Source organism: Oreochromis aureus, linkage group 3, assembly GCF_013358895.1.
Source record: "Oreochromis aureus strain Israel breed Guangdong linkage group 3, ZZ_aureus, whole genome shotgun sequence".
Classification (NCBI taxonomy): Eukaryota; Metazoa; Chordata; class Actinopteri; order Cichliformes; family Cichlidae; genus Oreochromis; species Oreochromis aureus.
The window spans coordinates 5,567,669-5,639,757 of record NC_052944.1 but is presented as its reverse complement, the minus strand read 5'-3'; the positions used below and the strand labels follow the sequence as shown (position 1 = coordinate 5,639,757).

At 42.3% G+C, this 72,089-nt stretch overlaps 2 protein-coding genes across 2 annotated transcripts; both read right to left on the bottom strand.

Annotated features, from left to right (window-relative positions):
• Positions 1-19,475: 19,475 nt before the first annotated feature.
• Positions 19,476-26,877, bottom strand: LOC120439351 (ribonuclease inhibitor-like; the record flags this gene model as incomplete). Its single annotated transcript, XM_039610274.1, has 4 exons — positions 19,476-19,647; positions 22,013-22,189; positions 24,396-24,572; positions 26,723-26,877. Coding segments are annotated over 4 exons (681 nt in total), but the record flags the coding sequence as incomplete, so codon positions are not given.
• A 2,399-nt stretch (positions 26,878-29,276) lies between these two features.
• LOC120438924 (ribonuclease inhibitor-like) lies at positions 29,277-36,618 on the bottom strand (the record flags this gene model as incomplete). Its single annotated transcript, XM_039609528.1, has 4 exons — positions 29,277-29,442; positions 31,592-31,768; positions 34,134-34,310; positions 36,467-36,618. Coding segments are annotated over 4 exons (672 nt in total), but the record flags the coding sequence as incomplete, so codon positions are not given.
• Positions 36,619-72,089: the final 35,471 nt, after the last annotated feature.

Genomic DNA, 72,089 nt, shown 5'->3' with positions numbered 1-72,089 from the left:
TCATATCGCACAGCCCTACAGGGAATATAAGAAACTCGCCCCTGAGGTACCGAGCATCTGCAGTAAGAGAGGCTTTGATTGCGAGAGACCACACCAAAGACTCAGTCATAAAGACTGGGGCCCAGTCTTTGTCTGAGGAGGTGGGATCATATCGAATCAGCATTTGTACAGTGGTATGGTATGACATCCTGAATCAAACCCAGCATATGAGCATATCAGTCTCCCAGCATGCATATGGATGTTGCGGTCAGTTTCCAACTACAAGGTACCAGGCTTTGAATCTGCACAAGCGTCAGCCAAGGATATGTGAGGACATGAACAGAGGCTGTTGTGAAACAGAAAAGACTGAGATCTACGAGGCGGCACTTCTCTTACGAATAATTTGATTAGCCATTGAATGATGCCCTAAAGGAGATGGAGGTGACCTTTGTAATGTTGTTGTTGATGCTGCAGTGTCTTCCATCCAAGACAGATTCACCACATTGGAAATTTTGGGAGAGACATTTGGAGTACTGACACATTCTCTCAAATGATGACCTCACTGAACAGTGTAAGGCTCTCAGCAATACTTTGCTTTTTCAGTACCAATCAGAGCTTGCCAGAGAGCTTGCACAGACAAGTAACAATTTGCCTGATTTACCATCAAAATCTATGAGCTCTCTTGAGTTGCTGAACTTTGTGCATGACAGTGAACTTTCAGAAATACACCTGTAACTGTGGCTTCAGCAGAGGAGCTTTTCAAAGCTGAAACTGAGACATATTTGAGGTCCACTCTGTCTCAGGAACGCCTCACTGCCATCACCAGCATCAATCATGCAATTGCTGACCAGATTTCATATGATGACATTATTTATGACTTTGCATCAAAGAAGGTAAGAAAGGTCCTGATTTAGAGGGGGTGGTCGCCCAGGGCACCAAACAAGCTAGGACACTCGCTGGAGTGTAGCCGCTGTAGAAAACAAGGCAGTGTTATGTTTGACCCACAATCAATAAAGGTAAGGATCAATTCAAATAATAAATAATGAAGAGAAGCCAATATGGGAGAAATATGTCTCTTTTTCTAGTCCCTATCAGGACTCTTGCTGTAGCATTTTGGATTAATTGAATGCTTTTCAGGGAGTTTTTAGGACATCCTAATAATAATGAATTGCAGTAGTCCAGTCTAGAATAAATGCATGAACTAGTTTTTCAGCATCACTCTGAGACCGGACATTTCTAATTTTAGAGATGTTGCACAAATGGAAGAAAGCAGTCTTACATATTTGTTTAACATATGGCATTGAAACTGAACATTTAGTTTCCTGAAAACCCTCTGCTGTCTGATCATTTCCTGATAACATTTACAATGATTGATTACACAGCAGTGGAGAGTAGACTTTATCACAGTAGATGTCTTTCTGAAAGCGCTGTAACTAAGTTTAAGAATATAATCCACCCACTGTTATCATCCTCAATGCTCTGTACCAACATTGAGCAGAGCAGCTATCTGAACGCTACTCCAACAGAGGTCGATTATCTTGTTAATAATTTTACCTCCTCACTACGTACGACTCTGGATACTGTAGCTCCTGTGAAAACTAAGGTCTCAAATCCGAAGTACCTGACTCCGTGGTATAATTCTCAAACACGTAGCCTAAAGCAGATAACTCGTAAGCTGGAGAGGAAATGGCATGTCACAAATTTAGAGGATCATCATTTAGCCTGGAGAAATAGTTTGTTGCTTATAAGAAATCCCTCCGCAAAGCCAGAACATCTTACTATTCGTCACCGATTGAAGAAAATAAGAACAACCCCAGGTTTCTCTTCAGCACTGTAGCCAGGCTGACAAAAAGTCAGAGCTCTACTGAGCCAACAATCCCTTTAAACAACTTTTGGTGGAAAAAGTAATCAGCGGAATCACAGTGAAAATAATCAGTGAATGCAGTTGGACACAAAATGTCTGTGTAGGTTCTCAGTCATCCAGGTCCTGGTTATCTAAGGAGGAAGGGAAAGCGACTGGACTTTGTTAAGTTTCCTGAAGAAATGGTGAAGATGTATTTAAATGGAACAACACTGTCATTCTTTATGCAGCAGGTAGAAACTCATCAAACCTCTGCTCATAATGACCCACAGCCTTTTTCACACCTTGGCTCATGTGAGGAGGCACATGACCAGTAGTGAGTCAACACCCTCTTCTGGGGCTCTACCATTTAGTTTTAGAAGTGAAGATGCTTCTGGGATGAGAGGTTGAAGCTTCATGTGACTGGACTTCTTTAGGAAACTTAAACAAGTCCAGTCGCTTTGCTTTCCAAGCTCGTTGGATTGGACACAAAATCCTTAAAAATAAAAGCACCTAAACCAACAGTAAAATCCTGATTTTATATGTTAATGTGTGACTTATTGCAATTTCATGATCTCATGTACAATCAGCTACAGAAGGCAATTTTCTTCATTAGAACCCTACTTTTACTTCTGAATATACATTTTTTAGTGACAATGAGTATCTGAACTTAACTTTAACAAAGACCTTTTAACAGAATACGATGTTAGACAGATATTTTTACTTAAGTCACACAGCTGGTTTATGCACAAGACGGTTTAAAACTGATAATTTGTATAAACAGAAAACAACAAAACAAAATTTGTAAAAATTGCTAAAGTTTCATGCTTTCACACAACTACTGTGAAAAAACAATATAAAACGCATCTGCTAATTTGTAGTGAACAGCAGCATGAGAAGGATCTCACTCATTACCCATTCCGCTCGACCGGTGTAGTATCTCCGTCATATGCCGGTACTGCTGGACGTCAGTGGAAAGCTGTCTCCGGTATTTGTGGCTCCAAGAATCCCGCTCCGACCGGGCTGACATTTCCAAGGCAGCTGCGCAACGTCCTCTGCGACCAGTCAGCAGCACAGCATCACATGCCTGTGCACGATGCACCTGGTAAACTCCCAGTGAGGGACACGGGAGGTCTGGCTCGCTTTCCCTTTTCAAAGTAAAGGTCTTCAAAAGTTTGACTTAGTGAGCCTGTGAGTCAATACGAACGAGTCCGCATTAACATACTACTACTACTAATAATAATAATAAATCCTTCTGATTTTACTGTAGAATTTTGTGCAAATGTTAGGCGTCTTTTGTGTTTGTGTTTGTCGTGTGTGTTATGGGTAATACAATAAACAGCATGTTGACCTTGATGTAAGCAAAGAGGGAGATTTTTGTTTCATTGTTTGCTTGCTTCCCTTTTGTCATATTATTATCATTTACATTTATACATATATCACATATACACATTTAAAATCTTTTTAACTTAATGTCACATATAACCTAATTAACGGTATATTATATTATTACATTTTTCAATCAATATTAAGGTCAACATCTAACAAAGTATACTGATTATACCTAAGCAGCTTTTATTATGAAGTTAAATGTGGATCATTTCCTGTGTTGGTTCGGTGAACTTGACACTGACGGACATAGTAGTGAAACTATCGCTTTATTTCAGTTTTTCTTTTTAATATAAATGTTGTCACTTGTTTATCTGCACACCAATAACCAGAACAATTCAGTTACTTTTCTGTGATTGAACATGGAAAGCTTGTACAGTTTTCCTTCAAATTAAATAGCGTAAACTTCACGTTAACAATCAGAGAGCAGCTGAGTCACATGATATTATTAAAATCACTCTTTGCTTTGTCCCTACCTCTACCCCAAAGGATATGCATTTTTTGCAGATGAACACATTTGTTCCAAACAGTTTCCATCAACTTTTTCTCTCTGTTTGCTTGCACGTGGGTTTGACTTAGTGTGAGTATTTTTCCTCGTTAATATCCCAGGAAAAGACTCAGCACTTCCTTTCCTCCAGTCAGTTCCTCTGTCAGCTCAGAATTGCAGCCAACTAGCAGCAGTGTTGTAGAAACACAAGAACTGTCACAGTCATGAAATCCCGAGACATAAAGTGATACACATTCTGCAAGTCTTGCAAATGTACTGCCATATAATACTTCAGTGCTTTTTATTGTACACACTAGTAGTCAGATAAAGTACTATGTCAGCAACATGCGACCCTTAAATTCTCTTTTATGGCAAACGGACCAGTTTTAACTCTACTCAGGCACTCAAAGCACCTTATGCAGCTAGTTTCATTCACGCACAAGCAAACTGTCAAAGTGCTGTCCAACATTCACACTACAATGAATGGAACACATCTGCAGCAACCTGGGTTGAGGATCTTGCCTGGAACTGACCCACCAACCTTCCAATTAGCAGATCGGCTGCTCTGCCTCCTGAGCCACAGCTACCTCACAGACAGCTGGACAGATGTTGACTGGTATTTCTTTATAAAATGCCAGTTAAAACAAGGATGAGTTAAAATGACAGCAAAATGATACATGAATAAAATGAAAGGTGACCACACAACACGCTTAGTTAAATATGAACTTTTCAGTAAATTGAAACCACAGCTAAAGTGACTCCATAGTGACAAATGAACAAAAATAACTTACAAAAGAGTTTTTTAAAGAACGACAGCAAAAAGACAGCCTGCTACCAATACACAAAGATGAACAAGAACTCACACAAATGATCACTTTTTAAAGACTCAGAATCAGAATACTTTATTAATCTCATAGGAAATGATTTTGTCACAGTTGCTCCAAGACAGCAAGAACAGTAACTAATCAAACTAAATTAAATACAATATATTACAAAGTTACAAAATATAACTAAATTGTTCTAATCAATACAGATAGCTCTAACCATTGTCCCAGTATATTATTCAAATTAAACACACACGACTGACACTGAGGTGCCCTTCTGTTGTTTATCATCTCTGTAGAGGATGTGCAGATAATAACAGTGTGCAGCTATTGCAGTTTGTACTTGTGCTTTGAACGGGAAATTGTTCAGTGAGACAGCCACAGGCAGGAATGACTTCCTGTGTCATTTAGTGGTGCATTAAGGTAATCTCTGTCACAATCAGGTGTGTGGGAACAGACAGAGGACCGAAATGCAAGACTCGGCTGGCTGGCTTGGAACCGATGCGGTCTTTTATTACAGGAACCAAGTGAACTGAACATAAATGATTGAAATAAGCAGGAACGGAGACAAACTGAGCGCTTAAATGGGCAGGACAATGAGAGGATGGGAAACGGGTGGGAAAACAGCTGGAATAAATCTAAGTAATGAAACAGAGGAAGTTAAACTACAGATAATGCACACAGAACAAAAGTCAATCACAAAAAAGCAGGAAACAGACACGGGAAACTAAACAGTGACAAAAAGTCCAAAACCAAAGCACTGGATCAACCACCCAGGTACCACGACAATCTGTCTCACACTGAACCTGCTCCTGTGACTGGCCAGCACCTCATGGAGTGGGTGGAAGGTATTGTCCACCAGTGTCCTGATCTGGACAACATCTGCCTCTCCAACACCACCTGGATCTAACTCTGTTCTCCTTCTCTAATGGAAGCCTTTTTTCCACCCAGACGTGGAACATCCCTGAGACGTCCCCTGTGTTCACCCTTATTCTCTTCCTGCAGTTCAAGCACAATAAAGACTGTTAATCTCTCAGTGACTCTCTTTGTGGATCCAACTTTGCTATGCAGCCACACAGCCATGACACACACATATATGTATCCCTGCTACCATCTTGCACCTGGGGTCAGGCTGGGGTCTTGCCTATTGTGGCAGAGCCCAGCCTCTATGGCGCTTGTGCTTAGAGCTAGTTCCTGTGCTGCCATGATTAGTGAAAAAATGATTATTTCACTTATTCCTATTAATCTTTTCATGTAGTTCTTAGTGCACTGGTGGCAGTAAATCAGTTCTGTTAAACTACAGTACAATAAGTGATAGCATTTCTCCAGTTTTCTTTTAACAAGCACAACTATTATGGCACAATGCAGTCTTTGTACCAGAAGGCTTGTACTTGACACGTGGCAGTCTCCTGGCAGCGGAGCCATTGTGAGTGTGGTGCAGCCTAACAGTGTTAGAGATCTTTTCAGTCACGGGGAGACAGCGAGCTAGATGAGTGGCATTCCAAATCTTTCCATCAGTCAGCAAGAAGGCATTTGAGCCTTTGTTACTGTTACAGGAGGAGTAACTCTGGGGTGTCCTTTAGCAACGTGATGTGGTTTCCCTATCCTCACTCTCTCTCCTGGTAGAAATTTCTGCATGATGATCAGCATAATGCTGCATTTTAAACTGATATTTCTTCACTGAGTGACGTGCAAAGTCATCCAGTGGAGACACAGTAGAAGGCAAAGGGAGGATGTCCAGTTTAGTACACATCTTCCTGCCAGACAGGAGGGAGGACGCGATGAAACCGTTCAATTGCTCAGTTTGCAGCTGGGTAGTAGACAGATGTTCTGCTGATGTTCTGGCTACCAGGTGTTATATTTGACATCCCTGGTCTAAATTTTAGGTGTGGTGTTCAAGCTGGTACAGCTTTAGTTGTATACTGCACATACTGCAAGGTAGGTCTGGGGACCTGTACGTGCTTGACCATGTATCTCACAGCAGAAAACTCATTCTCAATACTCATGTACATTCACTCCTCACTTCAATCTGACAACTCATCAAAGCAGTTTGTATTTTGTCACTCACAGCTCCAGATTGCTCACTTTCCTGAATACTATCCAGCACTGCATTAATCTTTACAATCAAATTACTTCCACATTTTTTAAAGTATGTACGAAAGAGTGAATACAGTAAGTCGCTGTCAGAGGTTTACTTGCAACAAATATAAATACATATTTTCAGTCTTGTGTCACAGCTGCTCATCCAAATTTCCCTTTCAAGTATCCCAGGGACTACTGGAAACAGATCTGGTGACTGAGCAGGCCATTTGAGTACAGTGTTGTCTATTATTGGTGAGTCAGTGCAAAATGTAGCCTTAGTTTCCTGTTGTAGCCGAGCGACATGGCCCCAGTGTTGTCTTCTGTTGGTGCCCATTTGCTTAAAGGTCAAATGTGCTGTGCTTTCATAGATGCTCTTCTGTGTGGTTGTTATTTGTAATGAGTGGTTGTTTGAGTTACTGTTGGCTTTCTATCAGCTCAAAGTAGTCTGGCCATTCTCCTCAAACATCAACACATTTTCAACCAGGAAACTGCTACTCACTGGATATTTTGCCATTTCAGGCCTTTCCTTGTAAACCCTGGGGATGGTTGTTTAGGAAAATCCCAGTACAACAATGTACTTACACGAGCCCGTCTGACATCATGTGATGTGAGAAGCCAATCTCAGGTTAGTAATTCATATAGGCATGTAGACATGGTCAAGACAGCCTATTGAAGTTCAAACAGAGCGTCAGGTAGAAAGGTGAGTGGCATGGTTGTTTGTCTGTGTTTCAGAAACTGCTGATCTACGTTCCCACTCTGTCACAGTCCCTGTTTTGTGTTTTGGGGGATGTTTTCAGTTTTCTTTTGCTTGTATTTTTGATCATTTTTGTTTGCCCACCTGTAGCAACGTGTGGTTTGCAATCTCAGTCTAGGAATATGCTCTAGATGTGCAAAGGTCTGCATGGGCTAGCAACTAGCAGTGAATTCACTGTGTTCTCCAATAGTCCAGAACGCAGCACCTTCATCCTGTATTTGTTCTTATTGCTCCCACTGCAGACACATTTGGACGATGGGTGGACTGAACATTGTCTCATGGTTTGTAGTGATCCATTTTGGTTCACTTGTAGTTCACTTGGGTTTTTCTCTCATTTCAAACTCATCAACTGTTTCAGATCAGAGTAAACAAACTATGTTTTCTGATTTCATACTTTCGTACGTGTAGTATCTTTTGTTTTCAGTCAGGTTTATGAATCTCTGTTTTACCTGCTTTCCTTGTGTTTCTGTTTCTGGTTCAGTCTCATTTCTGTGTTTGTTTACTTTTCTGTCTTCTCAGTCAGTCATGTGTTCACGTTTGTTTATCTCCTGTCACTGTGTCACATGTCCTAGTCCAGGTCTCAGTGTTTGTTACTACTGCGTTTTGTTTAGACGGTCCCTTGTCTCGTGTTTGTTGTGTTTAGTTTTGCTTCCCTTGTCTTGTTATTCTGATTCCATTCAGCTGTGTTCCCGGTGTTTGGGGAGGAACTTTCCTAGTGTGCATTTATTCTACGAGACTCCGTTGAGTCTTTGTTGCATCATCCTGTGTTGTTTTGTCCTCACTTACAGTTTGTGTTCCCTTAAGATTAGTTGAAGTTTGGTTTCCTAGTTTTTTGTGCTGTCTTTTAGTTTGAACTCTTTTTTGAACGTAGATGATATTAAGGGTGTGCAGCTGCTGCATTGCATTTGGGTAATCTCAGTACCTCACTGAACATGCCTCTGTGACTGGCCAGCATGTCATGGAGTGGGTGGGAGGAATCATCTAGCATTGTTCTCGTCTTGGACAACATCCACCTCTCGTAACTGTAACTCTCTCTACTTGGGCCTCCAACACTCTTCCCTTTACCGTCTGCAGTTAGTTCAAATTGCTGCTGCACGCCTTCTAACAGGTACTAGAAAGTATGATCACATCACCCCAGTTCTAGCTAATTTACACTGGCTCCCTGTCAAATACTGTATAGACTCAAAAATTCTCTTGCTTACTTTTAAAATTTTAAACAATTTGGCACCCAGTTATCTGACTGAACTCCTCCTCCGTGTACAACCCCAGGAGAGCACTAAGTTCTTCTTGCCAGATGCTCTTAGAACAACCTAGATCGCGGCTGAAGTCCAGAGGTGATCGGGCTTTTGTAATTGCAGCACCTACACTTATATATAACCTCCCGTAGTTCTGAGTCTATTCATTCCTTTAAATCGTGTCTTTTTTACTTTGGCTTTTGAATCAAATTAGTTTAATCATCCTCAGGCCTGTTTCATGTCTGTCACCTTTGATTTTTGTTGCTGTGTTTGTTTGTTAACTTTTTCCCTGTGCATTGCCTTTTAATGTCACGCTGATTTTTGCTGATTGTTAAGCACTTTGATCAACCCTGTTGTTTTAAAATGTGCTATATAAATAAATAAACATTAAACCTCTCGTACACCACCTTTAGAGAGTGCAGCTCCACCCCCAAAATGTTACTGGCCTTGCAGATCAGTTTATTGAGTCTGTTGGCATCCCAACCCTCAACTACAGCATGCAACACCATAGAGGATGGCACTGGCTGCAACAAATGCATAGAAAATCCTGAGCATTGTCTGACAGATGTTAAAAGATCACAGCTGCCTCAGGAAATAGAGACAGCTCTGACCCTTCCTGTAGTGTGAAGTAGTATTTTTTCTTTTAACCCAGTCCAGTTTATTGTCAGTGTGTACTCGGAGGTATTTATTATCCTTCACTGTGTCCACTTTGACCCCCTGAATTAAAACAGGTGTCACAGGTTTCCTGGTCCTCTTAAGATCCACAATCATTTCCTTGGTGTCTGTCACACTGAGCTGCAGATGATTCTGTGTGCACCACATTATATGACTCCATCTCTTTACCCTGACCGATGCAACTAACCATCACAGAGTCAGCAGGAAACTTCTGAAGATGGCAGGACTCTGTGCAGTGGCTGAAGTCTGTGGTGTAGAAAGTGAATAGGAAAGGGTTGTTCCTTGTGGTGCCCCTGTGTTGCTGATAGTTTTTAAACCAAAGTTTTTCTTTATCTAAATAACGCACTAGCATATCCTGTCCTTTTACCACGTCACTCTAGTTATACTGTCTGTAATGCATTTATTATCAGTTTAACGCTACCTTAACTCTAACTCTTTGCTTCTCTCTCTTACTTCTTTACTGTATTTTAAAACTATCCATTAATCCTTTAGATATTGTTTTTACAGTTAGGTCCACATGTATTTGGACACTCACACAAGTTGTTGTTGTTTTTAAACTGTTTACTGAAACAAATTCCAATTATAGTTAAATAACAGACAACATCTGTAGACTCTCAGGTTTCATTCGAGGGTATCAGTACATTACAATACATACATTCAAATTGGATGAAGGTGTTATGATTCAATGAAATGTTGTGGTTTGTGATCACATGCTGGCTGTTTTGATGTGTGGCTCCTCCCATTGGTGTATGTGTGTTTTTTGAATCTCCTCCCTCCAGGCTGGGCGTGTGGGTGTGTCTGTGGCTGGTGAAACAGGCTAGAGTGCTTATTGGCTGATCCAAACAAGCTCTTGAAGTCCGGATTGGATGATTGAATGGACAGCAGCCTCTTAACCTCCAGCTGACAGCGCCCTCCCTTGTCTCCTCTACACCCAACAAAGAGCCAGCTAGTTGTTTGTAGTTCTGAGCATCTGTGTGAGAAAGTCTTTTCGTACAGTATGCGCTGTTTGTAATTAAGATATCTTTGTGTTGGGCTAACAGCATTTTTGTAAATTCTTATTCATGCATATACACTGAGCACTGCAGCAGTTCATTAGGAGTGAGAAGCCCTTTTCTCTTTTTTTGGTAGGAGCTTAGTTTAGAGAATTGTCTTGTTTGCTTTTACTTTCTGAAACGGAAGATTAGAAAAAATCCAAAACCTTTTTGTTTGTTATTTTGACATTGTTCATATCTGAAGAATATAAACTGCTGATGAGCCCCTTTAGTTAGTGTGTTGCTGGCCTGTCATGGGAGTCATGGGAGTGGGGATCGCTCCTGCATGTTAGGTCCCGGGTACCCCTAGGCCGGGTCGAGGGTCGAGGAGTTTCAGCCCCTTAAAATGTGCAACCCTGTTTTTGAAGGGAGAAAAGTAATTATTTTTTTAATACTCAAATTTCCCATCGAGAGGGCCAATGTGAGTTTATCATTTTCCAGATTGAGTTGATTGGTTCAGCTGCCCGTCATGTGCGAAGGTAACTCTACTTGGACAAACTGCCTGAAATGCGTTGACAGAAACATTTCAGGGATTTTGAGTCATTCTGCACTCCGAATTCCTTAATTGCGTTAAAAATTTTTAATCGCGTTAACCGTGATGGTGGATTAATTTGCGTTAACACGTTATTTTTGACAGCACTACTTTAAACACATCAATCATGTAATCTTTATCTATTTTGGGATTAGGAACTTCTGCATCATCATTTAATATCCACTAATGATATCCAACTCTTGCTTCTTAAAACCACCCTCTCTAGGATGTTTACTGTCGGTTGACTCAGCCAAGTCAGTCAGAAATGGCTCCACATAATCAAAGAATTTTATTTGGAATATTGTTTTAAATGAGGATTTGTTTTTAGTAATTCCTTCCTTGCTTTCCTTTCTTTCCATAGCAAATCATATTCTGTTTTATTTTTGATTGACATACTCTTAATTTACTGGCCCCATAATAAAGTATTATATACAAGCTAAATCTCAATCACTGATCCCGAGTTTCCTCTTCTTCATTTATGGCACCAACTTAATTACTTCGGACATCATGAGTAGGATCAGTATGTTGTTGCATGTCAATGCTGCTTTATTGATCGAGACTCACCAGCCTTTTAATTTGATAAACACTTCTACAAAATAGAAGTATGAGGCTGTATTGCTTCCCGTCTATTGTAATGAGGAACGTTAGGTTGCTAGCAAACAACACAAAGGAGCTAACAGCGATACTGCAGAGTCAGAGGGAATATGGAGACTGCACAGAGACCTGCTATCTTCAGAAGTTTTCTGATGACTCTTGTTGGTTTGATGCATCAGTGAGGGTGATGAGACGGAGAACCCGGCTGTGGTGGACTCCTTTGTCATGAGGTGTGAACAGAAACATCTGGAGATCAATGTGACAAAGATCGAGGAAATGATTGTGGACTTTAGGAGAACCAGGAAACCAGTGACCCCAGTTTCAATGCAGGGGGTCGATGTGAAAATAGTGAAGGACTATAAATATCTCAGAGCACACAGTGACAAGAAAATGAAGCTTATGCGTAATTTCAATAAGGAAGCTCTGTGGTCTCACATCTGTCTGATGTCACTCGTGCTGTATGATTAGTGTGGTATCATACATAATTTTTATAACTTATACAAATCCCGTTTTTTAATTTGAAATCAGAAAAGTCACACTGAGGGTAAACACAAGCAGCTCTGCGCTAACGTAGCAAGGCACACTGGCTGCGATGACGTTATGTTGACCATACAGATGCCCGCGTTAACCTGACCAGCACAGGATAATGTGGGCGTGTTTCCTAAACAAGCAGAGTTTGAAATATTACTTTTTCTGGGTCACAAAATAAACTTTTAAGATATTTTCATGCCAGAATGGTGCTGTGTAAACTTCAAATACCTGCTCGATTCATGAAGACATCACATATTTGCAAAAGTGCTCTAACGTTCTCGGAGATGCCTGTTACCCACCAGCTGACCGGGTGGTCACTCGGGTTAAACGTAAGGCTGAACTGACAAAACAAATCACCAGGTATTATCGGAAAAACCATAAAGCCTTCGAACTAAAACAAACGCTGTTGTGACAGTGATGTACACTCCAGCAAACAGCTGATACTAGAAATTAATATTAAATAAGTTCTAACAACAGCTGATCAAGCTTAAACGTGCTGCTGTTGTTTAGTGCGACCTCCGCTGGTTTCCTCTTTCTGGTGCAAAGTGGGCGATAAACAAACGAGATACGATCAGCTGATCATTGATCAGTTTCATGATTGAAGTAGCAACAGGAGAGGGAGGGGAGAGAATGAGAGAAGAAGAGGCAGCTGCAGCGTAAAGACAGAATAACTCCAGCTTTGTGTCTTTTTCATTCTAGCTGAAGTACGGGACGAATCGCGTTCCTTTCCCCCTCAATACGGATGTATTGTAATTGGTCCAGCCCAGAGTTGATCATGACCAATTGGCTAATCCACCACCTTTCATTGTTTATTCCATTACAAAAACAAACAAACAAACATAAAAATGAAAAATCATTATTGGCTCACCGGGCAAATGCCCGGTATGCCCGATGGCCAGTCCAGCTATGGTCGTGCCATCAGTTAACCCTTCACGTGGCAGCTGTGACACGCGTGCCCAGGGTTGCCGACCCCTGCTCTAAAGCATCTGATTTGGATTCCTGAGATCAAATATATTTTCCTTTGGCTTTGTTTTCTTCCCATTTGTGGCTTTAATGTAGTGTTACATCCTGTTTGTTTGCTTCCATCTGTACACATGTCCAGATTCACTGTTATGTTTCTATTCTTACATTGCTGTGTGATCACTGTTCCCTCTGCTGACTGATGTGACCTTTTGTATCTGATACTTGTCATATTTGTATCTGCGCCTAAAAGATAAAAAGTTTTCCATGCTAAAACACAGCTCCACCTCCTGCAGTTCTCCCTCTGAACCACTAGATGTCTCTGTTATCTAAATGAAGACGTGCAGCACAGCAACCACAGCAGCGCTCAGATCACACGTGTCCTGTTCTTATGTATAAAAGCATGAAACAGGTGAGACAGGTGGGATCAATATTAATGTTGTGGAAATATATGAAAAAGCAACAGAAGAGTGAAAACATTTCGTGTTTCTAGAAAGATCTTTCAGCTCATAGCTGCTCACAGACTGTATTTACAAGTGACAAACTGCAACTCTACAGTACATCTACAGTATATATCAAATATATTCTGTACTCAAATCTATTGAGTGATGTTTGAAAGTCTTTCCAGGTGAGTTTGATCCAGGAGGGTCTGAAGCCAGAGTCAGACAGAGACTGTGCAGAGACTGTAGAAGGACAGAGCAGCAGCAGAGCAGTCCAGATCCACTGATGATCCTCTGTCAGATCCAGAGGGACACACAGGGATGATGCTGGACTCTACATTGTGTCTGACAGTGGAGCTGTTCTCAGAGCAGTTCACTCTGCAGCACTGACAGTCATCTGCACTTCATTCCTCTGTCAGTCACTGCTGGATGAAGCTCTCCTCTCCACCTCCCAGTAACATGGCCCAGTCAGAGCGTCTCTACACACAAGCTGCTGCTGCTTCAACCTCTCTGGATCATCAGGACACAGTTGCTCCTCTCTCAGCACACACACCGTCCTGTTTACCATCATCAGCTCCACCTGCAGAGAGAAGAAGGAAGAGCAGAGGAGATAAACGAGTGTTTCCAGAGACTCTTCATCAGCTGTCAGTCAGTGATGCAGCACATCCAGTATAAAGAGCAGCAGGGACTTCAGTGCTGGGACTGTACTAGGACTCATTGTTGCTTCACTTTTTCTAATCTTTGGATTTTTATTGAAGTTGATGAAAATGTTTTTCCCTCCTAGTTTGAGTTTGGACTTTCATTCATTAGAAGAACCTTGGTGTGTCCACTCTGAGCTCTGTAGGAACCCCAACAACAAGCCCAACAATCCAGATGGACGGTTCCAGCTGTTAACTGGAGGAATTCCATCCAAACATCTGCTCTCACTAAAGTCTTCCTCACCTACAGACTGTGTTCTTCACTGCTTTAAACCTGGAAATGAATGCAGTCATTGGTCTGCGTGCTGCTTTGTTCAGAGAGCTGATTGGCTGTTGACAGTGTTTGATCAGAACGTGTCAGCCGTTACTATGGTGACCATAAAGGTCAGAAACAGGAAGTGTTTGTGTCCAATCCTGAAGCCTGTCACCATTCTCCTCTCACAGCTTCACTGAGAAGCTGCAGCTTTACAGGAAACACTGGATCTTTGTTTCATACTGACTGTGTTTAGTACAATACTGCTGACAGCACCACCCACTCACTCCATCACTCTACTGACCTCAGAGTCTCCAGTCTGTAGTCTGGACTCTGCTGAAGATCAGACAGCTGCTTCACATCTGGATCCTTCAGGTTGTTTCCCCACAGGTCCAGCTCTCTCAGATGGGAGGGGTTGGACTTCAGTGCTGCTGCCAGATAATCACAGCTGATCTCTGACAAACCACAGTCCCTCAATCTGTATAAAGAATGAAAGATGTAAGTTTATTAGACAAAGTGTGAGCTTGAAATCATTCAGTGTTTCATCATCTGTTCAGAGCTAAAGAAGGTTCAGAATGTAGAAGTTTAGAAAATGGAAACTCCAAACAGCTGAAGCCAACAGGAAGCAGCTTCAAACAGGAAACTGTGCAGAGTTTCAGACTATATGTCCTGATGCAGCCAGTTGGATTTTGGAGATTTGAATCTCTGTTCTGTGACTAAGTCCTTGAATCATTTCTTCCAGTTGGTCCAACAAGACAGACTAAGTATTGGACATGTGTTGTGGCTCCATTAGGGGAGCTTCTACATGTGATGTGATGGCCCCTCTGGGTCTGTCAGGTCACAGCACTGAAGAGAGCTCAAACTGGGCACACAGTTGTTCCAGTCTGGACCAAAGACTCTATACTGGGACTGAGGGACTGCTTTGACTCCACCCACTGGGACTTTTTAAAGGCTCATGTTCTCACTTAGATCATCGATTTCTACTGACATTTCTTTCTGGGAAAATGGGGATTACTTTGGAAACAGGAAGTATTTTCCCCAATAAGCAGCCCTGGATTAGTAAATCACTCCAACATGTTCTCAGGCAGAAGAAGCTGTCTTGATATGAGGGAGAGAAGAAAAGATTGAGGCACAGAAACTTGTTGAAAGAGAGATAAAGCAGCTAAAATCAGGTGTAAAAGTAAAGCAGAGGATGAGCTGAATAAAGGACACTCAAGGCTGGCTTGGAAAGGAATGAAGTCCATGGTGGGGATGCAGAACAAGGAGCAAAGATGAATGTGATGCTGAATCAGCAGAAGACTTGGACTCATTGGATTCCAGCTTTGATATCATTGATTTCAATGAAGAGCTTTGTGATTGTAGCAAAGGGCTGGTAGCTCTGAGAGTCCCACTGATGAGGTGTTTGTGTGGAAATCTCTTAGTGGGACCAAAGAGAAAAAGCCCTGGTCCTGATGCTGTGGGAGGAAATGATTGAAGTGTGCTGTGAGGAACTGACTGGGAGATTTTCACACATTTTCCAGTCCTCCTTGGAACAACAGGAAGTTCCCAGCATATGGAAACAAAGGTTAAGTGTCCTATGGCACTCAGTGATGATGGTGCTGTGGCTCCACCACCTCCACCTCTTTGTAAAGGAACTAACTGTCATCTGAAGCTTCAAATGGAACTAAGACTTCCTCCACTAGGTGGCAGTGTCTGATGAGAAAGTGTTAGTGGAGCTGGCCTGGAGTCAGAAACAGGAAGATGCAGGATTTGGGCTGAAATGGGAAAAGTGGTTGGCACTAGTGCCTTAAAGCAAGAAGGTTGTAGGCTGAAGCTTGTTGGCCTTTCTGTGGAGGTTGGATGTTCTCCCACAGTCCAATGAAATGCTGCTTAGGTTCATTGGTGCTTCTAAATTGGCTGTAGGTGTGGATGTGAGAGAGTGCTTCTCTGTCTCTCTCTGTTGGCCCTGTGATGGACTGCTCACCTGTGCAGGTGGACCACGCCTCTTGCCCTATGACAGCTAGGGCACAGGCTGCAGCCCTGTGAGCCTAAGCTGAATAAACAGTTAGCAAAAATGATCCATAGATGGCCTGAAATCCCCCAGTTAGCAGTTTGGTAGATAGCTATGACATGCTAATCCCATCCAGCAGCTGTATTCTACCTGTAAGCTGATCCCTGCTGAGCCAAAGCACTTTTTCAGATACAAATTACAACCTTTAATAGAAACCTATTGGTCAGCATCTTATTAGCCTGCTGTTAGCTTCATTCCACAGAAAACTGAGAGAAACTAACAGAGTTGATAAAGAATAAAGAGAAATGTGCTGATTTAAAGCCTTTGAAGTGCTTCAGATGATCTCTGTCCACTTCTGTCCACTCATTCATTCATGAAAGCTTCTAATGCAGCTTTGATCTTCACAGTCTGCTTCATGAAACTCATTCTAACCCTGAATGTCAGAGTCTTCCTCCTTCTCTTTCCCATCATTCATGCTGGCAGTGGAGGAGATTTGGATGTTGGACTGTGTTTTGGATGATGTGTGTATGTTTGTGGTGGACTGCTGTCTGTAAAGCAAACGCACATTTTGCTTTAGATTTCAGTGTCAGACAGACTTTAAGGTGGAATGAAGAGTTGGAGAGTTTCACAGTGAATTATCCAGTGGAGGATTTTTCTTCTTCTTTGAAGGTTTGAAATGTGAACATTGTTCTGCTGCAGTCAATGGACTAAACCAGAGAAGAAGAAAACAGACTTTACCATGAAGATCCTCAGTGTGGATCAGTATAATATCAGCCTGATGTCTGCAGTTTAGTGTCAGCACAACTTTCACATCATATTCATCTCAGCACAACTAAAACATGCTGACTGACCTCAGAGCTTCAAGTCCGCATCCTGGACTCTCCAGGAAACCACACAGATGCTTCACTCCTGAATCCTGCAGCTTGTAGTTGTAGCTCAGGTGCAGCTCTCTCAGATGGGAGGGGTTGGACTTCAGTGCTGCTGCCAGATAATCACAGCTGATCTCTGACAAACCACAGCTCCTCAATCTGTATAAAGAATGAAAGATGTAAGTTTATTAGACAAAGTGTGAGCTTGAAATCATTCAGTGTTTCATCATCTGTTCAGAGCTGAAGAAGGTTCAGAATGTAGAAGTTTAGAAAATGGAAACTCCAAACAGCTGAAGCCAACAGGAAGCAGCTTCAAACAAACACAACAAGAGAAAAAACTCTGAATGTTTCACATTAAAGTCGTACATTTATCATAAAAACAGGACAAAGACTTGAAAAAGTCGTGTTTTTCCTTCCAGGAACCACAAGGCTTCACTTTCAGAGGTGAAGTGTGAAAGAAACGGACATATTTGAAGTCCAGCACCTTTTTCCAGTCACATGATTAAAGCAGACAAACTACAAGCTCATTTTCATTCCAACAAGTCATCTTCTGACCTGGACTAACAACACTGGTCTCTATGTGCAGCTGGCTGTGAGACCAGTGCTCAGGGACCGTCTACAAAGTGCAACACTGAAAGAACATCACACACTCATTTGCTTCCAGCACTTTCACACAAACATCTACTGTCATTATTGTCACCAAACTCTGTGGATCCTTTATTGCAAATTCAAATGGGATCAAATGGTCAGACAAAAGAGGGTTATGAGGAAATGTGATGAAATGTTGTGTATTAGCAGCAAGTTATTGAATGATTTTCCTCAGAAACCAAACAAAATGATTGACAAACATGTTTTTACAAACTCAGTGTTGGACTTGGATCAGCAGGATAAGCTGATGTTTAAAGGCATTTGAGTCTCGCTGTATGAGAGTCCAGTTATTCCTCAATATTTATGGATGATGTTCTTTCAGTGTTGCACTTTGTAGACGCTCCCTGAGCCCCACAGCCAGCTGCACATGGACCAGCTGACATTACCCAGCATTAGAGGCGGCTGTAAAAAAATGGATTTTCCTATTTAAATGGTTTTAATTTGAATAAAGCGATGTTGATTCATTCAATCCTGAATGGATTTTTAATATAAATGTATTTTGCCAGAATCTCAGGTTAAAGCTCCCAAAAGTATTTCAACAACAAGCAAACAGATAAAACAGTAAATGAGAGCAGCTAAACACACAAAGATGGAAACACAGAGCGTGGATCGCTCACTCGACGGCACGCACACGGACACGCCGTCAGGGCTGAAAGTGGACAGCTCACAGATCCTGAAGCTGCAGGTTTCATCTGTCTCCAACCAAAACTGAGTGAACCAGCAGCAAAAGAAGATCCAAACCACGCTTTACGTTTGATGAACATGGTCATGAATTCTCTCTGACTTTGACCTTTACTTCCTGCACAGCTCTCTCTCTCTCAGTGTACTTCAAGAACAGTTTACCTTCAAAAATCTGTTTTCTGCATTATTCACTGCTTATTACGCACCAGTCTGCTGTTGTGTTCACTGCTGTCGGCCTCGAAAACAAAGCCTCATTTCTGCTGTTCAATACTGAAGAAATTGAAACCTTTAAAATGCTGACAGATTACAAACTCTCAGCTGTGTCTGTAATCAAACCTCTGTAACTTTGCTTCACTTCAGCAGCATCAGCTCATGTTCACATGTTGATTCATGGTTTGCTTCAGTTTTTGATCGACTGCAGAAGATTTTGAAGGTTATCTGCTATAAAAAGCCAGAAGAGGAAAATCTGCTTCATGTGTTTCTGTTTGATCCTCAGTGACTTTGACACAAAGGCCTCTGCTGTGATGATCACACCTCTGATCAAGTCTCACAGTGTTTGTTTTATACATATGGATATGTGCTGATAAATGATCAGAATTAGAATATTTCCCACTGTCTGCTGTGTGCCGTGACCTTTGACCTGCTAAAGACAGTCAGCTGTGGATTATTCATTGTTGTGTCTGATACGTAGAACTGTGAGGAAGAACACTACACAGTTAATCAGGGTCCCCTCTCTCTGAATCAGGAAAGGTGGGCAGGCCACGTGTGGGCCGCGGGCCATACGTTGAGTCTCACTGTTTGAAATGTGAACATTGTTCTGCTGCAGTCAATGGACTAAACCAGAGAAGAAGAAAACAGACTTTACCATGAAGATCCTCAGTGTGGATCAGTATAATATCAGCCTGATGTCTGCAGTTTAGTGTCAGCACAACTTTCACATCATATTCATCTCAGCACAACTAAAACATGCTGACTGACCTCAGAGTTTCAAGTCCACATCCTGGACTCTCCAGGAAACCACACAGATGCTTCACTCCTGAATCCTGCAGCTTGTTGTAGTTACTCAGGTCCAGCTCTCTCAGATGGGAGGGGTTGGACTTCAGTGCTGCTGCCAGATAATCACAGCTGATCTCTGACAAACCACAGTAACTCAATCTGTATAAAGAATGAAAGATGTAAGTTTATTAGACAAAGTGTTTGAAATCATTCAGTGTTTCATCATCTGTTCAGAGCTGAAGAAGGTTCAGAATGTAGAAGTTTAGAAAATGGAAACTCCAAACAGCTGAAGCCAACAGGAAGCAGCTTCAAACAGGAAACTGTGCAGAGTTTCAGACTATATGTCCTGATGCAGCCGGTTGGATTTTGGAGATTTGAATCTCTGTTCTGTGACTAAGTCCTTGAATCATTTCTTCCAGTTGGTCCAACAAGACAGACTAAGTATTGGACATGTGTTGTGGCTCCATTAGGGGAGCTTCTACATGTGATGTGATGGCCCCTCTGGGTCTGTCAGGTCACAGGACTGAAGAGAGCTGAAACTGGGCACACAGTTGTTCCAGTCTGGACCAAAGACTCTATACTGGGACTGAGGGACTGCTTTAACTGCACCCACTGGGACTTGTTAAAGGCTCATGTTCTCGCTTAGATCATCGATTTCTACTGACATTTCTTTCTGGGAAAAATGGGGATTACTTTGAAAACAGGAAGTATTTTCCCCAATAAGCAGCCCTGGATTAGTAAATCACTCCAACATGTTCTCAGGCAGAAGAAGCTGTCTTGTTATGAGGGAGAGAAGAAAAAGATTGAGGCACAGAAACTTGTTGAAAGAGAGATAAAGCAGCTAAAATCAGGTGTAAAAGTAAAGCAGAGGATGAGCTGAATAAAGGACACTCAAGGCTGGCTTGGAAAGGAATGAAGTCCATGGTGGGGATGCAGAACAAGGAGCAAAGATGAATGTGATGCTGAATCAGCAGAAGACTTGGACTCATTGGATTCCAGCTTTGATATCATTGATTTCAATGAAGAGCTTTGTGATTGTAGCAAAGGGCTGGTACCTCTGAGAGTCCCACTGATGAGGTGTTTGTGTGGAAATCTCTTAGTGGGACCAAAGAGAGAAAAAGCCCTGGTCCTGATGCTGTGGGAGGGAAATGATTGAAGTGTGCTGTGAGGAACTGACTGGGAGGTTTTCACACATTTTCCAGTCCTCCTTGGAACAACAGGAAGTTCCCAGCATATGGAAACAAAGGTTAAGTGTCCTATGGCACTCAGTGATGATGGTGCTGTGTCCCCACCACCTCCACCTCTTTGTAAAGGAACTAACTGTAATCTGAAGCTTCAAATGGAACTAAGACTTCCTCCACTAGGTGGCAGTGTCTGATGAGAAAGTGTTAGTGGAGCTGGCCTGGAGTCAGAAACAGGAAGATGCAGGATTTGGGCTGAAATGGGGAAAAGTGGTTCGCACTAGTGCCTTAAAGCAAGAAGGTTGTAGGTTGAAGCTTGTTGGCCTTTCTGTGGAGGTTGGATGTTCTCCCACAGTCCAATGAAATGCTGCTTAGGTTCATTGGTGCTTCTAAATTGGCTGTAGGTGTGGATGTGAGAGAGTGCTTCTCTGTCTCTCTCTGTTGGCCCTGTGATGGACTGCTCACCTGTGCAGGTGGACCACGCCTCTTGCCCTATGACCGCTAGGGCACAGGCTGCAGCCCTGTGAGCCTAAGCTGAATAAACAGTTAGCAAAAATGATCCATAGATGGCCTGAAATTCCCCAGTTAGCAGTTTGGTAGATAGCTATGACATGCTAATCCCATCCAGCAGCTGTATTCTACCTGTAAGCTGATCCCTGCTGAGCCAAAGCACTTTTTCAGATACAAATTACAACCTTTAATAGAAACCTATTGGTCAGCATCTTATTAGCCTGCTGTTAGCTTCATTCCACAGAAAACTGAGAGAAACTAACAGAGTTGATAAAGAATAAAGAGAAATGTGCTGATTTAAAGCCTTTGAAGTGCTTCAGATGATCTCTGTCCACTTCTGTCCACTCATTCATTCATGTAAGCTTCTAATGCAGCTTTGATCTTCACAGTCTGCTTCATGAAACTCATTCTAACCCTGAATGTCAGAGTCTTCCTCCTTCTCTTTCCCATCATTCATGCTGGCAGTGGAGGAGATTTGGATGTTGGACTGTGTTTTGGATGATGTGTGTATGTTTGTGTTGGACTGCTGTCTGTAAAGCAAACGCACATTTTGCTTTGGATTTCAGTGTCAGACAGACTTTAAGGTGGAATGAAGAGTTGGAGAGTTTCACAGTGAATTATCCAGTGGAGGATTTTTCTTCTTCTTTGAAGGTTTGAAATGTGAACATTGTTCTGCTGCAGTCAATGGACTAAACCACAGAAGAAGAAAACAGACTTTACCATGAAGATCCTCAGTGTGGATCAGTATAATATCAGCCTGATGTCTGCAGTTTAGTGTCAGCACAACTTTCACATCATATTCATCTCAGCACAACTAAAACATGCTGACTGACCTCAGAGTTTCAAGTCCACATCCTGGACTCTCCAGGAAACCACACAGATGCTTCACTCCTGAATCCTGCAGCTTGTTGTAGTTACTCAGGTCCAGCTCTCTCAGATGGGAGGGGTTGGACTTCAGTGCTGCTGCCAGATAATCACAGCTGATCGCTGACAAACCACAGCCCCTCAATCTGTATAAAGAATGAAAGATGTAAGTTTATTAGACAAAGTGTGAGCTTGAAATCATTCAGTGTTTCATCATCTGTTCAGAGCTGAAGAAGGTTCAGAATGTAGAAGTTTAGAAAATGGAAACTCCAAACAGCTGAAGCCAACAGGAAGCAGCTTCAAACAGGAAACTGTGCAGAGTTTCAGACTATATGTCCTGATGCAGCCAGTTGGATTTTGGAGATTTGAATCTCTGTTCTGTGACTAAGTCCTTGAATCATTTCTTCCAGTTGGTCCAACAAGACAGACTAAGTATTGGACATGTGTTGTGGCTCCATTAGGGGAGCTTCTACATGTGATGTGATGGCCCCTCTAGGTCTGTCAGGTCACAGCACTGAAGAGAGCTCAAACTGGGCACACAGTTGTTCCAGTCTGGAGCCCTGGATTAGTAAATCACTCCAACATGTTCTCAGGCAGAAGAAGCTGTCTTGTTATGAGGGAGAGAAGAAAAAGATTGAGGCACAGAAACTTGTTGAAAGAGAGATAAAGCAGCTAAAATCAGGTGTAAAAGTAAAGCAGAGGATGAGCTGAATAAAGGACACTCAAGGCTGGCTTGGAAAGGAATGAAGTCCATGGTGGGGATGCAGAACAAGGAGCAAAGATGAATGTGATGCTGAATCAGCAGAAGACTTGGACTCATTGGATTCCAGCTTTGATATCATTGATTTGAATGAAGAGCTTTGTGATTGTAGCAAAGGGCTGGTAGCTCTGAGAGTCCCACTGATGAGGTGTTTGTGTGGAAATCTCTTAGTGGGACCAAAGAGAAAAAGCCCTGGTCCTGATGCTGTGGGAGGAAATGATTGAAGTGTGCTGTGAGGAAGTGACTGGGAGGGTTTCACACATTTTCCAGTCCTCCTTGGAACAACAGGAAGTTCCCAGCATATGGAAACAAAGGTTAAGTGTCCTATCGCACTCAGTGATGATGGTGCTGTGGCCCCACCACCTCCACCTTTTTGTAAAGGAACTAACTGTAATCTGAAGCTTCAAATGGAACTAAGACTTCCTCCACTAGGTGGCAGTGTCTGATGAGAAAGTGTTAGTGGAGCTGGCCTGGAGTCAGAAACAGGAAGATGCAGGATTTGGGCTGAAATGGGGAAAAGTGGTTCGCACTAGTGCCTTAAAGCAAGAAGGTTGTAGGTTGAAGCTTGTTGGCCTTTCTGTGGAGGTTGGATGTTCTCCCACAGTCCAATGAAATGCTGCTTAGGTTCATTGGTGCTTCTAAATTGGCTGTAGGTGTGGATGTGAGAGAGTGCTTCTCTGTCTCTCTCTGTTGGCCCTGTGATGGACTGCTCACCTGTGCAGGTGGACCACGCCTCTTGCCCTATGACAGCTAGGGCACAGGCTGCAGCCCTGTGAGCCTAAGCTGAATAAACAGTTAGCAAAAATGATCCATAGATGGCCTGAAATTCCCCAGTTAGCAGTTTGGTAGCTAGCTATGACATGCTAATCCCATCCAGCAGCTGTATTCTACCTGTAAGCTGATCCCTGCTGAGCCAAAGCACTTTTTCAGATACAAATTACAACCTTTAATAGAAACCTATTGGTCAGCATCTTATTAGCCTGCTGTTAGCTTCATTCCACAGAAAACTGAGAGAAACTAACAGAGTTGATAAAGAATAAAGAGAAATGTGCTGATTTAAAGCCTTTGAAGTGCTTCAGATGATCTGTGTCCACTTCTGTCCACTCATTCATTCATGTAAGCTTCTAATGCAGCTTTGATCTTCACAGTCTGCTTCATGAAACTCATTCTAACCCTGAATGTCAGAGTCTTCCTCCTTCTCTTTCCCATCATTCATGCTGGCAGTGGAGGAGATTTGGATGTTGGACTGTGTTTTGGATGATGTGTGTATGTTTGTGGTGGACTGCTGTCTGTAAAGCAAACGCACATTTTGCTTTAGATTTCAGTGTCAGACAGACTTTAAGGTGGAATGAAGAGTTGGAGAGTTTCACAGTGAATTATCCAGTGGAGGATTTTTCTTCTTCTTTGAAGGCTTGAAATGTGAACATTGTTCTGCTGCAGTCAATGGACTAAACCAGAGAAGAAGAAAACTGACTTTACCATGAAGATACTCAGTGTGGATCAGTATAATATCAGCCTGATGTCTGCAGTTTAGTGTCAGCACAACTTTCACATCATATTCATCTCAGCACAACTAAAACATGCTGACTGACCTCAGAGTTTCAAGTCCACATCCTGGACTCTCCAGGAAACCACACAGATGCTTCACTCCTGAATCCTGCAGCTTGTTGTTGTTACTCAGGTCCAGCTCTCTCAGATGGGAGGGGTTGGACTTCAGTGCTGCTGCCAGATAATCACAGCTGATCTCTGACAAACCACAGCTCCTCAATCTGTATAAAGAATGAAAGATGTAAGTTTATTAGACAAAGTGTGAGCTTGAAATCATTCAGTGTTTCATCATCTGTTCAGAGCTGAAGAAGGTTCAGAATGTAGAAGTTTAGAAAATGGAAACTCCAAACAGCTGAAGCCAACAGGAAGCAGCTTCAAACAAACACAACAAGAGAAAAACTCTGAATGTTTCACATTAAAGTCGTACATTTATCATAAAAACAGGACAAAGACTTGAAAAGTCGTGTTTTTCCTTCCAGGAACCACAAGGCTTCACTTTTAAAGGTGACGTGTGAAAGAAACGGACATATTTGAAGTCCAACACCTTTTTCCAGTCACATGATTAAAGCAGACAAACTACAAGCTCATTTTCATTCCAACAAGTCATCTTCTGACCTGGACTAACAACACTGGTCTCTATGTGCAGCCGGCTGTGAGACCAGTGCTCAGGGAGCGTCTACAAAGTGCAACACTGAAAGAACATCACACACTCATTTGCTTCCAGCACTTTCACACAAACATCTACTGTCATTATTGTCACCAAACTCTGTGGATCCTTTATTGCAAATTCAAATGGGATCAAATGGTCAGACAAAAGAGGGTTATGAGGAAATATGATGAAATGTTGTGTATTAGCAGCAAGTTATTGAATCATTTTCTTCACAAACCAAACAAAATGATTGACAAACATGTTTTTACAAACTCAGTGTTGGACTTGGATCAGCAGGATAAGCTGACGTTTAAAGGCATTTGAGTCTCGCTGTATGAGAGTCCAGTTATTCCTCAATATTTATGGATGATGTTCTTTCAGTGTTGCGCTTTGTAGACGCTCCCTGAGCCTCACAGCCAGCTGCACATGGACCAGCTGACATTACCCAGCATTAGAGGCGGCTGTAAAAAAATGGATTTTCCTATTTAAATGGTTTTAATTTGAATAAAGCGATGTTGATTCATTCAATCCTGAATGGATTTTTAATATAAATGTATTTTGCCAGAATCTCAGGTTAAAGCTCCCAAAAGTATTTCGACAACAAGCAAACAGATAAAACAGTAAATGAGAGCAGCTAAACACACAAAGATGGAAACACAGAGCGTGGATCGTTCACTCGACGGCATGTACACGGACACGCCATCGGGGCTGAAAGTGGACAGCTCACAGATCCTGAAGCTGCAGGTTTCATCTGTCTCCAACCAAAACTGAGTGAACCAGCAGCAAAAGAAGATCCAAACTACGCTTTACGTTTGATGAACATGGTCATGAATTCTCTCTGACTTTGACCTTTACTTCCTGCACAGCTCTCTCTCTCTCAGTGTACTTCAAGAACAGTTTACCTTCAAAAATCTGTTTTCTGCATTATTCACTGCTTATTACGCACCAGTCTGCTGTTGTGTTCACTGCTGTCGGCCTCCGAAAACAAAGCCTCATTTCTGCTGTTCAATACTGAAGAAATTGAAACCTTTTAAAATGATGACAGATTACAAACTCTCAGCTGTGTCTGTAATCAAACCTCTGTAACTTTGCTTCACTTCAGCAGCATCAGCTCATGTTCACATGTTGATTCATGGTTTGCTTCAGTTTTGATCGACTGCAGAAGATTTTGAAGGTTATCTGCTATAAAAAGCCAGAAGAGGAAAATCTGCTTCATGTGTTTCTGTTTGATCCTCAGTGACTTTGACACAAAGGCCTCTGCTGTGATGATCACACCTCTGATCAAGTCTCACAGTGTCAGCTTTGTTTTTATACATATGGATATGTGCTGATAAATGATCAGAATTAGAATATTTCTCACTGTCTGCTGTGTGCCGTGACCTTTGACCTGCTAAAGACAGTCAGCTGTGGATTATTCATTGTTGTGTCTGATACTTAGAACTGTGAGGAAGAACACTACACAGTTAATCAGGGTCCCCTCTCTGAATCAGGAAAGGTGGGCAGGCGGCGTGTGGGCGCGGGCCATACGTTGAGTCTCACTGTTTGAAATGTGAACATTGTTCTGCTGCAGTCAATGGACTAAACCAGAGAAGAAGAAAACAGACTTTACCATGAAGATCCTCAGTGTGGATCAGTATAATATCAGCCTGATGTCTGCAGTTTAGTGTCAGCACAACTTTCACATCATATTCATCTCAGCACAACTAAAACATGCTGACTGACCTCAGAGTTTCAAGTCCACATCCTGGACTCTCCAGGAAACCACACAGATGCTTCACTCCTGAATCCTGCAGCTTGTTGTTGTAGCTCAGGTCCAGCTGTCTCAGATGGGAGGGGTTGGACTTCAGTGCTGCTGCCAGATAATCACAGCTGATCTCTGACAAACCACAGTCCTCCAATCTGTATAAAGAATGAAAGATGTAAGTTTATTAGACAAAGTGTGAGCTTGAAATCATTCAGTGTTTCATCATCTGTTCAGAGCTGAAGAAGGTTCAGAATGTAGAAGTTTAGAAAATGGAAACTCCAAACAGCTGAAGCCAACAGGAAGCAGCTTCAAATAGGAAACTGTGCAGAGTTTCAGACTATATGTCCTGATGCAGCCAGTTGGATTTTGGAGATTTGAATCTCTGTTCTGTGACTAAGTCCTTGAATCATTTCTTCCAGTTGGTCCAACAAGACAGACTAAGTATTGGACATGTGTTGTGGCTCCATTAGGGGAGCTTCTACATGTGATGTGATGGCCCCTCTGGGTCTGTCAGGTCACAGCACTGAAGAGAGCTCAAACTGGGCACACAGTTGTTCCAGTCTGGACCAAAGACTCTATACTGGGACTGAGGGACTGCTTTGACTGCACCCACTGGGACTTTTTAAAGGCTCATGTTCTCACTTAGATCATCGATTTCTACTGACATTTCTTTCTGGGAAAAATGGGGATTACTTTGAAAACAGGAAGTATTTTCCCCAATAAGCAGCCCTGGATTAGTAAATCACTCCAACATGTTCTCAGGCAGAAGAAGCTGTCTTGTTATGAGGGAGAGAAGAAAAAGATTGAGGCACAGAAACTTGTTGAAAGAGAGATAAAGCAGCTAAAATCAGGTGTAAAAGTAAAGCAGAGGATGAGCTGAATAAAGGACACTCAAGGCTGGCTTGGAAAGGAATGAAGTCCATGGTGGGGATGCAGAACAAGGAGCAAAGATGAATGTGATGCTGAATCAGCAGAAGACTTGGACTCATTGGATTCCAGCTTTGATATCATTGATTTGAATGAAGAGCTTTGTGATTGTAGCAAAGGGCTGGTAGCTCTGAGAGTCCCACTGATGAGGTGTTTGTGTGGAAATCTCTTAGTGGGACCAAAGAGAGAAAAAGCCCTGGTCCTGATGCTGTGGGAGGGAAATGATTGAAGTGTGCTGTGAGGAAGTGACTGGGAGGTTTTCACACATTTTCCAGTCCTCCTTGGAACAACAGGAAGTTCCCAGCATATGGAAACAAAGGTTAAGTGTCCTATGGCACTCAGTGATGATGGTGCTGTGGCTCCACCACCTCCACCTCTTTGTAAAGGAACTAACTGTCATCTGAAGCTTCAAATGGAACTAAGACTTCCTCCACTAGGTGGCAGTGTCTGATGAGAAAGTGTTAGTGGAGCTGGCCTGGAGTCAGAAACAGGAAGATGCAGGATTTGGGCTGAAATGGGGAAAAGTGGTTCACATTAGTGCCTTAAAGCAAGAAGGTTGTAGGTTGAAGCTTGCTGGCCTTTCTGTGGAGGTTGGATGTTCTCCCACAGTCCAATGAAATGCTGCTTAGGTTCATTGGTGCTTCTAAATTGGCTGTAGGTGTGGATGTGAGAGAGTGCTTCTCTGTCTCTCTCTGTTGGCCCTGTGATGGACTGCTCACCTGTGCAGGTGGACCACGCCTCTTGCCCTATGACAGCTAGGGCACAGGCTGCAGCCCTGTGAGCCTAAGCTGAATACACAGTTAGCAAAAATGATTCATAGATGGCCTGAAATTCCCCAGTTAGCAGTTTGGTAGATAGCTATGACATGCTAATCCCATCCAGCAGCTGTATTCTACCTGTAAGCTGATCCCTGCTGAGCCAAAGCACTTTTTCAGATACAAATTACAACCTTTAATAGAAACCTATTGGTCAGCATCTTATTAGCCTGCTGTTAGCTTCATTCCACAGAAAACTGAGAGAAACTAACAGAGTTGATAAAGAATAAAGAGAAATGTGCTGATTTAAAGCCTTTGAAGTGCTTCAGATGATCTGTGTCCACTTCTGTCCACTCATTCATTCATGTAAGCTTCTAATGCAGCTTTGATCTTCACAGTCTGCTTCATGAAACTCATTCTAACCCTGAATGTCAGAGTGTTCCTCCTTCTCTTTCCCATCATTCATGCTGGCAGTGGAGGAGATTTGGATGTTGGACTGTGTTTTGGATGATGTGTGTATGTTTGTGTTGGACTGCTGTCTGTAAAGCAAACGCACATTTTGCTTTGGATTTCAGTGTCAGACAGACTTTAAGGTGGAATGAAGAGTTGGAGAGTTTCACAGTGAATTATCCAGTGGAGGATTTTTCTTCTTCTTTGAAGGTTTGAAATGTGAACATTGTTCTGCTGCAGTCAATGGACTAAACCAGAGAAGAAGAAAACAGACTTTACCATGAAGATCCTCAGTGTGGATCAGTATAATATCAGCCTGATGTCTGCAGTTTAGTGTCAGCACAACTTTCACATAATATTCATCTCAGCACAACTAAAACATGCTGACTGACCTCAGAGTTTCAAGTCCACATCCTGGACTCTCCAGGAAACCACACAGATGCTTCACTCCTGAATCCTGCAGCTTGTTGTAGCTCAGGTCCAGCTGTCTCAGATGGGAGGGGTTGGACTTCAGCGCTGCTGCCAGATAATCACAGCTGATCTCTGACAAACCACAGCTCTCCAATCTGTATAAAGAATGAAAGATGTAAGTTTATTAGACAAAGTGTGAGCTTGAAATCATTCAGTGTTTCATCATCTGTTCAGAGCTGAAGAAGGTTCAGAATGTAGAAGTTTAGAAAATGGAAACTCCAAACAGCTGAAGCCAACAGGAAGCAGCTTCAAACAAACACAACAAGAGAAAAAACTCTGAATGTTTCACATTAAAGTCGTACATTTATCATAAAAACAGGACAAAGACTTGAAAAAGTCGTGTTTTTCCTTCCAGGAACCACAAGGCTTCACTTTTAAAGGTGAAGTGTGAAAGAAATGGACATATTTGAAGTCCAACACCTTTTTCCAGTCACATGATTAAAGCAGACAAACTACAAGCTCATTTTCATTCCAACAAGTCATCTTCTGACCTGGACTAACAACACTGGTCTCTATGTGCAGCTGGCTGTGAGACCAGTGCTCAGGGAGCGTCTACAAAGTGCAACACTGAAAGAACATCACACACTCATTTGCTTCCAGCACTTTCACACAAACATCTACTGTCATTATTGTCACCAAACTCTGTGGATCCTTTATTGCAAATTCAAATGGGATCAAATGGTCAGACAAAAGAGGGTTATGAGGAAATATGATGAAATGTTGTGTATTAGCAGCAAGTTATTGAATCATTTTCCTCAGAAACCAAACAAAATGATTGACAAACATGTTTTTACAAACTCAGTGTTGGACTTGGATCAGCAGGATAAGCTGATGTTTAAAGGCATTTGAGTCTCGCTGTATGAGAGTCCAGTTATTCCTCAGTATTTATGGATGATGTTCTTTCAGTGTTGCACTTTGTAGACGCTCCCTGAGCCTCACAGCCAGCTGCACATGGACCAGCTGACATTACCCAGCATTAGAGGCGGCTGGAAAAAATGGATTTTCCTATTTAAATGGTTTTAATTTGAATAAAGCGATGTTGATTCATTCAATCCTGAATGGATTTTTAATATAAATGTATTTTGCCAGAATCTCAGGTTAAAGCTCCCAAAAGTATTTCAACAACAAGCAAACAGATAAAACAGTAAATGAGAGCAGCTAAACACACAAAGATGGAAACACAGAGCGTGGATCGTTCACTCGACGGCACGCACACGGACACGCCGTCGGGGCTGAAAGTGGACAGCTCACAGATCCTGAAGCTGCAGGTTTCATCTGTCTCCAACCAAAACTGAGTGAACCAGCAGCAAAAGAAGATCCAAACTACGCTTTACGTTTGATGAACATGGTCATGAATTCTCTCTGACTTTGACCTTTACTTCCTGCACAGCTCTCTCTCTCTCAGTGTACTTCAAGAACAGTTTACCTTCAAAAATTTGTTTTCTGCATTATTCACTGCTTATTACGCACCAGTCTGCTGTTGTGTTCACTGCTGTCGGCCTCCGAAAACAAAGCCTCATTTCTGCTGTTCAATACTGAAGAAATTGAAACCTTTTAAAATGATGACAGATTACAAACTCTCAGCTGTGTCTGTAATCAAACCTCTGTAACTTTGCTTCACTTCAGCAGCATCAGGTCATGTTCACATGTTGATTCATGGTTTGCTTTAGTTTTTGATCGACTGCAGAATATTTTGAAGGTTATCTGCTATAAAAAGCCAGAAGAGGAAAATCTGCTTCATGTGTTTCTGTTTGATCCTCAGTGACTTTGACACAAAGGCCTCTGCTGTGATGATCACACCTCTGATCAAGTCTCACAGTGTTTGTTTTTATACATATGGATATGTGCTGATAAATGATCAGAATTAGAATATTTCCCACTGTCTGCTGTGTGCCGTGACCTTTGACCTGCTAAAGACAGTCAGCTGTGGATTATTCATTGTTGTGTCTGATACTTAGAACTGTGAGGAAGAACACTACACAGTTAATCAGGGTCCCCTCTCTCTGAATCAGGAAAGGTGGGCAGGCAGCGTGTGGGCGCGGGCCATACGTTGAGTCTCACTGTTTGAAATGTGAACATTGTTCTGCTGCAGTCAATGGACTAAACCAGAGAAGAAGAAAACAGACTTTACCATGAAGATCCTCAGTGTGGATCAGTATAATATCAGCCTGATGTCTGCAGTTTAGTGTCAGCACAACTTTCACATCATATTCATCTCAGCACAACTAAAACATGCTGACTGACCTCAGAGCTTCAAGTCCACATCCTGGACTCTCCAGGAAACCACACAGATGCTTCACTCCTGAATCCTGCAGCTTGTTGTTGTTACTCAGGTCCAGCTCTCTCAGATGGGAGGGGTTGGACTTCAGTGCTGCTGCCAGATAATCACAGCTGATCGCTGACAAACCACAGCCCCTCAATCTGTATAAAGAATGAAAGATGTAAGTTTATTAGACAAAGTGTGAGCTTGAAATCATTCAGTGTTTCATCATCTGTTCAGAGCTGAAGAAGGTTCAGAATGTAGAAGTTTAGAAAATGGAAACTCCAAACAGCTGAAGCCAACAGGAAGCAGCTTCAAACAGGAAACTGTGCAGAGTTTCAGACTATATGTCCTGATGCAGCCAGTTGGATTTAGGAGATTTGAATCTCTGTTCTGTGACTAAGTCCTTGAATCATTTCTTCCAGTTGGTCCAACAAGACAGACTAAGTATTGGACATGTGTTGTGGCTCCATTAGGGGAGCTTCTACATGTGATGTGATGGCCCTCTGGGTCTGTCAGGTCACAGCACTGAAGAGAGCTCAAACTGGGCACACAGTTGTTCCAGTCTGGACCAAAGACTCTATACTGGGACTGAGGGACTGCTTTGACTGCACCCACTGGGACTTTTTAAAGGCTCATATTCTCACTTAGATCATCAATTTCTACTTACATTTCTTTCTGGGAAAAATGGGGATTACTTTGAAAACAGGAAGTATTTTCCCCAATAAGCAGCCCTGGATTAGTAAATCACTCCAACATGTTCTCAGGCAGAAGAAGCTGTCTTGTTATGAGGGAGAGAAGAAAAAGATTGAGGCACAGAAACTTGTTGAAAGAGAGATAAAGCAGCTAAAATCAGGTGTAAAAATAAAGCAGAGGATGAGCTGAATAAAGGACACTCAAGGTTGGCTTGGAAAGGAATGAAGTCCATGGTGGGGATGCAGAACAAGGAGCAAATATGAATGTGATGCTGAATCAGCAGAAGACTTGGACTCATTGGATTCCAGCTTTGATATCATTGATTTCAATGAAGAGCTTTTGATTGTAGCAAAGGGCTGGTAGCTCTGAGAGTCCCACTGATGAGGTGTTTGTGTGGAAATCTCTTAGTGGGACCAAAGAGAGAAAAAGCCCTGGTCCTGATGCTGTGGGAGGGAAATGATTGAAGTGTGCTGTGAGGAAGTGATTGGGAGGTTTTCACACATTTTCCAGTCCTCCTTGGAACAACAGGAAGTTCCCAGCATATGGAAACAAAGGTTAAGTGTCCTATGGCACTCAGTGATGATGGTGCTGTGGCCCCACCACCTCCACCTCTTTGTAAAGGAACTAACTGTAATCTGAAGCTTCAAATGGAACTAAGACTTCCTCCACTAGGTGGCAGTGTCTGATGAGAAAGTGTTAGTGGAGCTGGCCTGGAGTCAGAAAAAGGAAGATGCAGGATTTGGGTTGAAATGGGGAAAAGTGGTTTGCACTAGTGCCTTAAAGCAAGAAGGTTGTAGGTTGAAGCTTGTTGGCCTTTCTGTGGAGGTTGGATGTTCTCCCACAGTCCAATGAAATGCTGCTTAGGTTCATTGGTGCTTCTAAATTGGCTGTAGGTGTGGATGTGAGAGAGTGCTTCTCTGTCTCTCTCTGTTGGCCCTGTGATGGACTGCTCACCTGTGCAGGTGGACCACGCCTCTTGCCCTATGACAGCTAGGGCACAGGCTGCAGCCCTGTGAGCCTAAGCTGAATAAACAGTTAGCAAAATGATCCATAGATGGCCTGAAATCCCCAGTTAGCAGTTTGGTAGATAGCTATGACATGCTAATCCCATCCAGCAGCTGTATTCTACCTGTAAGCTGATCCCTGCTGAGCCAAAGCACTTTTTCAGATACAAATTACAACCTTTAATAGAAACCTATTGGTCAGCATCTTATTAGCCTGCTGTTAGCTTCATTCCACAGAAAACTGAGAGAAACTAACAGAGTTGATAAAGAATAAAGAGAAATGTGCTGATTTAAAGCCTTTGAAGTGCTTCAGATGATCTCTGTCCACTTCTGTCCACTCATTCATTCATGTAAGCTTCTAATGCAGCTTTGATCTTCACAGTCTGCTTCATGAAACTCATTCTAACCCTGAATGTCAGAGTGTTCCTCCTTCTCTTTCCCATCATTCATGCTGGCAGTGGAGGAGATTTGGATGTTGGACTGTGTTTTGGATGATGTGTGTATGTTTGTGTTGGACTGCTGTCTGTAAAGCAAACGCACATTTTGCTTTGGATTTCAGTGTCAGACAGACTTTAAGGTGGAATGAAGAGTTGGAGAGTTTCACAGTGAATTATCCAGTGGAGGATTTTTCTTCTTCTTTGAAGGTTTGAAATGTGAACATTGTTCTGCTGCAGTCAATGGACTAAACCACAGAAGAAGAAAACAGACTTTACCATGAAGATCCTCAGTGTGGATCAGTATAATATCAGCCTGATGTCTGCAGTTTAGTGTCAGCACAACTTTCACATCATATTCATCTCAGCACAACTAAAACATGCTGACTGACCTCAGAGTTTCAAGTCCACATCCTGGACTCTCCAGGAAACCACACAGATGCTTCACTCCTGAATCCTGCAGCTTGTTGTTGTTACTCAGGTCCAGCTCTCTCAGATGGGAGGGGTTGGACTTCAGTGCTGCTGCCAGATAATCACAGCTGATCGCTGACAAACCACAGTCCCTCAATCTGTATAAAGAATGAAAGATGTAAGTTTATTAGACAAAGTGTGAGCTTGAAATCATTCAGTGTTTCATCATCTGTTCAGAGCTGAAGAAGGTTCAGAATGTAGAAGTTTAGAAAATGGAAACTCCAAACTGCTGAAGACAACAGGAAGCAGCTTCAAACAAACACAACAAGAGAAAAAACTCTGAATGTTTCACATTAAAGTCGTACATTTATCATAAAAACAGGACAAAGACTTGAAAAAGTCGTGTTTTTCCTTCCAGGAACCACAAGGCTTCACTTTTAAAGGTGAAGTGTGAAAGAAATGGACATATTTGAAGTCCAACACCTTTTTCCAGTCACATGATTAAAGCAGACAAACTACAAGCTCATTTTCATTCCAACAAGTCATCTTCTGACCTGGACTAACAACACTGGTCTCTATGTGCAGCTGGCTGTGAGACCAGTGCTCAGGGAGCATCTACAAAGTGCGACACTGAAAGAACATCACACACTCATTTGCTTCCAGCACTTTCACACAAACATCTACTGTCATTATTGTCACCAAACTCTGTGGATCCTTTATTGCAAATTCAAATAGGATCAAATGGTCAGACAAAAGAGGGTTATGAGGAAATATGATGAAATGTTGTGTATTAGCAGCAAGTTATTGAATCATTTTCCTCAGAAACCAAACAAAATGATTGACAAACATGTTTTTACAAACTCAGTGTTGGACTTGGATCAGCAGGATAAGCTGATGTTTAAAGGCATTTGAGTCTCGCTGTATGAGAGTCCAGTTATTCCTCAATATTTATGGATGATGTTCTTTCAGTGTTGCACTTTGTAGACGCTCCCTGAGCCTCACAGCCAGCTGCACATGGACCAGCTGACATTACCCAGCATTAGAGGCGGCTGAAAAAAATGGATTTTCCTATTTAAATGGTTTTAATTTGAATAAAGCGATGTTGATTCATTCAATCCTGAATGGATGTTTAATATAAATGTATTTTGCCAGAATCTCAGGTTAAAGCTCCCAAAAGTATTTCAACAACAAGCAAACAGATAAAACAGTAAATGAGAGCAGCTAAACACACAAAGATGGAAACACAGAGCGTGGATCGTTCACTCGACGGCACGCATACACGGACACGCCCGTCGGGGCTGAAAGTGGACAGCTCACAGATCCTGAAGCTGCAGGTTTCATCTGTCTCCAACCAAAACTGAGTGAACCAGCAGCAAAAGAAGATCCAAACTACGCTTTTACGTTTGATGAACATGGTCATGAATTCTCTCTGACTTTGACCTTTACTTCCTGCACAGCTCTCTCTCTCAGTGTACTTCAAGAACAGTTTACCTTCAAAAATCTGTTTTCTGCATTATTCACTGCTTATTACGCACCAGTCTGCTGTTGTGTTCACTGCTGTCGGCCTCCGAAAACAAAGCCTCATTTCTGCTGTTCAATACTGAAGAAATTGAAACCTTTTAAAATGATGACAGATTACAAACTCTCAGCTGTGTCTGTAATCAAACCTCTGTAACTTTGCTTCACTTCAGCAGCATCAGCTCATGTTCACATGTTGATTCATGGTTTGCTTTAGTTTTTGATCGACTGCAGAAGATTTTGAAGGTTATCTGCTATAAAAAGCCAGAAGAGGAAAATCTGCTTCATGTGTTTCTGTTTGATCCTCAGTGACTTTGACACAAAGGCCTCTGCTGTGATGATCACACCTCTGATCAAGTCTCACAGTGTCAGCTTTGTTTTTATACATATGGATATGTGCTGATAAATGATCAGAATTAGAATATTTCCCACTGTTTGCTGTGTGCCGTGACCTTTGACCTGCTAAAGACAGTCAGCTGTGGATTATTCATTGTTGTGTCTGATACTTAGAACTGTGAGGAAGAACACTACACAGTTAATCAGGGTCCCCCTCTCTGAATCAGGAAAGGTGGGCAGGCCGCGTGTGGGCCGCGGGCCATACGTTGAGTCTCACTGTTTGAAATGTGAACATTGTTCTGCTGCAGTCAATGGACTAAACCAGAGAAGAAGAAAACAGACTTTACCATGAAGATCCTCAGTGTGGATCAGTATAATATCAGCCTGATGTCTGCAGTTTAGTGTCAGCACAACTTTCACATAATATTCATCTCAGCACAACTAAAACATGCTGACTGACCTCAGAGTTTCAAGTCCACATCCTGGACTCTCCAGGAAACCACACAGATGCTTCACTCCTGAATCCTGCAGCTTGTTGTAGCTCAGGTCCAGCTCTCTCAGATGGGAGGGGTTGGACTTCAGTGCTGCTGCCAGATAATCACAGCTGATCTCTGACAAACCACAGCTCTCCAATCTGTATAAAGAATGAAAGATGTAAGTTTATTAGACAAAGTGTGAGCTTGAAATCATTCAGTGTTTCATCATCTGTTCAGAGCTGAAGAAGGTTCAGAATGTAGAAGTTTAGAAAATGGAAACTCCAAACAGCTGAAGCCAACAGGAAGCAGCTTCAAACAAACACAACAAGAGAAAAAACTCTGAATGTTTCACATTAAAGTCGTACATTTATCATAAAAACAGGACAAAGACTTGAAAAAGTCGTGTTTTTCCTTCCAGGAACCACAAGGCTTCACTTTTAAAGGTGAAGTGTGAAAGAAATGGACATATTTGAAGTCCAACACCTTTTTCCAGTCACATGATTAAAGCAGACAAACTACAAGCTCATTTTCATTCCAACAAGTCATCTTCTGACCTGGACTAACAACACTGGTCTCTATGTGCAGCTGGCTGTGAGACCAGTGCTCAGGGAGCGTCTACAAAGTGCAACACTGAAAGAACATCACACACTCATTTGCTTCCATCATCCAACCTGAAGAGGAAACAGAGACGGCTCCCCTTCAAAGTAAAAGCTGCTCCTTTTGGACACAGTGGTCGTGTCCAAATTCATGGGCTGCATCCTCCTGAGGCCGCATTTGTAGACCGATTACGTCACAGCGACGCGCCGAAGGCTGTCCAAATTCGTAGACTCCTCCGAATGCAGCCGACAAATGCGTCCTCCTTTTCCCCGAATTTGAAGGATGGGTCGGGTGTGTCCTTCGTGGCCCACCATATCCCAGAATTCATAGCGTGGCCCAGCCAAACTCCAGTTTCCAGCAATGGCGGACGCTACTAAGTTTTAAAATTACTTTTTTTAATCTTTCTGGGTCACAAAATAAACTTTTAACATATTTTCAGGCGAGAATGTAGCTGTGTAAACTTCAAATATCTGCTCGGTTTATCAAGGTATTGCATATTTGCAAAAGTGCTTTGACGTTTTCGGAGACGTCTGTTACCCACCAGCTCGATAGCAAGCCGGGAGCTCGATGGTCACTGAAGCCGCCGAGAACGGCACAACTCCCGGCACATCATTTTCAGATCACCGCGGACTTTCGCTACTCAGGTTAAACGTAATATATAAGTCACTTAGACAACCTAAAAAGGATATTGTTTGGCTTTTTTCAGTGTTTTATTTGTTTGTGAGTAAATCGGTTTGGCTGAGATTAAAGTTATTAGATTAGATTAGATAAAATAAAACTTTATTAATCCCCTGGGTGGTTTTCACACAGCTGAATAAACGTCAAACAGAAAACTGATTAAACAGAAGTGTGAGATGGTCGAGAATTTATGCCAGTCTTCCTGTTATATTTTACATAGCAAGGAGCAGACGGCTGAGTTTATTAAACTCCACCGAGACAGCGGTGACGTTAATCAGAAGGCTAGACCGTCCAATTTCACAGCCGTTTACTTCCGGCCTACCCGACCTTCTGAGGACCCGGCCCACGTAGACCGCGAAGGCCGGGTCCTCAGGAGGATGCAGCCCATGAATTTGGACACGACCAGTATCAAAGAAAGTCTACAGTATAACATAGAAAAGACAGAACAAAGTTTTGGTTGTTTTTAAATTGTGCAGAAATGAAACTACACTAAGCTCAATTATGTGACAGACATTTCATCCCATGTCAGTTTGGCCTCATCCTGGGCCGGATTATCCAGCACACACTCTGACCACAGGCCCAGGGGCCACGCACAGCTGGGCTCCATCCAAGAGACAGGAAACACAATAATAAAAAGCACCATGTGATCTTCTTACATCTTCAAGCAAACATAGTAAAAATATTTGTTTCCTGATAAAATGATGTGACAGGTAGAACAGAGTAAAGTGGTGGTGTTACAGCCTTTCTCCCCTCTGCTGCCGAGGCTGTTAGTCTCTCCCAAACTCAGCTACAGGACTTCAAATGAATGAAAGCAGCAGAAGTGGCTTTACAAATAGACCCTGTGCACGAGAAAATGCTAACTTCCTGGTTTGAGACCGGATGTGGGGTTGTACATTTCCGGTAGCTTTACTTTGCGGTCAATCGCTACTGCGAAGATATTCTCCAAAATCATGTCCAAAACTGGAAAACGGAAAGATGGCGTTAAGTTACAAAGAGCAGAAAGTGGGAACACTCACCACTGTTGTGTCATAAAAAATCTAATGATCAATTTTGACGTTTAAAGAGTTTCGATCGATCAGTTGTTTACATCACTCAACACAAGCAGAACTGCATCACTGCAGCAGAAGACACATCGTCCACATTCAGAAGCACATCTCTGTATAGTGACTGGTCTTATGATTAAACAGGCAAATGTTCAGCATTCAAACTAAAGGTGAACAACAGTCAAACCAGATGTTTCCCCGTTATGTCCATATCAGCTAGTCAAGTACACACCTACACAGCATGTTAACAAACCGTGAAAAAAGCCACACAAAAATGAATGATTGCTGTTAAGGGTTTCAATACATTAGTATGTACGAAGGGTCTGTTGTGACTTACCTATAAAATTACAGAGGTCAGTCGCTATAACGCGGTTCACCTTTCACCTCGCTGTTTGGCGGATTTTTTAGTGCAAGTTTTCATGCTTATTTTACGTCACATTGTGTCCTGCGTCCTGATCGCTGCAGACGATCTCCTCCGTGCCGTCTCTCCTGTACAGTACAGAATCACTGCATCGATGCTAGCAGTGTGACTCTGAAGTGCAGTACTGGATGTCCACGATGTCCAAGAAACATTTTGCACCGTCAAAAAATAAAATTAGCTACTTGAATTCACCCATCGCTGGTTATTTTTAGAACATAACACCGGCGATAAACGAGGGACAGCTGAGAAATATAACATTTGAATCCCTTTTCTCTTTTGCTCTGAGGCGCGGAGGAAAAATATCGACAAGTCGATGAACATCATTTACAGATATATTGGGTAAATGCCCAAAACATCTACAGAAATGTAAATCGCCGCTTGATTCATTCATTTGCTTAACTTGTTTTGGACCGTAAACAAGGCGCGAATAGGACACCGGAAACAAAGCTCCCCACAGGAGTTTCCGCACCGGAAGTAGCATATGCTAACGTGCACAAGAGGAAGAGGAGAAGAAGAGGAGAGGGAGGCCACCCTGACCATCACTCCAGCTGAAAACATCACACTTCCATTAAAGTTGGTGAGGAAATGTTGAGCAGGATGAGCTGCTGGCTAATCTGGAGGCTGTAGCAGCAGCTCACAGTCACAGTGGATTTCCACTCATGAAAAAGCTCTGGCTGCTTCATTTCTCATCTCATATCAGAGACTTTAGTGAAGCTGTACTGTGATGCTTCCATATTCCAGTGAGGCCTCCAGAATGATTTCAGCTGTTCTGTACACACACTGTGTGCCCTGTATGGCTCAAAGTCTCTGCAGCCTGTTTTTATCTGCTATCATCAGATCTTCATCATCCTCATTCACATCCCTCACATAAAATGTATTTATGAACAGTGATGCAGGGCCAGGAGTAGCAACGTGAATTAAATAAATACATCATCAAATAATTCATTATCAATATATTTTTTAATTAATTATGTACATTTTTAATTAATTACTGAAATAAATAATTCATTAGTGATGTATTTATTTAATACAACCATAAAATTATTGCTGTTTACTCAAAATAAATTGAAGACATCAATATTAAAGGTTAAGTTATGATAATGAACACATGCAACTATAAGTGATGACATAAGAATTTGGATTTTTAAGCTAAAGCGAAGGTGCTGACTCACTTGGCATGTTTCTCTCAAATCCTCCCTAATAACCATAACATAATTACACTTTAGCCACAAGAGGGCAGCAGCATTAATATAAGTCACATGTATATAAAGGTACAGTGATTATATTACAGTGATTTTGACAAAAACAAAACAGAAGTTGATGGCAGTGTGTTTTTCCATAACATACCAACCAAATTAAATAATAAAAACTTTATAACTTACAGAGCTTTTTTAGAGACTTTGACCACTGGCAGCAGCCTCAGAAGAGCCTCCTCTGAAGCAGAGTATTTCTGCAGGTCAAACACATCCAGATCTTTTTCTGATGACAGTAAGATGAAAACCAGAGCTGACCACTGAGCAGGAGACAGTTTATCTGTGGAGAGACGTCCTGATCTCAGGGACTGTTGGATCTCCTCCAGTAGAGAACGATCATTCAGTTCATTCAGACAGTGGAACAGATTGATGCTTTTCTCTGCAGACAGATTCTCACTGAGCTTCTTCTTGATGTACTTGACTGCTTCTTTATTGGTATGTGAGCTACTTCCTGTCTGTGTCATCAGGCCTTGCAAACGAGTTTGATTAGTCTTCAGACCCAAGAGAAAACGAAGGAACAAGTCCAGGTGTCCATTGGGGCTCTGTAAGGCCTTGTCCACAGCACACTGGTGGAGAGATTGGAGTTTTGGTTTATCAAATAATTTAGGCCACATGGACGTTGTTTGTTGTTCTTCCAGCAGATTGAGTCCAGAGTTGATGAAGGTCAGATGGACATGAAGAGCAGCCAGAAACTCCTGAACACTGAGATGAACAAAGCAGAACACCTTGTCCTGGTACAGTCCTCTCTCCTCTTTAAAGATCTGTGTGAACACTCCTGAGTACACTGAGGCTGCTCTGATATCGATGCCACACTCTCTCAGGTCTGGTTCATAGAAGATCAGGTTTCCTTTCTGCAGCTGATCAAAAGCCAGTTTTCCCAGTGACCCAATCATCTTCCTGCTCTCTGGACTCCAGTGTGGATCTGTCTCAGCTCCTCCATCATATTTGATACTCTTGACTTTGGCCTGAACCACCAGGAAGTGGATGTACATCTCAGTCAGGGTCTTGGGCAGCTGTCCTCCCTCTCTGGTTTCCAGCACATCCTCCAGAACTGTAGCAGTGATCCAGCAGAAGACTGGGATGTGGCACATGATGTGGAGGCTTCGAGCTTTCTTGATGTGGGAGATGATCCTGCTGGCCTGCTCCTCATCTCTGAATCTCTTCCTGAAGTACTCCTCCTTCTGTGGGTCAGTGAACCCTCTGACCTCTGTCACCATGTCGACACACTGAGGAGGGATCTGATTGGCTGCTGCAGGTCGTGTTGTTATCCAGAGGCGAGCAGATGGGAGCAGGTTCCCTCTGATGAGGTTTGTCAGCAGCTCATCCAATGAGGTGGACTTTCTGGTTTCAGTCAGGATTTTAGTTTTGTTGAAGTCCAAATTAAGTCGACACTCATCCAGACCATCAAGTATGAACACAACCTGGAAGTCTTCAAGCCTGCAGATTCCTGATTGGTTAGTTTGATTAAAGAAGTGATGAACAAGTTCCACCAAGCTGAACTTTTCCTCTTTCAGCACATTCAGCTCTCTGAAAGTGAATGGAAATATGAACTGGATGTCCTGGTTGGCTTTGTCTTCAGCCCAGTCCAGGCTGTATTTCTGTGTTAAGACTGTTTTCCCAATGCCAGCCACTCCCTTTGTCAGCACTGTTCTGATTGGTTCGTCTCTTCCAGGTGAGGCTTTAAAGATGTCTTCTTGTCTGATGGTTGTTTCTGGTCTGTCTGGTTTCCTGGATGCTGTTTCAATCTGTCTGACCTCATGTTCATCATTGACCTCTGCAGTCCCTCCCTCTGTGATGTAGAGCTCTGTGTAGATCTGATTCAGAAGGGTTGGGCTTCCTGCTTTAGCGATGCCCTCAAACACACACTGGAACTTCTTCTTCAGTTGGGCTTGAAGTTCACATTTACGGAATGAAGCAAATACTTCTGAAAATAAGAAATTCAGAAGAATTAATTATTATATAATAAATATCACAGCCTTTCAGTACCCTGAAAGGATGAATGTCTATTGGTCCATTTCTTGAGCTATTAGGAAAGATCAATATTCAGTCTTTAGAGAAATTCTCTTACTGCTCTGCAGATGGTCAGCCATCTCATGCTGCTTAAGTCTCCTCAAGAAGTGGAGTGTGATCTTCAGAAATGCTTCTCTGCAGCTCTTTCTTTCATCTTCATCCTCACCTTCAAACATCTCCTCATCCTCCATCTGGCTCTTTAAGGTTTCTGGGTGATCTGGACTCAGAAGCTTCTGGATCTTCTTCAGCTCGTTCTTCACAAACATGGTGATGTTGTCCTCCAGCCGCTGGAAAAGAAGACTATATGAATTACCCAGTGGTAAATGGACTGGTTCTTATACAGCTCTCTGTGATACTCTGTGCACACAAAGCATTTTATACAACATGCCTCATTCAACCAAGCACATTGTTCTATGCTTAAATACTTTCTTTCACACTCTGATGGATGCATCAGAGGGCAGCTTGGGTTTAGTACGTTACCCAGTACATTTGCCAGCCAGGGTTTGATTCACAAAGCTTCTGACGAGTAGCTGACCTGCTCACCTCCTGAGCTACAGTCACCCCAATCTGACTGAAATCATGGAGCCCAAACTCTGATTTATGTTGGACACACTGACAATCCTCTGGTCCACAAAGTGCAGCATAGAGGTGACTGAAAAGAACAAATGTAAACGTAGTACTACAAACCGTAACCACAGAGTCCAGGTGTGTTTGATGTTGCTGTGCAGACTGACCAGTGGAAACCTCGGCTCTCTCCTGCTCCACTCTGTGGAGGAGTAATGAATAATTAGCTCATGTTATGTCTGTCCACACACAGACACAAGCTAAAGGTCCATGAAGTGATGTTTGGATGGGTTCAATCAGATGACTGTCATGGTGAAGCTTTGCTAGTCCTGGTGATCCCACTGAGAATTAACAACTCAGTTTCCAGATGTCTGTAGTTTTCTGCTCAGTTTCTTTAGTCCCAACAGCTCTTACCATCTCCTGCATAAAGCTTTGCCTCCATGCTCAGATGCCCTGGAACAAGCTGCTCTCTTTATATCAGTGACTGGTTTAAAGGGACAACTTGCAGTGCTCGCCAAACTTTGTGTCAGCAAAAGTAGTTCTAATGTTTATTACACTTTTACATTTTACACACACAAATCAATGAACGCAAAAACATAAACTTTTCAGATATTTTGTTTTACAATGTTACAAAACTCAGTTCACAACTACACAGTCTGATTTACTTTTTTTTTTTTTTTTTTTCTCGCCTGTCCCGTTTGGCTCTTTTGCCATCAGAATTATTGTCTAAAGGCAAAGAAAGATGCCCAACGGATTTACTTTACCAAATGGACCATCCCAGCCTTGCCGTAATGGTCCATCTGATTCACCTTTTATTGTTTATTTTATTTTCACTTGCTGAATACGGGACAGACTTGACTGGTGGAAAGAAAGGGAGAAAGAAAGAGAGGAAAAAAAAAACCTGAGAAGAGGGACTGGGATAAAGGGCAAAAACAAAACCAACAGAATAAGCAGACAAAAAAAAAAAAAATACATATCGATCACCTGGATCACCTGTTGAGAAAGAAAAAAGAAAGCAAGCAGAAGAAAACGAGAGTAATAAACAACATCACAATGATATATGGGAATATGACAGTAAATACTAAATATTAAACATTATGGTGCAGCACGTGAGATCGACAGCGCACAGTGTGCTTTGAGGTAGGAGCCCAAAAGGGTGTAGTTTGTGTGTGTGATCACCCGTGTGTACACCTGTGAGCATGAGCGCTTGTTTTAAAAAGGTTCCTTCATGTAATGATCTGCCAGAGGGTGTGGGGGGCCACTGCCCCGACCTCCAGGGCATGAAGCAGGTATGGAGGAGATCAAAACTCCAGACATCCAGAGGCCCCCAGAACACAAGAGACCAAGGAAGACCAACAGAGGGGCAGCCGCGCCACTATCCCAGAAGAGCTGAGGAGAGTCCCAGATGAGGGGTCACTCAGCAGCCGCGGAGCAGAAGCCAGGGGGTTGCAGTGGCGTGCACGTGAGCTCCGCCGGCAGCCAGCTGTGCCTGAGTGACCGAGAGCCCGGGCCGAGAGGCCGAGGGCACCCCATCCCAGTGGCCCGAGCGAGCCCCAGGCTCCAGGCCCCGATAAGCAGCCGCCAAGGAGTGAGCCGGTGGGTACCTGGGCGCCCACCCGGACACAAAGAACCACCAATGCACCGATGTCTGAGGCGTCTGCCACAGGCAGGGAAGTGGTGGGGAGATGGGCCTCAAACCTTGGAGGGCCTGAGATGTCCCAGAGAGGTGGGGTCTGATACCCAACCTGACATATAGACACAGACATACAGGCACACACAGATACAAACATCTATTCCCACCCTCATGCTCTCAACACTCACCCAACGTGGAGACAGACATAGAGAGACGCTGTACACACAATCACACTCCCCAAGTGTACTCTAAGCCCCGGGTCTAGGTACCCTTGCCCCTGGAGGGGGAAACTGCGCCCAGACCCAGGTGGTGTTACCCTTTTCCCTGCGGTGGGGAGAAGCAGACCGCCCCGACTCCGCAGCAGCAGGGAGGCCCCACATTCCAGACCCCAGTCGGACGGCCAACTCCTCCTCCTAGCACCCCCGCTCCAGCAGGCCGCAGAGAACGGGGGTGTAGGAAGACTCCAAACCTCCCTCCACCCACTCATATGTAGTGTTGATGTATGTGTGTTCTAAGGTGCATTTAAAACCCAGGAGGGCATGGAGCTACCTGCCAAAGCAGCAGGTAAGCGTATAGCCCCTCCTGATAGTGTCTATGTGTATTTAAAATTGAGAGGTGGGCAGCGACGCCAGGGGTGAGGTGTACACCCTGATGGTGATTGGAATCCGTGTAGCGTGCCCACCCCCAAGATTCTATATGTATGTGTAATGAGAGTGTGAGTAATGTGAATGTCTAAGTTGTGGGATAAAATTGAGGCAGAGGCAGCCAGAAGGGGACAGAGGGGGGGGGAATGCCTCCTCTGCACCCTGGTGACACACCCCTACCCCAAGGCCCTGCATGTGTGGGTGATTGTGGTGGAGCGGGAAGAGGGAGGCAGCTGGAGATGGGGAGGGAAGGAAGGGAGGGGCAAGTGGCCCCTCCCTGGGGTCAGCTCCCCCGCTGACCCCAGTAGGCACCCCCATACTCTGCAACCCGCCAGGGAAAGGGGGGCCAAGGCCCATCCAGACCGAGGCCCAGTGCAGCAGCGCCGCCCGGCCCCACAGAGCCTGGGACAGTCCACCTGACCCCACCACAGAGAAAACTGCACCCACCCCATCATCCACTCATCTTCCAGACTACACAAGACAATAGACGCCCAGGCTGAGATCTTCCTCCACCTCTCCTGTATCTCCCCCTCCTGCAGAGAGAGTTCCTGAAGAGAGGAAGGCTCCTGCAGGATGTGACAACCTCCCCCACCAGTTGAAGAGCCCCCCAGGTGGTTCGATGCACAGGCGGCACCCTGCGCCAGGACTGGGCCCCCATACACCCACCCGCCCACAACCCCGGCAACACACCAACCAGGACCCAAGCCCCTTAGGCTTGGCCAGGGCCCCAGCCCAGAGACGGAGTGCCCCCAGAACCTCACGCCCATCCCGGACCCACCCAGGGGCAGCCAGGTTACCAGGTCAGTAACCCACGTCCGTCAGCACAGACCCTCCCCTAGCCCTGCTGCACGCAGCCACGAGGAAACCGTCACCTAAGAGCCGACAGAGCCCCTAATTGGCCATGACCGCTACCCGGGTTGAGCCCCCAAGGAAGATGCTCCCGGGAACCCCCGATGCCCTAAGCCTGTCCCTACCCCCACACCAATCACAACAGTGAAGGTGGGACCAAACTAAGACCCCCACCCCACTAGGTGATGGAGCTGATCAAAGGAGCCCAGAGCAATTGATCTGATGTGGTGGCAGAGGCTGTATCAAGACTAATGTGATCTAATAGATAATTTCTATATTGGTTAGAATTAAGATTATTTTTATTTTTCCAGTTCATGAGGACTGTTTTCTTGGCTATGCATAGGGCAGTGAAAACCATATGGGCTATATTCTTTTCTGTAGTGACATTATCTAAACTGCCCAACAAACACACTAAAGGGGAAGTTGGAATGTTACATTTCAGACACTTTGATAAGTCTTCACATATCTCGCGCCAAAACTTCTGAACTGGTGGACACAGTCTGATTTACAAAATATTTATGACCACAGTTTGAGCCGATGTTTGTCCCGAGTCTGTGGACTCAGTGGTTTTGTTTTGATTCTTATTGTCTTTTGTTACAATTTCATCCTGATTAAGATTTTCTAGTTCTGAGGTTTTGGTTTCTGTGTTCCCTCTGTACTGTGTTAGTATTGTGTCTCTGTGTTCACTTCCTGTTTTATTCTGACAGAGCCATGTCCTACATTAGAGTGTCTACTTTTGCTTCCCCTTGTCTGGTTGTGTCCAGTTAATCCTGCTGTGTCTCCCTTTTCTCATTCCCTGATGGCTCTTTTGTGTATATGAGCCCTTTGTTTTCTCCTGCTTGTTGCTGGTTCGTCTGTGTTATCTCCCCGTGTCTCCGTTTAAGGTTTCAGGTTAGTTTTTTCAGTAGAGGTTATCTTAGCTTCTGCACAGGCCATCTCCGCTGCACTTCACCGTTTCAATAAAGCTCACTCACTTCACAGCAGTGTCGGCATCTTGGGTCCTTTATTAAATTCAACATGGCTCGCCCCGCTAGCTGTGACATAAGATGTGAAAACAATATCCAAAAAACATGAGGGACAAACAGGGAATAGTTTTAAGGTGCAGGACCAACAAACTGAGTCTAGCCATAAACTCAGAGTTGATTGAATTAGCATTTTGAATTGGCTGATCTGAGTTACTTCAATCAAGTCTATGTTCACTTTGAGTTAAGATTATACATGATTAATGTAAAAGAAAAAAGCCATCATCAGCAACTGATTCTGATTCAGCAGGTTTTCAAATCTAAACGGTACCCATCCCTAGCTGGCTGTAGTTAAACCTTTACTTAAAAAGCATCCCTAGACCAGCTGTCTTAGCTAATTATAGGCCAATCTCCAACCTGACAATCCTTGAAAGAGTAGTTGGGGAGACAATCAGAGGGCAGTGTGATGATCTTGGGTTACAAACTACCGCAGTCAAGTCATTAAGGAGACGGGATCAAACTGCTCTAAGACAGCTGAGCACACAGGAGAAAGACTCGGATCTGAGGCAGCAGTCGGCGAGACAAGAGCCCTAATAGATAGAACCTTGTTGTTAAAAATGCTAAAACATCATCACAAATACTTGGTGAAGAAATGACTCCGTCATTATCACGTGAAGGAAGAAAACGATTGAGGACATTAAAAAGTACCTGAGGCCTGTGACTGTTTACTGACACTAAGTTTAAGACAAACTGTGTCTGCAGTTTTTACAGCTTCTTGGTAAGAAAGACAGAAAGTCTTTAAAATCTGTAGAGAAACATACAATCTGTCCTTTTTCCATCTCCTTTCGGCGCGTCTACAGTCACGTCTGAGGGAGCGCGTATGTTCATTCAACCACAGCTCTGATAAATGCTGAGCGCGCAGAGTCCTGAACAGAGCAATCGAGTCCAAAATATCAGTGCAGGTAGAATGAAGAGTGTCCGAAAGGTCCTCAACACTTTAACAGCTGGAGTTCATTATTCCAGAGTCCATAAAGGCAGCAGAAAAAGCGGCGCTGTCAGAGCATTAAGTGCTCGCTTTTTACGCGCTGAGGTGCACGGCTTATCTACCGAGCAGCGCAGCGTTACAGTGAACAACACAGGAAAATGATCGGAGATGCCCAACTCAGACATTTCAGTGATGCACACATCAGTTAAACTGCAGGAATGTCTTAAAGACATAAAGACCTGGATGGCCGCTAACTTTCTGCTTCTTAATTCAGATCAAACTGAGGTTATTGTACTCGGCCCTGAAAATCTTAGAAATATGGTATCTAACCAAATTCTTACTCTGGATGGCATTACCTTGGGCTTCAAACTTTCTTCTTACTTAACGATTAAGTCCCTGTATTCCACCGTTATATGGAAATCAGCCATTATAACTTGTGTCAAATCTACTTGTACCTCACAGTTTTCTAAGTACACAGAGAGCAGTAAACCTCAGAGCAGCAGCACATCAGACTGTGTACAAAAAATCTAGAAAAGAAAATATTTTATTTCTAAATGATTCTTGTGACCATGCTGCACCACAACACCTGATCTCTGGTTTCCTGACCTCTTCAATCCCACTTTAATACTTGACTAAACTCATTTTCCTGTTCAGGTGTTGAGGCAAAGCCACCATCTACAATGCAGGCAACAGCAAATGGAGCTGTTTTTTATTCCCTTTGGGGTTTTTCTACTTTTGTGCTACAAAATGTTCAAGCTGATTAAATTCATTAGAATAAAAGTTCAGATAATTTTCTCATATTAATGTTGGAGGTAGAAATTCAGGTAACTTTGCACAAAAACTGGCAGAAATTTCCTTCAAAGATGGAGTTTTTACTTTAACACTGTGAGTACATTTCAGAGCCTGGACTCTTTTACCTTGACTTGAGTAAAGAAGTTGAATCAGTATTTCAGCTTTAAGAGGCTATTTTAACACAAACATCAGTCCTTCTACTTAAGTATGTTTGCCTCTTTGTTTACGCCTAAATTAACTTTACTGTTAACGAGTTTTCATGTTTCTGTAATCCACCAGTGTGCTCATGCTTTTTAATTGAAAACATATTTTAATGATCAAATATAATTATTTTTGTTATTTGTGGATTTTAAATGTCCTTGACAGAGACAGATGATAATCATTATCCTGCACTGTGGTCTCAGGTTTGGTCGAGCTCACAAAGAATGGCTGCTATGTTGAACTTCCTCCTGGGATCTACACTAAGAAGTGAGTCCAACATTAGCAGGGTCTCTTTCCTTTATCTGGATTCACTTTAGCATTCACAGTCACGTGAAGCTTGTTATTAACTCGATAAGTCAACCCAGGGTTTCAGCTGAGCGTTCACATGAAACACATGGTGTTGGCAGCATCTGATCAATCATATTGATGGAGACGTGTATCAGCAACAGAGCAGCTGAGTTTGCAGAAGGAAGTCAAACTAAACCACAGGAACAATATGAGGAGATTACACACATAATAAAATACTAGCAGTAACACAGCTGCTGCAGACAAATCAGTCGTGTGATCGTGTGTGAGAGGAGAAGGACTGTAAAGGAGTTTGGTGTTAAAAGCTCTGTATGAATTTGAAGGGCTTTAAAAAGGCCAATATAAAGTAAAAGGCAGCAAAATTGCTGACTGTGAAAGTCACCAGACTTATCAGAGCTCTGTGATTAAGACCTGTAAGAACACCTATTTGTACTTGTTGGCATTATATCAAATACACACGTATATTAAGCCTTTGTTTGAACTCTGGTTGAACTTGTTACTTTCAGACTGTGAAACATCACAGAGGCTGCAGCTGCAGATCTTTGTTTCACCTGGAAATTTACTTTAAATGTTAGATGGAAAATGTATTGCTCGGTTTAACCAAAGTAAGAACAATAATCCATAAACCTTCATGAAGACAAACATCTCCCCAGAACATTGAGCTGCTGAAGTGTCACTGAAGGGAAAAACGATTTGTCCTCCTCCATCCAGCAACACCTGAAACACCTGAGTGGAAGCTCCTCCCTACACTGTGTTTGAAGCAAAGCACAAAGGAGACACCTGCTGGAGCAGCTGGAGTCCTGCAGACACTCAGCCTCTTCACTACACAAACACCTCCTACAACATCCACTCTGACTGCTGTGTTTGTGGAAACACTCCAACACACACCGCTTCACATACGAACATAGAAATGTGTGTGAAAAAGAGCTGAGCTGATATTAAACATGAGGATTTATTCAAAAATACAGAGTCAGGAACAACATCTAGACACACATTACCTCTCAGCAGCAGAAGAACAGCCTTTAAAGTTTACAACAATTTCCTTCGACACGTTGCTCTTTAAGGAAACACAGCTGGGTTCAGGTCCAGGAGATTCTGGCCTCTTATTGATCCTAAAAGAAAAACAATAAATGTAACAGCTTCATGAGATAGGAAGGAAAAACTGGAAATATTAAATTAAAGACATGATGAACAATCTGAAACTCATAAAAATAATGTACTTACTCTTTGTCACATAACAGTCTTTTGTTAAAGTTTTCAATAACATCCTTCGACTCGTTGCTCTTTAAGGAAACACAGCTGGGTTCAGGTCCAGGTTCTGGATTAGTTTTAGGGTTATGTCCAGCTGAGCCTGGTACGCCCCACAGCTCTGGGCTTTAAAACAACACACACAGAGGTATGAGTGTGAATAATGATGGAGCAGTGATGTGAGTGCTGAGCTGTGACATGGAGAAGAGTCATGGACAGTTAGAGATGGTCATCTCACCTCTGAGCTTTGGTCTGGCTCTCATGTTCCCCACACAGAGTGCTTTTTAGAGGAGGGACTCCCTCCTCTCTGTCCTCACACTGATCCATGCTGCTCAATTCACATCAGCTCACACACACTTTCTACCTTCACCTGCAGAGGAAACACAAATCATTCATGTGCACATCAACTGAAATCCTCCTTTCCATCATGTGTGCTGTCCAAATATCAGCTGAATGCAGTCAGACAGCAGTGTGAGGCAGAGGAAGCTGCCATCAGCTGCTCTACTTCTACTATCAGTCCACTAGATGGAGCCATCAAGCACACATGATGCATTCACTGACACACACTGATTCACTGTGACTGGAAGTTTAAGTACATTAAGCCTCCACTCATCTACATTGTACTTACAACCCATTGCCCCCCATCTCCCACCCCCATCAACCTCCTGGGGCCAGAAATGACTGGAGCTGAATTGGAAACGGGCGTAATCAAATAAATCTGTTATTCTTATCCAACCTGTCTGCCTGGACACAGTGTGCTGACCAATCATGGAGCCTATGATTCGCTTTGACAACTTCATGAATGTGGAAATGAAACTGAGTGTCAGCTGACTGTGGAGCAGAAGAGGAGTCAGAGAAAAGTGACAGAGCTGCTGACTTTACAAAGAAAGCTAAAACCATGTTGAAGAGATTAAACAGATAATACAAGCTAACAACAACAACACAGCTGCTGCAGACAAAACACATGTATGAGTGTGTGACAGGAAAAGCACTGAACAGAAGTTTACTGTTAAAAATGCAGCATTTTGTAAAATGTTTGGTCAGTGAGACTGAAAAATATCTGCATAAGTTACTATTGTGAACAAACCCCTATAAGAACCCTGATATTACCTGAATAAGATCATTGGAAGGTTGGTGGTTCGATCCTTGGCTTTGCCAGCCTACATGCCAAATATCCTTAGGCAAGATACTAACCCCAAGTTGCTCTCTGATGCGTCCATTGGAGTGTGAATGTAGATTAGTTTGCACTTGTGTTTAGAAGTGCTTGTGTGAATGAGGCCTGTTGTATAGAGCACTTTGAGTACTGCAGGTGAGTAGAAAAGCACTATATAAGAATCAGTCCATTTACTACACGTCAGCAAAGTTTCATCTCCAACCACTGCAATATTATTTGTTAGGATCGCTGTTCCCTCCGGATACTCCAGCTTCCTCCCACCATCCAAAGACATGCAGCTTATGGGGATAGGTTAATTGGATAATCCAAATTGCCACTAGGTGTGAATGTGAGTGTGAATGGTTGTCTGTCCTTGCAACAGATTGGCGACCTGTCCAGGGTGGACCCCGCCTCCCGCCCTATGACAGCTGGGATAGGCTCCAGCGCCCCCCGCAACCCAGAAAAGGATAAGCGGAAGCGAATGGATGGAGGAAAACTGTTTTTTTCCCATGGTTTTGTGATGCCTTTTTGTTTTTGAGAGTCTTTTGTGTTTTAGTTTGGCTCTTTGTATATAAGGATGGTTAATAGTTTGCTTTAGGATTTACGATATCCCATGTACCCTGTTTTCATATTGTAGTTTGTCTTCTTGGTTTTGTAACACTAAATATCTTCTTTTGTGATCCCCTTCTTAACTTTAGTTATGTCCCTTTGTCTGTCTTGTCTCTCTGTTTGTCTGTCATTGTCTGATTTCCCCATCTGTCATGTTTTCCATTCACTTATATTTCCCTTTCTGTTTTCTACATGTCTGCGTATGTCTCTGTGTATCATTTCCTCTTTTTTATCGTCTCATGTCTTGTGTACTTAGTTTTGAGTTTTACTTCCCCCATTTGGTTAATGATTTGTTCCCATCAGTGTCTCAGTCTCGTCTGCATTTATCTATCTCATGTTCCCCTGTCCAGTCTTCTCCCCTCTATGTAATTTAACCCTTGTTCTCCATGTTTTGCTGTTTTATCGTTTTTACTGTTGCTTCCTGTGACTATTGTAGTTTTCTCCTGCATCATGTCTCCCACCTGTTGCCTCTTGTCTCATTATCCAGTGTGTATTTATTGTCCCCATCTTCTGCTGTACTTTGTGCTTTCCTTGCTCTGTGTTCCCAATGTTTTGGGGGCGGTGGTGTGGGAGTGCTTAAGGAAATTGTTGGGTTTATAGGAATGACCAAAATGAGAAAAATAAATCGATCTTCAATAAGAGAAAGGATTCTAAGAAGGAATATTTTTGATAGATCACAATTATATAATGAAATATGAGCATAATCTTTTGTTAATCATTGTTTATTAACTGAACCTTGTTGAATTTGAGTAGAACTGTTTTTTAATGTGGCAGAAACACGGCAGCAGTTTGAAATGAAACTATCCAGGCTGTAGAGTAGATGAGCAAAATCAAGAATCCACTGAGATTTTCATGACAATAACTAAGAAGGATTTCTTAAATGAATTTTGGATACGCTGTTATGATAATCCACTGAGCTCATTGAATTTGTGGAGAAATGTCCTTTAATGTGGAATCACACAGTGGGCTGAGATGAAACTGCACACAGTGTGGGTGTCCCAGAAGAGAACTCAGTTAAAACTTTGTGTCAGCTAGTAAGCATGAATTTAAAAAATATTTTTACAGATATCAAATTTGTTCTGTTATATAAAACTGTAATTTATACTAGTCAGGTGGATCATCAATGATCATCAATCAGTGCAGTACCAGCAAAATTCAGACACAGACACACAAACACACACACGCACAATTTCACTGTCTTAACACAGTATCATGAATCTAATTAGAATATGCTATAGTCCTTTAAATACCAATTTAAATATATTTCAATAATATGTTACAGCTTTTTTCAGTCTGTTGAACAAAAATCCCCAAAGAAGAAGAAGCACTACCATAAAACTTTGTGTAAAAGTGCAAGAAAGTTTAAGAGGCTTACAAATGACGGCTCACATAACTGCGGTGTTACAAGTCAACCTGGTTCAAATCTGTCATCATGAACAATGCTATGATTTGTGCTGGAGCGAAGCTGCACACAGCTGATATTATCAGAAAAAAATACATACGGATTCGATTACCTTCACACGGAGATTCACACAAAGACGACCAGCTGCATCAGCGAAGTTTAGGAGACAGACAGTGAAACTTAAAAAAAGGAAACAGACACATTTGTGGGAGTGCTGGGGCTGGAGAACATTAGTAATTAGAAACACAAAATGTTTCTAAGCATTTGTAAATGTTTGTTGGAGGGTTTAAAGGAGCTGAATCATTTTGTGTGAAAGTCAAACATTAGTAGAGAGAGACTGTGTCTGCAGATCAAACAGGTCTCACTGTGATGTCCCTTTAGTCAGACTCTGTCTCTGCTACACTAATGACTGAAAGTTGTCACATTCTTATTTAGTTAATACTCCTTAAACCAGGGATACACTTTTAGTTTAATACATTATAGATTCTCTGATGAAGAAATATGGTATATATATGCAACCTGATGAAACGGTATCCAAAATGTTTTTATGTTTGACATACCAAGACTGTTTCACACTGCAGGAGTTGCAGATGATAAAACAAAGACTGTAAAGCAGTTTGTTTGAAGGCTGTTTATCACTGCCTGTCCATTAGTCAAATTAATATTACTTTTATCAAAAATAATTTCCCCGTCTGTATTTGGTCTTTCTCCATAGTCGCCATAGTCACATCATTGTGTTTTGTTGATGTTTCCCCTCCTTGTGATTCACTGAGTGTTCCCATGTCTGTTTCGCCCCCGGTCCCTGTGTGTCGAGTCGTGTCTCTTATTTGTATCCTGTTTTATTTGGACAGTCTCGTGTCCTGTGTTCAGTGTGTTCAGTTTTGCTTTCTCCTGTCTCATCACATCTAATTTGTTCCTGCTGTGTCCTCATGTGTTTCCACTTCCCTTATCATCCCTCTGTGTATATGTTGTGTGGCTTTCCTTTTGTTCATTGTCCCTACATTGTTTAGTTTCACTTTAGCCATGGCATCATTATGTTCATTTCAGTCAGCTGTTCCCCCGTGTGTTTCCACTTCCCCTGATCACCTCCTGTCTGTATTTAAGTCTTTCTTTATTCAGTGTCAGGTCGTCTGTGTTGCCTCCCTTCAGGTCTTATCATAGTTGATTCAAAGTTATCACAGTTTTGTCACAGTCAGTTAGTTTTCCTAGTTTAGGTTTCAGTTTAGTTTTCTCCACTGCTAATGCTGCTTTCATTTTGTATTCATGTTTATAGCCTAAATAAACGGCTTGCCTTTTTATTTCAAAACTTAGTTCTGCCTCCTTCCCTGTCTGCACTTGGGTCCACTTCATCATCACACCGGTGTACCCCACCATGACAGTCATGTCCAGGTTTTCCATGTTCCCAGTGTTTAGTTTCACCACTTTAGTCTTGGTTAGTTTTCCTTTAGTTTCCTCCTGCCTTTTGTTTTGTTTTGCTCACCAGCCTTGAATAAACGGTTCGCTTTTGGTTAAACTTTTGTTTCCATGCGTCTGCTTCTGGGTCCACACTTCAGCCTCCACATAGTCCACAGCCCACACTGTGGCTGGGGTCAGGTCACAGAGTTTTGGACTTTAACTGGCATTTTATGCAAGGTTTATTTTTTTTTAATAATATTAATTTGTGATTGTTTCATGATCAGATGCTACAGACTCTTTACAGTCATTATGGGATGGTTTTACAGGTGGAGGACCCTGACATTTTTCCTCCAGGACCCTGTACATGTATCTGACAAAACAATCAGAAACAGATTTTATAAGGGTGGCCTGAGGGCCTGATGTCCTCTGGCAGGCCCTGTACTCACTGTCTGGAACCATGCGTGATTGACATTTGCCATAGAATACCAGAATTATCAGGCCACCACTGGCTGCCAATAGAAAATTGTAGTTAGTAGTCAGTATAATATTTTAATAATATAAGTTTGCATATGATAGAATACTGCATGATGACCTCTTTACAGCTCAGACTGTTTTTAATTCACTGTGACCCGTTATCATGCAGGGAAGGAGCAGTACCTGCTAGATAAGAGCTTAACAAGCAGTTTCACTTCGTACCAGTTAGAGGAGCCTCTCCTGGAACACACACACACACACACACACACACACACACACACACACACACACACACACACACACACACACACACACACACACACACATATACACATCCACATTCCAATGTTTTGATCACATGCACCTACTGTTGTATATAAATAAAGACCAGGGCAGTGGCAGAGCGCGAGTCCCGGAGCCCTCACTCTCGTGCGAGTGCTCTGTGACGGCCCTTGCATGCAAGTAAAACTGTGCGTTTCTCCTCTCTGATTCTCAGCTGAAGAAGTGTTTAAGAATATATCTCTTGACACTGGCAGACTGTGTTTTTCACTCTGAACACATATGACAGATATGAAAGGGTCTGGAGAAGTTGTAACATCGTTTTGCGTGGCCAATTTGATAGTGGGCCAGTAAGGACCCAAGAGGCATATCAATGGAGGGAGGCACAGACATCTATGGGCTGGCAGCATCACTCTGACTGCAATTAGGCATCAGGATGAAGTTTCTGGACCTCTGGACTGATTGTCAAACTGTACGCTGCTGCAGTGGGTTGCTCCTCCTGCTGCAGGACAATGACACCAAACACACCTCCAGGCTGTGTGAGGGCTGTTTGACCAAGAAGGAGCGTGATGGAGGCCTGGCCTCCACAGTCACCTGACCCAAACCCAGTGGAGATGGTTTGGGATGAGATGGAGCTCAGAGTGAAGGCAAAGGACCAACAAGTGCTCTCTGGGAACTCCTTCAAGACTGTTGAAACCATTTCAGGTGACGACTTCATGAAGCTCATGGAGAGAAGGCCAAGAGTGAGCAAAGCAGGAATCAAAGCAAACATTTAATTTTAGTGAGCTCTTTAGGATCCACTAAGGTTTTCAAAATTCCGTCATATTTTGTTTGAGATATCTATTTTCTCTGCTGATCAAACTGGACAGTCTCACTGTAATGTGCCGGCGAGTCACACTCAATTTTATTTTAGTTTGGAAACTGAACAGACTTTCAGTAAAAATAATGATTCAGCAATGTACAAAGTTGGGAACTAAAACATTTATAACTATTTTCTAAAGGAGCATTTAATGCCACTACAGGCAAACTAAAGTCTAGCTATCATTTCATAATTCCCACAGCAAAAGTAAGGTGACCACAATGTGGCAACAAGACTGAATTAAGACTGGAAACCTGCACCATCATCTCATCCATCCTCTCAGTTTGGAAAGTAGACCTACACCATTGTCTCAAAGTTACACTCTTCTGTTGGATAAATTGTTAGTTTGTTAAAAACCGACAGAGGAAGCTGTACAAACACATCACATGTCAGTTGTCAGCAGAAGTGTAGAGAGGACAAAATGTAAGCGCTGAGAACTTCAGGATCTGACATTTGTCCATATTTGTAGAGGGACAGATCAGATTTATTTTGTTTATATCATTTTCAGTCTTTCAAAATTAGAAAAGGCAGAATTTGTGTTGTTCAAACATACTGATTCCACAAAAAGACACAAATGTGAAATTGCCTAGCTAACAGTTACAGAGCTACAGGATGATAATTATATGTGAAGAGATCTTTTTTAAAATATAGCTCCATGCTTGCATTTACATCTGTGACCATTTGAGGGCAGTAAGCACTCATTGGTCAGTTCCTCTTTACTGACGTCAGCGTTTCTGCCAGTTTAATCTGTGTAGAAACGCTGTGTTCAAATATGTTTCAAATAAGTTCAGTATTCCAACATTGAAATGAACTTCATCATCTCAGCTGAACTGAGCTTCAGAGAAACACTGCATACTGATGTCTGTGAAGGTTCTCAGTCATCCAGGTCATCGTAGTCAATGGAGTTTGCAAAATAAAAGCGTCTGGACTTCTTTAAGTTGCTTGAAGACGTTTCACCTCTCATCCGAGAAGCTTCTTCAGTTCTAAGGATCAGTGGCCGAGAGTCCCAGATTTAAACCCAGTGGGAGTTTCCCCCCCAAAGAGGGACAAAGGACACCCTGATGATCCTCTAATCACATGAGCCAAGGTGTGAAAGCGGGTGTGGGTCACAATCAGCCAGGGTTTCGGGTGAGCTCATTGTGAAACCTGGCCCCACCCTATCATGTGATTTCCTGAGGTCAGATGGCCCAGGATGTGAGTGGGCGTTAAGGCGTCTGGGAAGGGAACTCAAAACTGGATTATAGATGGCAGACAGTTGGTGTCGTAAACCCCCGCCTCTGTTCAAAGATGGTCGCTCACAGTGGACGTAAATGGCCTCTTTCACTCCTCTTTCAAACCATCTGTCCTCTCTGTCCAAAATGTGAATGTTGGCATCCTCAAAAAAGGGGGGTCAGACCAGCACAGTCAGCATGCACACATGGAAATTACATGGCTCTCATACACACACTGTTACACACTGTTAAAGGAACAGCCCAACATTTTAACACATAAATGTTTAAACTTCAATCATGGCGATCGTGGCTCAAGAGTTGGGAGTTCGCCTTGTAATCGGAAGGTTGCCGGTTCGAGTCCCGGCTCGGACAGTCTCGGTCGTTGTGTCCTTGGGCAAGACACTTCACCTATTGCCTACTGGTGGTGGTCAGAGGGCCCGGTGGCGCCAGTGTCTGGCAACCTTGCTTCTGTCAGTGTGCCCCAGGGTGGCTGTAGCTACAATGATGTTGGCCATCACTAGTGTATGAATGTGTGGATGACTGGATATGTAAAGCGCTTAGGGGTCCTTAGGGACTAGTAAAAGCACTATATAAATACAGGCCATTTACCAAACTTCAAAAAAGCAAAACTCATAATCACATCACATTTTAATCTCCTTTATTAAGCACGATGTCCAGGGTGCATTGACATGTGCCACAGTCCAGGTTCAACACACTGTGACATTCATGCTGTCAGGGAGTGGGTACAAAAACTGATTCAGTACAGGTAGAGTGAAGCAGCCAGTGCGTCACATATTTTGAGCTAATGCAGCGGTCATCACACCACATACTGCTTTCTAAAAGGAGCCTTCATTATCAGATTTGGGGTGTTTGTGACCATAAAGTTTGTCTCACAAGGGCAGCCACTGGTCCAGGCGAGGATGCCTCCACAGTGGGATGTCTGAGGGTGCAGACATGGGTGAAGTTAGGACCACGTGCCAGTGGACCTGTGGACCTCTGGAGATAGGAGTTATTGTTTCACTCCACCAAAAGCAGGAGAGAAGGACGTTTATTAATAATTCTTCTTATTAATAAATGCTCTGTAGAGAAAATTTGTTGACGGTAAACAAACATAAATGATGGAAACAGCATCAACCAATCACAATGCTGCACTCTTGCAGGAGGAGGTTGTGATTTGATTTGATTTGCATGTGATTGTGGCACTATGTTAAAGACAGAGACATGAAAATAGTAGCCCCCCATTTTATTTTATGCTCAGAGACACTTTCTTTTAGTAAGGCCACTGCAATGTCAATTTTACTGTTATATAAGTTCCGCCAGCAGAGGGCGCTCGGTCCTGTACGCATCGGTAGCTGACGCTACACTAGAAGAAGTAGTGTCAGTGGTGAAGAGGCAGCGTACGGCCGCACAGGAGAGAACTTATTGTCTTATTTTTCTGTTTTTACAGGTAAGCTGGGTGGTTGATAATAGTGATGGGTAGATGGGGCCTCGTGAAGCGTTTCAGCACATTCCCCAAACTGTATCGATACTGTGTCGACACAGTTTTGCTGTTTTGCTCCATACTGACACCTGCTGGACCTTAAATATCATTGCAGGCAACTTACTTGAGACTCACAACAGACACTGATTCAATGACCTAGTCATACTTGTACACTGTAAGGTATTGTACTTTCCATGGAATCATTTTATATCTTTTATATTGCAAATATTGTAGACATCTTTAAAATATATTGTGAATGACATTAAGTGAAAATTAAAATGAAAGTATTGTGAATGTAATATTACCCATTTGACTCAGTTTATTATAAATTTCTATTCAGAAAAATAGGTTTATCCAATGTTTTTGCATTCAGTCTGTTGCGGGGGTTTTTTTGACACCATTTCCCCAGCTTTGGAAAACTCACAGGGACAGATGAAGCTGGGGTACACAAAAGCTGTAAAGCCAGGTGGAAAAGGTTCTGATAAGATGTCTTCCTATTCCCCCAGTACGTTAAAGGATCCTCTGATCTTGGAATGTTTCTCTCCGACACTCTCCACAATACTAAGGGGTTGGCAGTCCTTTATAATAAAATTCAGGACTGCCTGGTCCAGAGCAGTCTTCCTAGATGCTTGATTTGAAAATAATAAAACACATATTAATAAAAAAAATGATGATAAAGCTGTTCAGTGTCTATATAGGCCTACCGGTGTTCATTCTCGGTGAGTTTGTCTCCTCATTTTCATGTTTGGCTCTGTAATGCCTAAACACGGAGGAGGTGCTTTTGTTTGTGTAAGAAAGCAGAACAGATGCGACATTTAACCTGCATAAAATGAAATAAAATTTACACTTCAAGTCACATTGCTGTTTTTCCTATTCTGATAGATTACACTGAAACAAAGACAGACAAACTATTACCTTATTTGCAGTTAAAAGATCAAAATGATCCCACACAGCAGAAACATTTCTTTTTCTTTCAGGCTCCATTTTATTATAGAGAGATGTGTATTTTTTTTTTTTAATCTTTGCGAGAGTAATTTTGGGTTTTTTGGTGGCGACTCATTCCGTTGGCAGATGCGGATGCGGTACCTTTTAAACACAGTTTGGTGCGTTGGCAATGAGCGATACAGCAGCTGTATCGATCACGTGACTTTTTCTTAAAGCGACGCACGCACCGATACAGGCATCGCTAGGTGAGCTTGATACATGTGTTGGTGCGTCAGTGTTGCAGGACCCATCACTAGTTGATAATATGTAACAGAGGTTATAAAAGTGACAGACAGCAGTGACGATTAATGATAAATGTCGTTTGTGCCGAATGTTAAGCTAAAGAGCTAATTTCCAAGTTGGTCCAGTTGTTAGCCTATGCCGATCCAAGTGTTAGACCGTACCGAAAGTTTGTGAGTTCATTGCAGGTGTATTTTTGGGTTAAAGCCACAAGATATATATTTTGCACAATAAGAGAAAATGTGAATTGATATATGTTTAGTTCATGAAAAGTGAATGCTGTAAAAATATGTTAAGAAAATGTTTATTTGAAAGAGATCTAGTTTAATAAATACAGTTAAGAAGACAGGTTCACAAATGGATTAAAACAGTAGTAAAAACAATATAAAACTGTAATCAGAGTTCACTATGTTATTCATGTGTATAGTAAGATGTATTTTTGTGATTTAAGCGGTTTATAGATGTGGTGCATATGAATATAAACTGTATAAGTTACTTGTATAAAGTAATGTTGGCTACACTAGAAGAAGTAGTGTCAGTGGTGAAGAGGCAGCGTACGGCCTGCGCACCGGAGAGAACTTATTGTCTTATTTTTCTGTTTTTACAGTGTTTCTGTAAAAATAAATATGTTGCACGGGAGATGAGTTGGCCCATCATTTCAGCGGTGTAAAATGACGAATATATTTATGTATGTATTTATTTCTTATTCTCCTAACAGGAAAATGATCTTTTATTTTTGCATATTTATACTAACATAAGTGCATTTAAAGGCTCGTCATCTTGATTTATTTATTCAGAAATGAAATCAATAACAATAATACAGGGAAACCCTGAATTAAATTACACAATTCTTGGTCATTGATGATTACAGCTAACAGTGTCTCTGGGACCACTTTTGACAGCATTTGACTGAAGTGCTGGTTGCTGCAGGGCCACCATGAAGGCTCTTTCTGGAGCTCTCAGTGCTGCAGCACATATCCTGCAGTGCAGGCTGCAGGGTAACAGGACCACATCCACTTTACAGTGAAAAACATCCACTAGTCTGGGTCTAACACCCAACCGGTGACCCAGTTTCCTCCACCAGCTCCATCCCTTTGTTTCTTAATCTCTTCTTTCTGTTGGAATGATTATTTCTTATTATAATTTGAATTTCAAGGTTGATCAACCAAAGTTAATTCACTTTGACTGCATTCTATTTTTCTGTTGTTTTCTACTAACTATCATCACAAAGTCCAGAAGATCAATTTGATATTTTAGCACAAACAAGTTTCAGTAGTAAACGCTCAAAAGCAGCAAACTAGCAGTGCAAAATAGCCCATTTTAGTAGGTGGCCAGTTAAGTTGAGTGACCTAGTAATCCATTTACTTTTACTAATATTTTCTTTTTTTCCAAGATGGGGAAACAACTTCCCCCTAATCCTAGTTTATGCTGGGCCAGGCTAAACATGTCCTGGACATGGTCTCTGCACATAGATAAAACTTAAAATAAATAAAGAGAGTGAAAATGTCAGTTCCTTTCCAGAGATCAGTTTGGACAGGCTGCACCGTTGTTGTTAACAGAGATTTTGTCCTTTGAGACCACAGACAGACATCTACTGTTTAAGTTAGACTAGAATGGGAAAAATGTTCCTATATACAGAGCCAGTTTCCTCATCTATCAGACACTGTTTGCGGCTGTAAGGGCCATCTACATACCTTAGAGTGTCCAGTTTTAGCTGCTCAAGCATCTTCACTTCTGCCTCTCCTGGGTTATTGTAGCTCAGGTCCAGCTCTTTCAGATGGGAAGAACTGGAGCTTAAAGCTGAGACCAGAGACGTGCAACCTTTCTCTGTGATCAGGCAGACTGACAGCCTGCAGAGATGACAAATACTCTTAGAGAATAGCAAAATAGCTAAATGCAAACAGGAAATTGCACCCAAAAATCATTAAAAAAGACACGACTGAAACAGGAGTTAAAAATAGCCATTAGTCAATCTAAACCTTAGATTTTAAACCTCTAAACCTCATCTACTGAACATTTTAAGAACGCTGACCTGAGGGTTTCCAGTTCACAATATGGATTTTCCAGTCCAGAAGACAGAACTTTCACTCCAGAGTCCTTCAGGTCATTGTTACTCAGGTCATGCTCTCTCAAACTAGAGGGCTGGGAGCTAAGTAGTGAAGACAGAGTTTCACAGCTTCTCTCTGAGAGATTACAGACACTCAATCTGAAGAGAGAATAAAGAGAAAAATAATAATGTTAAAAATTCTCTGGTCTGAACCTTTGAAAAAACATGAGCTAGATAAAATATCATCTCCATAGAGGTTAAATCATGTGGAGGGTTAATTAATCATCAATAATGATCAATTAGTCATCATTAAATAATTTATTATATGTCATTAATGAATTATAGTTCAAAATACTTAAGAAATGAAATATATATATCACTGATTTAATGACAAGTAATTTCTGTAAATTAATTTCAAATTTATTGATTTTTAAATATATTTAATTAATCACTTATTGACACATTTAATAAATTATTATTATTGTTTAATTCATTTTGGCACTTCTAGCCCTGCAGCTGTGCATGTGCTTACATATCCACTGGTATGTATCCTACATGTATTCTCACAGCAGTGCTGCTGAGCATTAAATGACCAGCAGATGTCAGTTCTTCCAAATAAGCAGTTAAACGAGGCTTTGTGTGATCTGCCTTTGGGCGAAACAACTGGCCGGAAAAATTCAACACATTGACAGAGCTTTAGCACACCATCACTAGACAACAATGGAATTATTTTAATTAAAAACAAATAATCATAAAGTCTTCTGCCTGGTCTCGTACCTCTGTGTTTCTGTCACAGAAATAATGAGCTGAAATTTTCCTCACGACACCACCGATCAGCTTGAAGGGCCCTCAAGTTTACCTGTATGCATCCTGTTCACCTGTCAGCTGTTTAACACCTGCTGCTTATTCAGGAAACACGCCCACATTACCTGGTGACAGTCACAGTTTAATGCGGGCCGCTGTTTGTCAATATAAAATAATTGACAAATATAAAATGTATAAAAGGCTCTGGGATTTTATGTCTATGTTCTGCAATATTGTGTTGGGTGGAGTCGTAGGAAATGACGTAGGCAGAAGTTGGGGGTAACACGATGCTACTGGAGAAGGGGAGAATTTTTTCCGTGTTAGTTCTGTTTACCTCGTAAGCTGTGTTCCTGGTTGCCATCCTTTACAGTGATGCTCCGAGTGTTAAGTTCATGACTGGAAGTAAGTTTCCTTAAATATGTTTATTTTCCGATCCTGATGTTCTACCGCGTTGTAGCAGCGCATTTTTTTTCATCTCGTGACTAGAGGCATGTGCCGCTGTCCGCCACCATAATGTAGTAATTTTATTTGGCCACACGATGGCGCCAGAGTGCCTTTGTTCACAGTGGATGTTTCGGCTATGTATGACATTCTCACTGTGTTTCAGGGGCGGATCTAGAAGGGTGGCATAGGGTGGCTAGTGCCACCCTAAAATGATCCCTTGCCACCCCAGTTTTTCATATGACAGTGTTGTTTATTAAAATAATAACGACGACCAGGACAGAGAGGCCGGGAATCGAACCGGCGACCTTCCGGTTACAGGTGCCCTTCCCAACCCCCTGAGCCACGGAATGGGATGATATAGCTTTAACAGTTTGAGTGTAGTTAAAGTCAACAGTGAATATAAATGCTAAAACTGAATATATTACATACTGTTACCCCCCTCCACCATTAACAAATGTTTCAGCCCATAGCAGGACCGTAGGACGTTTTGTCAGAACACCACTTCTTTCTTGTTTTCAGTAGCAAGAGATGCTTATGATTGTGCCAGAGCACATTTTGAACAACACCATGGGAATTTCGGATTTTACACAGGTGGTTGGATGTTACAGTCTGGAAATGGAAGGAAGGTGAGTGTTATTAACCCTCTGTGGTCCACGGACAAGCTGCACCTCCAAATCACATGACTATTCTAAGCTGACATAGCAACAAGCTGCAGCCACGCTGAGTCTCTATTTCAGCCCACATTGAAAGTTCGGACTTCAAAGTTTTTAAATTTTAATTACAGGCCAGTAAATCTAGAGTTATGATAATATATATAAGCCACGCTTTTTTCTAAATACTGTCATCATGTTCTTTTTTTTTTATGTGTGTGTGTTTTAAGCGTTTTCTAAGGACAGCGCGAAAACAGTAAAGGAAGGAAAAGAAGCCACCTCTTTTCTGTCGGTGGAAAATGTACCTTGTCGACCAATTTAAAAAAAGGGATTGGTTGTTTAGGAAGAGGGGAATGGAAAAGAAAAGAGGGGGTGAACCAGTGGCTACAGTCTGTGATATGTATTGTGCCAATGGAAGCCTTCTCTACAGCACTTAAGGACAAACCTTTCCTTTTCTATCGCATATGGGACCCTTCTTTGGCCCATCTGGACACTCCTTCTGCTCAGAGATTGAAATCGGGCTTACGGGATTTAGCCTGGCAACAAAGGCACGATTGTTAACCTTTTTCATTGTTTATTACTATTGCTGCTGGCTTCTTCTTTCTGCCTCCCACGTCCTGCTATACATGTAGATGCATCTTTGTCCTGTGTATGTATATGCTGGTGACTGCTGTTTTCCTGCTTTGCAATTAAAAGTTCAATAAAAAACAAAACAAAACAAAAAACAGTTTCTGGTACTAAAAGGTACCAGAAAGTCAAACTTTGCTTCCCGATCGAGGATAAAGCTTTATTTGAATTTTCCCAAATACCGTAATGTGACTCATTGTAGCTGGTTTTCAGTATTAAAGTTCCATGTTGTACATAGTGGACAAGAGCGGTACAGGTCAGAGTAAGAAGCAGTGGTAGGTGGTGGGATTTACCTTCTGTCATGCCCACTTGGCCAACGATCTCTCTTCAGCCACTCTCACAGCCCTGACAGGACATTTCACAGAGAATTCCTCATGTTGCTCCAGATGTTACTGAGCAGGCAGAGCAGCTGCAGTATATGTGGCTATGATCTTACTTGAAACTGTATTCTGTGGGAAATTTGTAGTAGATCACGCTCTGTGTGTGCATCTGTTGTGTTTGTTTTCTTGTACTAAATAATTAAAAAAATCTGAACTCTCCTTCGTCTTTTTGCCTCCTTGTTTTTAACCTTTCACAGCAGCTGTGTGATACGGTGGTTGTTCTGTGCTGCATGAAAATGTCCTGAGTTAAAAGATCAAAGAACTTTATGTGTAAATTGTTACATTTATAATAATGAAACAGAAAATGCAGCGAGTGCAAAGCAAACTGTAAGTTTACAGCTGTCGTTGCATCTGTGCAAATATCAGCCTCCATATTTGTGACTTTTCTCTTACTTAACACAACACAGTTGTTTCATTTTGAAATTGAAGAATTAAAACTTGTTATACAAGCTTGTGTACATGGTTAGATCATATTCTTCAAGTTGAACATATTGAACATCTTCATAGACTCCACATTTTATTTCATGAAAAACGTCTTTAAAAATCTTTACTGAGCTCACAGACCAAGAGACCTACACAATCACATCCCATAGTGTCATGGTCCTGGGTCGGTGACCCAGCGCTTTGAGTTTGTTATTATCATCTTTCCAGTTTATTCTGATTCTGTACTTGTTCTTAGGGTCTGAGTTGTGTGTTTCTGTCATACCTACCTGTGTCTGTCCTCGGTGCTCTGTTCATGTCCCTGTGTTGTGTAAATCAGCCTGTGGGTTCCCTGTTTTACTTTGAAGGTTCGTGTTCTAGATTTCCTGTTTTATTCTGAAGGTCTGTGTCTGTTGTCATTGTGTTCAGCTTGTCTCCTCAGGTCGTCTTGTGTATTAGAATCAGCTGTGCTCCCACCTGTATGTCATTACCTGGTCTCCTTGTTTGTGTGTGTGTGTGTGTGTGTGTGTGTATATATATATATAGTGGGTGTCAGTCTGTGCCTGTTGTCGGCTCGTCTGTGTATCTCTGCGTTCGTCTGCATTAGTCTGTGTTCATCTGTGTCTCTCTGCCTTTCACCCCGTTCCCTTAAGACTTCAGGTTTGCTCTTTAGTTTATCCCAGTTTAGGTCTGCTTCAGTTATTTGTCATGCCTCACTGCTTGCTTGCCACTATTCCACCTTGTAAATAAACTCTCACTCATATCATCAGTCGGCTGCCTGCATTTTGGGTCCTCCTTTCACTCCACAACACGACTGCTGCCCCAGCCGTGACACATAGACCTCTATGCAGTATTCATGCAACCCGAGGATGCCCTGCCAGCCATTAGAAATACTGCAGATTTAAATGACGTAGAATTATAGATGCATGAAACCATGTCCGTTTTATAACTATTCTCTGAAATAACCAGATTTGATCGACGGGCTGGACCGCTCAGTTATCAGCTAAAGCTAGTGAGTTTAGTTAGCAGGCTGCTTTGTACATTATAGTTAGCACTCAGAAATATACTGATATATTTATATATATACTGATAAATATATTGAGGGGCCTGACAACGGGCAAAATGATGACACCCACAGTCTGTTATGGACAAGATGTATTGTATAAGCTCTGAAGTTCTGAGGTCTGGTTTCTCAACTTGCAGACAGGAGATCGCCTGTGAAGGAACCATCTTTCCTTGGCAGCCTTGTTGAGGACATTAGTTCTCCTTTGTTACCTTAATGGACTTGCTAATATTGAAGAATTTATTTCAAAGTGTTGCCTATTTTCTGTTTGATGTAGTCAGAGAATCATGTGTTTGGTGGTTGTGGGCCACGTTGGCTTGTTTGATATTGTTGTGCCTAAAAACCTCAGAGCCCTACATTTAACAGTTCTTATTTTGGATGGTAGGTGCATCACCTCCTTTTAGCTTTCACCTTCCCTCTCTGATGTCTGGCCTTCCTCCACTTGATTGTTTGACTGATTCCTTTTCGACAGCTCTGAGTAAAATCCTTCCTGCCTCATCCTGCCCTCTACTTCCTGAAGTATAGACACTGTTCGAATCGGTCATGAGGTACTAAGTTCTGTCGACTTAAAAAAACACAGAATAAAAGTTTTGTTTTGGAAGGTCTATAATTACTACGCATTTCTGAAATCTAGATCTAAGTTAAGACACTCAAATTAAAGAAGAAACAATTTGAGTTTAAGCAATAGAATCTACAAAAAACCAGAAGTATCACTTAATCTCTCATGGCCATAAAATATGGAAGCTGATGTGTTCTGTTTGCCCAGCACACACAAAGGCCAGGATGCCCCCTGACAGTACAGCAGGACTCATATATATGGTGCATGATGTAGTAGTATCAGCCTCGTGTCCCCAAAGGAGGACAGAAATTAATTGCTGGGTCTTAGGAGGATTTCACCAACTGACACAGTTATAATGAAGTGGAAGTGATTGGTAATGAAAGAGGTTACCAACAAAGCTCCAAAACTGTGGCCGTAATATTACCTCATGAACAGAGTGCAGAGAGCTTCATGGATTTCACTTTCATGCTCCCAGTGATGGGAACGACCCCTCCCTGTTCATGGATCAGACAGTTTGGTGTGGAATGAACACCTGACAGACACCTCAGGAATTAATTAGAGCAGAGATTGTGATTCGGGCGGTCTGGTTCATCATCAGTTTCTGACCTCACAAATGGTCAGAATGGCCAAATTTCCCATAAGCACATGCCTGCACCTTGTCGAAAGCAAGGTTCCCAGGTGAGCTGATTAAGAATGAGACCTCACTCAGGTTCATGTGTGTGTTTTTGGCACTATAGTGTAGCAGCTTTCAGGTCTGCATAGGCTGTTAAGCTTTAGTAGAATCCTGGAAGGCGACTTGTAAAATTATCTTATTATAAATGTTATTTATGTAAACTGCATCCTGGTACAGTATGGCTTCGTTTTTCTGGTTTTCGTCACTGACCTTTGATTGCATTGGTCTGATTCATCTTCTCGACATCGATTAATCGTCCTGATGTTTTGTCGCTATTAGTGAAAGGAAGCAGGATGCACACATCGGTGGGCGCTTTCAGTCAGCTCCTGTGAAATGCAGAGGCAGAGTCAGCCAATGCCACGATGGAGTCGCAATACATGTTTTTTATGTATTTTCCTGTCGCTCAGATATCGACGCAGCAAACTACACAATGCTTCCTCAGCGAAAGAACGTCTACCTCGGGGAGACTCTCCAGTTTCTGCTGGTGTTGCGGTCTCGGGGCTTAACGGACAGGGACGATGGTGCTCTGTCTTGGAAGGACCTGGGGGTTCTTTGTGCGCTCTGGCGAGCGGCGAAGGCGCGCGGAGAGCTGGCGGCAGACACCGGCTGAGCAGTGTGACCGCATGAGCAGCTGCAGTGAAGACAGCGAGGATGTAGAGTCCGAGGATGTAGAGTGTAGGACCGCAGAACAGAGCGGAAGAAGACTGGGGGACAAGCAGACCTTCACACAGTGTAACCAACTTGTCAGTCATAAATGCTCACCCAGTAGTGCAGCGATGCACAACGAGACAGAACAAGCCAAGGTAAAATCAATAAGCCAGTACTGAAGAAGAGGAAGTCATAGATTTACACATATCTCATGTTTTTGCAGAACTGTCATCACTCATTATCGCATGTTACCTACAACGAGACAGGAACTATATAGTTTTTAAGTAACCTACATATATGTCCTAATTAGATAAAAAAACCAGAGGGTGGTTTAGATTGTCTGTACTCGAGTAGAAGTGCAGATACTACTAGTAAAAATACTCCAGTAAAAGTTACAGTACTGATTCAACTTCTTTACTCGAATAAAAAAAGTAAAGGCTCTAAATGTGCTCAAAGTAAGGAAGTAAAGGAGGACGCTTCTATTTTGTCCAAAGCTGACTGAACCCCGTGCTATATGAACATAATGATAGAATAATATCAGTAGAGGGGAACAAACTTTAGTCTATTTTTGCTTCTAATTATACTCAGCTTGAGTCTGAAGGAAAATCAAATGTACTTGCTGTTGCCTCCGTTGTAGAGGGGACTTTGCCTGTAAACAGGAAGTGTGCACAGTCAGAGGTTAAAGTGGGTTCAGCAGGTGGGGAACCTAAGACTGGCTGTCACGGCTCAGTGTGGGGAACTGAATCAAACTCACAATCATTTCTCCTGAGAGCTCCAGCAGCTGTTCTTAGTGTGCAGGCTGTGATCAGCTGACCTGCTGCTCTCTGTGGATGGACACACCTGGATTCAACCAGATGTGAGCAGATGTTTCATCCTCCACAGTTTATACTGTCTTTATACTAGATGCTATAAAGCTGGTATCAAGGTGGAATTCATCAGTGGATCTAAGCTCATCAAATTCATGTGACTCTCTGCTACATGTGATGTAAGCTAACTGTGGCCATGAACCCACAGCCACTGTGCACCAGGCACACACTGTGCTTTACTTTAAATCCTCACAGTGCAGCAAACTAACCTGCAGAGGGTTTTCATGCAGCCTTGTATAACAGTTCGTCTGCCTTAGTTTGATTTGCAGCATGTTTCAAATTTAAAAAACAGTCACATGTACAAACAAAGTATCTTTAAATGTAAGCTCTCTTCTTCCTGCCATGTCCCGTCTGTCTTATCTGTCTGTCTGAGTGAAGTTAGCTCTTTCTTTTCTCTCCCTGTCAAATAAGCAGCTGGACCTTTAGCCGCAACACACTGTTACACAAACTGCACACAAACAATTTGTGTGTTTGCAGAAATGCTGCATTTGAAATGAGCTTCAGTAACACATTACTCCCTTTATGTTCGCTCGTCTTCTGTGGGGCTAACTAGATGCTGAAGCCCTGCAGCTCATGAAGCCCAGTTTTAACCCCTGACTTTGACACACTTCAGCTCTTTCATGCATCATCCTCTGGTGACGATTACACAACAGGACTGCCATGCATGTGTTACTGTTTAGACTTGAATCAGTTTGATGTTTGGAGGCTCGCACTAACAAATAATAACTCCTCTTGAATGCAAAGTAATGAGCCTGTTTTTGAAAATGTGAGGAGTAAAAGCAAAAGGTTACTTTTAGAAAAACAAACTACGTAAGTACACAAACACTCTCAGCGCTCTCCTGTCTAGTCCCTGTTGTTACAACCCGTCTGCGGGCCAGGAGATGGCATGGATGAGGCACTTGCTCCCCACCAACACCCACGCAGCCACAGGAAACAATCACTGGTCATTACATGGCATTTATTTACAAAGTAATGAGGGAAAAACAACAGAACAGGAGTGTCAACACATCAGGGTGAGCCGAGGCTAAAATAGTAAATCAAACAAAGCTGAGGTCTGATAGATGCCAACATACATGACCTCACAGAGGAAAGGAACCAACATAAAGACAGAGTCTGACCTCCTGTCCAAAAACAGGAGAAATCAATGTGTTCAAAGTAACGGCAGCTCACCCAGCTGATCAGCTGTTAGGGGAAGCGTGTGAAGCGCTCCAGGCTTTATATATAAGGCAGGTGTTCAGGCTGGAACCAAATTCAAATTTTATTTGTCACATACACAGTCATACACAGTACGATATGCAGTGAAATGCTTAGACAACTGCTCGTGACCTAAAGAAAAAAAAGACTATGAATAGGAAAGGAAATAAATATGAAAATTAAAAAGGGTAAATTTAACTAGGAAGGAATAAAATAAAATATAAAACTTAGTTGAAAATAAAATAACTGTACACCAAAATACACACAAAATACACAATATAGAAATATACAAGAATGTATGCAGAAATATAGAACAATAATATGAGGGGCCGTACAAGCCAAAATTCATTCTTTCACTCTCACACACATACATTCTTCTTTCACACACATATATTTTCACTCTCACATACATATATTTTCACTCTCACATACATGCATTTTCATTTATGCATTCCTACATTTTGCTCTCATTTACATGCATTCAATATGCATTTAATCTCACAAATAATATATGTATGTAAGCAGAGAATGCATACATGTCAGAAGAAAATATATGTATGCAAGAGAATAATGTATGTGAATGAAAGAGTATAGTGGAAACGGAAGGAGTTTAATGGAAACGGAAGGCTGGGTGTCTGTACCGCTGTGATTGGCTGAGAAGCACGCACGGGTCACTTTCAAGTGTCTGACAGCATGGAGGGGGGAGAAGAAACTCGAGTTCTTCAGCAAGCTATCGGGGTGTTAAGAAATATTTTATCATCTCCTGAAACGGTCACATCGTTGTCCTCGTCACTTGATCGAGATGGGACGGGCTCAACTTTTTTTTTTACGTGCGCTCAACAACACTTACTAGCTCCGTAGCTGCCATTTTTACTTCCGTAAACAGAGCGGGTTGTGTGTGACGTCTCCTTTTGTGCTTTGAGGGTTCACACTAGAGCGCATTTGCTGTCATATTGTATT